The sequence below is a fragment of the Lytechinus variegatus genome, chromosome 18 (assembly GCF_018143015.1).
Source record: "Lytechinus variegatus isolate NC3 chromosome 18, Lvar_3.0, whole genome shotgun sequence".
NCBI lineage: Eukaryota > Metazoa > Echinodermata > Echinoidea > Temnopleuroida > Toxopneustidae > Lytechinus > Lytechinus variegatus.
In genome coordinates, this window is record NC_054757.1 from 21,170,734 (window position 1) to 21,240,890 (window position 70,157).

Below are 70,157 nucleotides of genomic sequence, written 5' to 3' on the forward strand. Positions count from 1 at the left end.
CACCAGTGGCTGAGCCATACGAGGAGGGGTAATAGAAAATATTATTCGGGGGAGGGGGTTATGGCCTGCAGGCATCAGTGTCCAGAAAGAGTCGAAGAAGGGTTTCCCGGCAATGTACGGAAAAAAATATTCGCTTTCCGGCACCCATGCTCCGGCCGTCGACGACATTTTGAAGAAAGGGTTACATTTTCAGCACCATTCGCAGTCAATCGCCATCTAGGGTGACAGAGCAGGCCTTGTGAAGTGACATAATTAACCCCCCCCCCCCTTCCCACAACGGCCATACCACTGGAAGAAGGGAGTTTGCATGCATGTAAGGGGTAAGGAAAATAGACATTTCGTCAATTTTTCTTTCTAATTCGCCGAACAAGATATACATACAAAACTTGCCGGCATGAGTAGGCTGCACATTCAGACCTTAAACTCGAGTGAAGGATTTGCACAACAGACTATATACATCAACCCTGCGTTGAAGTCGGATGGAGCCAAACAATTAGCGCCATCAATAATGGCAGAGATCGAATGGTAATCCGTTGGAAAGAAAGAGTTACTCGGTTATCAGGGAGACTTCCCTTATGCAATAAAAATTAGTTCCTGTTTGTTTGCATTTTCAGGTCAAATACACCTAAACGACTTCCTTACAACAGTGACATTCAGGTTTGAAACAATAAGTCCTAAGATCCGCATTGTTACTTGTTATGCTTACACAAGTGACGCTCACGTAAACTGAGCAGACTGGGTCTGGACTAATGTGATGCAAAACATGGGGGAGCACGAGAGGCTGATTCTCCAAAATTTACAACATTGAAAAGTTGATTGTTTCAAAGTTCTTTCACTAATTTTCAACCACTGGAATGAAAAAGTTTAGAAAGACTTGGGCGTTGCGACACTAACTGGAGTTACGTTAAATATTTTCCGGTGAAATAATTCAAGGGAATTTATTACTATTATGGTGGTGATTTTTTTTCTCACCAGATTGCTAAGAAAGCATGGATGCTTGTAAGTAAGCAACCAGATGTCCGACGGCTGCAGGTCCTCTCCAAAGGACCTGGTAATGAGGATTAATAACTTGCCAAAGCGCACCAAATGGGAATCAGTCACCGAAACTCCCGCTCTACCGACTGAGCTATCGACAACTTGTACAGGCATAAGCTCATAATGCATGCCCTTATCCTACATACAGAAATCAACAAAACAATCTCGGCTCGGAATATAATAGTGTAGGAATGATGTATTAATTTTGTTAAAACATGTGTCGACACATTGATCAATAAATTGACATGACAGACAATATAATAACTTGGATACAAAGTAATGAAAAGACCCAATGTCTTTACATTATTTTGTAGTACTCACTCGGGGGGGGGGGGGGCTACTCAGATTATAACATGATACCGATGTTCCACACAAAATTCGAAAATTGGGGATCTGGAACTAAATTTGGGTCTTCAAAATGCAATGCTTTGGACTGACCACATCAAAAATCGGGGTCTCCAGAACTCAATATATCGTACATAGTAAGCGGTTATTTGAGGGCCTCTGAAATGGGGGAAAATATGAATTTCTATGACTTTCTAAATTGGTGATGCTCTGGAACTGAAATTTAGGCTGAATATTAGGGATGTCGACCGCGGCACATAATTACTAAGTAGCCCCACCCCCTCCCGGGTTCTCACTATTTTGTAATTCTTGCTATTTAGTGCTAGGATTGCCCTAAATAGTGAGAATTACAAATTTAGATTTTATGTGGTGTTTCATTATAGAGCTGCATTTAAAACTGTTGGCCTTTTCTGACGCTAAGTCACATCTTGCACACTGTGCTGCACGCGACCCAGGTGAGGCGAATGTGTACCCGGCATGATTACTTTCTTGCAGGCACTGAGCGCTGGTGATGGTAGCTCGAGCTAAAGCCGGGGTAATATCAAGCATTTTGTATCCTCGGGCCAAAAGCATTATTACAAGTCCAGCTATCATTATTATTATTCTCAAGAGCTTTGGATTCCCCATCAGCTGCAGGTGTAATCTGATCTTTAAGTTAGATTCAATATGTTAAAGATGTTAAAGGTTCAATAGCAGCGCTTCTCAGCCTTTTCTTACTCGAGGATCACTTTGACTCTCAGATATTTCTTCGAGGCCCAGCTACCAAAATTTAAGAAACCGTCTATTTTGATGGAAACAAATCTTAAAATATGAAAAAGCTGTTAGCACATTCGAAACAGACAGCTTGAGAATTAACTAATTCGCAAATGTCCGGTAAATGGGCGAATATATGCATGCACATGACATGCATGAGGTTCACATCAAAGTTCGATACCATTTAATATAGTATGCATGTGCATGCTTTCCAACATGTACCTAGGCGTGCTTTAGTTTTTGACCCATGTAGACCGATCGGAGAGGTCTGTATATGTATCATAGTTTTCCCCTATTTTTTCTCTCCCTTTGGAACTTCTCGCGGCCCACCGTTTGAAAAGCGCTGGGGTATAGGGTAATATAAAAATAAAAAAAGTTGCGAGCTCTACAAACATTTGGCCCAAAATTACACTGGCTTCAGCATATTACACCCACTGCGTTTCAAGGAATGGTGCTCATTCACCTCACGGTCCTCACCCGGGTTGAGTGCAGCACAATGTGGGTAAATTTCTTGAAGGAAAACACGTCGTAATGGCTTGGAATCGAACCGACGTCCCTCTGATTGAAAGACGAGTCACAACCACTAGACCATGCTCAACGCCCGCACAATATTGAATCTGCTGCTAAAAATGGATTCATATAAATATATTCTTAGATTATCTTTGATTAAATATAACAGTGGCAAGTTCTCACTTCTAACTTAATAATTTATTCAATATAATTTGATCCTTAAATTAACAGGAATTTATTATTAGCACCTTAGATGAATTTTAACGATAATCACTTCAGCCACGAATACATAAAATACATAAAATATATTTCACGAATATACTATATTTCTAAGCAATGTAAATGTAGAGCGGTACAAACAGATTCATATGACAGTGTTTTCAAAACTCTTACTAAGGCCGGAATGAACGATATTTTCAACAATAGTTCAATAACATTGCATAAGAATTAAAGCGTCCATGTACTTCAAAGGCATATACATGTATAATATTTTCTTCCTATAAAGCACAGTCAACCAGGAACATCTTCGTATTTCGTGTGTTATGTTTGTACAGGACGCTCTGCCTAATAATGGAGCTGATGTGCTGTGATGCTCTAAAAATAACAAAAAAGGTCCAAGTACAAATCCCTGTGGCACTCCAACAGGAATTACGACTGGAATGTGTGGGTGGCTGGGTGCGAACAAAATAATCTTGGTCCCTTTCTCCATGACATTACTCTGAAATAAATATCCACTGGTAAATTTGACATAAAGTAAAGAAGTATGTTTTATACTCCTTACCCTTCATTTTGTCAGTACTTCGTGGACAGTCGTGTTTGTCAATGTTGATAAATTGAAAATGCATGCACTACTGAATCAAACTATCTGCTAATAAAAAACCTCCCTAAATTGCAGATTCCCAGTTCTCCAATTCAGATACATCGGTAGAAACTTGATGATAACCATTAGTGGTTAATGCAGTTGGTTTGACGCACAGGATATCTTCTTGACCATTGGGTGTTACGGCTACTTCCGGAACGACTACCGTTGAATCCTGATCACCGTCCTCGAATCGTATGCATCTGGTGACCATTAGCATTACAACAGCCGACAACCAAAAGAAAGCACCGGATATATAGAAAGGAACAGCGAACGAACCGGTGGCATCAGATAATTGTCCTGTGATAAAAGAAACGAGAGGAAGAACGTAATGATCGATCCCTGTTAAAGGATAGAGTTTTGTTTCATATCACAGGGCATCCCGAGACAAGTATTACTCTCGTGAAAAGGGGGCGTGCCACCTTAAGTAAGTAAAAATGTCCGAGTTAAACCCTTTCAATAGAAAAGCTGGGGAAAAGTAACGGACGCCCATTTCAAGTCACAGAGCACAACTGAAATTAACTCTTACATCGATTTATTGTATTGTTAAGGAGCAGTCACAAGTCACCCCCACCCTCCCTCACACCTGGCACCCGTAGCGCCGCACCCGAGGATTGATGGTGCATGAGCTATGTAAATAATTTCGTCACGTCAGATACATACCCATCAACTGTGTACTAAGGACGTTCCCAAGGCCTCCAATCGCAGTGACAAGTCCAATGGCACTGGGGACTGCGTCGAGCGCAACGTATTTCCTACATACTAACATCGTCGTGGGGACCATGATGCCGGCGCCGATTCCGTAGACCACTATCAAAGCAAACTGGCCAGCAGTCGAAGTTATGAGGGGGTTGAACATTGGTTGGACCCCCGATATGACCAGGGACAGTATGTATAGATTCGTCAACGAGATCAATTTGAAATCAAGAAGGAAGCCATGGAGTGCTCGAGAAAGAAGTCCTGTGATTCCGTACGCAGACATCACCAAACTGGCCGTACCTTTTGACAATCCGAGTTCGAGCACCAGCTTCGGGGCTGTAAAGACTAACACCGACATATGACCTTCGAAAGATAGGATTGACACAAGACACAAGGTAACAAAGTGGACGTTCTTCACGAGTCTAGAGATGGCGAATGTTTTGTCGATGTTTCGCAAGATCCTTTTACAAAACGAGTCTGATGATAGGTCACCGCCGTTAATCGAATCCTCGTCACTGGCTTTTGATGGCTTTGACTTGTACGCTGCCATGATTTTCTGTTCCATTTTAGTCCTCCGTAAGATCACTCCACAAAGGATGAAATTTGCATTGATAGCCGCGTGAATGAACATGGCCCCCTTCCATCCGTATACCGAGCAGAGTTTCTCTAGCAAGGGAGCCATCACGAAGAATCCCGCTCCGATACCAGCATACGTCACACCATTAGCCATTCCAAGCCGTTTCTTGAAATAATAACGGATGACTACTCCACCCGGAAGTATGCAGCGCCGTAAGCAAGACCTGTATATTGAAAAAAAAACACTCAACATGATTAGAACTTACAAAAAATGGCTTTAGATTTCACATTTGCAAAAGTTTACAGGTGGAAAGTGGGAGAGAGCTATAACTCCCTCAGTTTCTGTGTACGTGAATTACATAGCCTATTGGCAGCTAAGAGAATTGGCGCACTTCATGGAGAATAAAATAGGCGAAAATCTATGTACAAATATCTCAGACTGTACAAGGAATTTGCCATCAACTGGAAAATGAAAGATCTTTGACAGGATAATAAACCCCATTCTGGCGACAGGCCGGGGGTGATGAGGTACGGAAACAAAAATAATCTAGCTTTATACGGAACCCTAGCCTATCACCTATTATAGACGGAGGCTGCAGCACGTTATCTTTTCAGTTACGCTAAACGTAAGAAATACGTCTGGTGAGTAAGACTTCGCAGCCACTGTTCTACATCTTCCGCATCAGTCGTATTGAAAACGTTTCGCGTAACAGCATTAAACTCAAAGACAAAGGCTGCAGCCTTGATATAACAGACTATTGAATGGGACCCACGATCATGATGATCGTTTTACGAAAGGTTATAGATTTTTTTTCTTACCTGCGATAGTGCTACAAACATGGATCTGCCAAAGTTGAGTTGAGAAGGACGCTAATAGGGTAGAAAGGGCTCCGATGACCCCGCCTGTAATCGCCACAAGACGACATCCAAACCGCTGGCATGACGCTCCTAAGAGTACAGCTGGAAGATAAACAACAGTACAAAATGAAAATATGATCTCATATTGAACCATGATACCATATCAATAGATATATTTTATATATCTTGGATACAGTAGAAACAAAGTTGACAATTATCAAAGTAGATGATGACGTAGCACGTCTTTTTCAGGGTTATCCAAACCCTGAAGAACACAATCATGTTACGTCGAAAATTTTGCTCCCATCTGAATAAACTTTGATGAGCTAAATGCATAACTTCTTCATAGTTTGTACCCTTTTCCCTTCACTTTCTATCTCTTTCTCCTTCCTGTTTTTTTTTCTTGGTCGCGGAACTTCTGGGGTGTAGTGACTCAAAGGGCCCCCATTTACGCGCCAGTAATCATGTGGTGCCATATATGCTACTAGACTTTCAGTACATTCCTATAATAGTATTCCCAACCACATGCGGGCTTAATTTATTTTCAGGTTTTAGTTGTGAGAAATGTGAAGTAATTTCAAGCGCACGCAATTGTGCAAACAACGTACATGTATTGCATCATGCAGTCTGATGTGAAGAACAAAACGTCAATAATCTATATTTTTGTTTTACTAAGTGATAATTCAAGCGCAAATATTGATGTAGGAGAAAAAAATAAACATAGTAGAGTCCAATATGCTGGGGGTGTATTTTGTATTGTGATATATATATATACATATATAATCAGTGAGGCTAGAAGTTTACATACACCAAGAAAATTCAAAGAAAAAATTAACACTACTGTATCTTATAAAATATTTGTGTTATCATAACGAATTTGATGTCAAACAAATGAGTATGTCATGCGCCTTCATCGAATTGCTTTGTCATCAGGCGCCGAAAAATATTTAGGTATCATTTTCTACCCAAGAATCTTCATATTTTAGACAAAATAGAAATAAAAGCTCGACATTTTTTTTTATATATTTGTGCTAGGTACTTCTCAAGACTAACATTTCATATTCCACTTTGTTCAGTGGTGACATATCATGATAGAAAATGTAACTTAAATCATAGATTTGACATTTATATATTTCTATGAAACGATGCTTGAAAATAAATGCTACTATTTTTCTTTAAAGAAGATTCCACCTGAAATAGACTTTAATCCCAACGGGATCTCACTTATGACTGTGAAAGAGCTTGATACGCTCTTTCATTTGATACCAAATTTGTCATGGTAGTATTTATATCTCTAAAGATATATAGTAAACGATGTTTGGAAAGCGAATAAATTTCACTGAATTACATGGGTGTATGTTAAGTTTCGGCCTCAACTGCACATATATACATGTATTAAGCCTTGTTTTAAGTTGTGAGTTTTGAGCAGCAAGATTCAAATCTGAATGGTCTGCACTATATGCCTTATGCCACCATCTCCGAGAGTGTGAGTCCATGTGTTGAAATCTTCCTTGAGGAGTTAGTATGACTTTGGGCTTCATTGTACTGGACCTAACTAGTAGGTCCCTGATTGTAAGGAGGTGTTAAATTAAATTCCGAGTTAGTCTTTTGACTCTACTCCAAAACTGCGTTTTGCACCCTTTTGTCCACATAGTATACTAATCTTGATCTCCCTATATAGGCCTGTATACTTGCCCAAACTAAGCTCCTTTGTTTACTGTAAGACCAGGAACAAGAGCATTCGATAGATAGGCCTTCGGCAAAGAACTTCTTTAGGCCTACTTAAAGGATAAAAGCAAATAAAATGTCCTCTCCTACCCATTTGTTTTTCATAGGGCCCCCGCAATAGTGATATCAAACACCTTGGTGATATAACTCTTTAAGTATATAGGCCTTACTCGTGCATCAGCTGGTCCGTACCACAGTCCACAGCTATATAGATTCAGACAGAAATACGACAATACATTATCGATCGTATCTTTACTGTAAGTGTAATACGGATTTGTTTAACCGCATTGTTTCTGATACCAACTAACTGGCCAGCATAATATATTATCATAATATACACCTATACATGTACAATGAATACTCTGAACAATAGAAGCGCTCAAACCCTCGTATGTACTGTTCAGCTCGAACTTCGAAATTCACAATAAGAATTGATGGCGATTCTATTATCCACCCGTGGCATGCATGGAGTTGTATAGTGCATTTCCTGGTCATTATGATGTCCGCTTAAATCATGCAAAATATAGGCATATAGATGTATTCGTGTTTTTAGTAATACTTGTGCCTCTGACATCTGAGCAAGCCCCGAGGAGCAAGTCTTACATTAAAGCAAAATTTTAATTTAAAAAAAGTTAAATTTACACGATCGAGCCTCAAAATCCTAGACCAGTGGGGGCGTCGTGGTCTAGTGGTTAAGACTCTCGTCTTTCAATCTGAGGGAAATGGGTTCGTTTCCAGCCCGACGTGTTTTCCTTCGGAAAAAAAATTTACCCACATTGTGCTGCACTCAACACAATAAGTGAAATGGTTGTCGGCAGAAAGTAATTCCTCTAAAAGCTGTGAGCACCGAGTGACTATATACAAGTCATAAGTGGGTACCTTATGTGCAAATCGTCACAGGGATAAATGCTAATCCGGCAAAGACACACTTCACCAGACATGCATAGCCATCATGACTCAGCGTCTTGTGTGTCCTAATACACCAATTCTTCAAGTCTTGTACTCCATTATGCAAGCGCAAAAATAATATGCCACCACCACTAATCCACACACACACACACCCTCACCCACATCAACACACAAAATAATAATCATTAATCGATATGTAAAGAATCAGTAGATACCCTATCACATATTTGTAGATGTCTACCCGGGGATGTCTAGATGCATTCAATCGTACTTGTATTGAATAATTGTTATTGTTTTACCTTTGTTATTTCCCGGGGCCACTTACATGACGAGTGGATACCATGCGCGACCAAAAAACACGTAAAAAGGATGTCTTTTTCACGATAGAGCACGTTCAAATTCAATACAAATCATTCGCTGCTTAGGGTTACCCCCTCCCTACTCCCCGACCCCTCCCATAACCACATCTATACATTTGATTTGGGGATGTAATCATCATAATCATAATTATGACAGACATCGATATAAAGGATATTTACCAATGGCGGGCAAACCGAAAGTCAATTCAAGAGCGATCAGAGACGTTGACCCCGTTCCAACATTGAAATATTCCTGCCATTCTACGATGTATATCCCAACTAAAGGAACTGCCCCAGCATACAACATCTGACTGGTGAAGGTTGACAGGAGAACGCACCAGGCCCATCCCCGATCAGTCGACTCAGAATAACTGGACGCCATTTCACCGATCACAAGAAGACATTGAGGTAGACCAATAAATGCTCCATGAATAGAAAGACCACTTGTCTGATCTCCCAGAGTCCCAGTAATTATGAGCCCAGATGCTGTTGTCGACCCATAGACTGAGCGAGCGGCGCATAACATGGGATGCTGCCTAGTAGATGGAAAATACTGGGTTGTGATAAGATAACGTGACGCGTCGAAATTACCCTCTCCTGAGCGTTGATATCGTATTGTCTCTGTATTCGTCGCAATAAACCAAATAATCTGCTGCAATATTATTGTCGATGATACTCGTCCATCGATGTATGCGCTTTACGTTATGTTTCCCATCGTGCAAACTGGTTTCTCCCTCCCTATTCATTCCACTCAAGCATAAGTGACGTGAATTGTTCGATAGCAAACACAACGTACACAAAATTGCTCGCTGCGTTTGCAGACAATAGGTTCTCAGAAGCTGCACGTTCGGTGTACGTAGACAGGAGGATGCAAATTTGTAGGGGAAAGGCCAAATATTTTCTTGAACACGGGGGATTTCTGTCATTTTCTTGTGAACTTGACATTAGACTTTTCGCGGGTTTTGCGTGGTGTGTTCATGTAAATGTGTTGGAAGAGCTAGAGATTACTGTTGCCCACAAGTTGTAACACAATCGTAGGCAAGGTCAAGGCGTCACCTTATCCGTGGCAACAACATCAGCGGCATGAACATAATGATGGTCGCTTAATAAAGTCTTGTCGCTGAGGGCTCGCATCAACTTTAGTTCAATCCCAGAATTTATTCCTGACATTATCAGGAAACGACATATACATGACTCATATGCGTGCGATTCAAATGATAACATATGTCACATAATCGTCTGCTTCTTAATTTTGCTGCTTCAAATCTAAAGTATGTTGGTTGAAAAGCAGTTTATATCACAGTATCAGCCAACAAACCAAAGGAAAGCTGTGCCTTTATTTGTAAATAATCCGATGCGCCTATATGGTATTCGCTATTGTCAAAACACCTCGATGCACATTAATAACTAGGCGGTGGATCTCATTCGAGTCAAAGAAACGATAACGTTGAATGTCCATCTGTATAATGGGTCTATATGTTTTAATAAACTTAAAATTTGACAACAGATTCGCAAGGGCGTCAGCAAACAGTCCACATAGACAAACATAATATATCTGTATATTGTGTCTCAGTCTTCATTGGTATAATAACTAAATTCCCAACAACAAAAAAACTTCAGTCTATAAATCATTTGCATGTTCATATTTTTACCCGGTATTTTTAGAATAAAATTATTATTGGCATCATCGGATCAATAACTCTTAGTTCTATAAAGAAGACAGAAGCTCAATTTTTAAACAGTCAAAGAATTAATTCACTAATGATAATCAGAATAACAAAAGAAAGAGAGAGAAAGATGAAGAGAGATCAGTGATAAATCTGATTCAAATCACTGTTTTTTTTTTCACATGATTTAGGATGACAGTAAAGTCTGCATTTCTTCCCAATAATGTTGCTAGCTCGATCTGAGCTTGTTTAATTTCATTCGTCTGTGCATTGTTCTTCTCTCTCTTTCATATTTGTTACATTGTAGTAAAAAAATGTTCTATTGTGATGTGGCGTTTTAGATATCAATGATCTTCAGACCTGTACGACCCTGGCATGTGATTGTCTCGACGAGCAATCAGTACGATCGGGTTTCAGAAAGGAAATCTTGAGAGGATATTGATACTGTAGATCGTCATGATTTTTATTTCTTTGTCTGCATGTTAATCCCTCGGAGAGGGGGGGGGGGGGGGGGGGGGGCACTGCCATCACTGGTACATACAAGGAGAGGCTCGTGTACACCAAATCAAGTATATTCTGTGTGGTCAGTATTTGGTTAAACAGTGCCTCAGGGGGCAAGGGACAGCCGCCCCATGTTTTTCAAACAAACAAGAATAACACTGAAAATTTCATCAAAAGTAAAAAAGGAAAGTTATGACATTTTAAAGTTTCGCTTCATTTCACAAAACAATTGTATGCACATCCTGGTCGGTATGCAAATAAGGCGACCGATGACGTCATCCACTCACTAATTGTCATATGAAATATGAAACATTTTAATTTTCTCTTCACTTTCAAGTGAAACAGCGATTAATTCCTCCCTGATCATGTGGAATTAGCATTTTGTATGGTTCGGTCAAGTTGTGCATATAAATAAATGTTTTGTGCAAAATAAGCGAAACTTTAAAGTGTCATAACTTTTTTACTTTACATCCGATTTTTATAAAAATTTTCAGCATTATGCGAGTTTGATTTTTCTCTATATATTCAAATAATTTTTCTGGGCTATATAGACTTGCATTGTGACATTATGAACGGTATCTCAAGAATGCATAGGCAAAAGAAGACCGTTTTTTTTGCTTGTCAAATTTTTCCTGACATCGATTTTTCATTTGACATCTTTTTTTCCTGTACAAATTGCCCCCTCCCCGCTTCCTTTTGGAAAATCCTGGATCTGCCTAGAATCTGAAATACCTGCTCTGCCGACTGAGCTATCGCGCTTCATCCGAATCATCTACCCAATCTCAAAAAATCTTAAAATCCATATTGTTCGAAATAGACACCAGAAATGAAATACTTCGAAAATTTGTTTTGCCCAATTGATCGTGGGCCCGGCAGCCGCTGTGCAGCGCCAAATCGACGAGGCTCTATCCCTTCAATTGTTGAACGCCAAACAGGGTAGCAGCAACTCCCATCTTTTAACGTCTTTTTGTGTCGCGGCCGGGGTTTGAACCCCCGACCTCCCGGTTGTGAGACGGACGCTCTACCAACTGAGCCAGCACACCGGTCTACTCTGAGATAACAACCATTAATTGCCATGGAGAGTTTTTACAACTTAATGATTACGGACTCAAGAACACAGCAAACCTATAAAAATCACAGACCTATTGGGAGATCTGGTGAAAATTGGTGAGCCGTACAGCAGTTTAGTTCGTTCACAAGTTTCGGAGCTGTGACCCTGAAATGGTGTTAATTGGTGTTAATTTTACACCTATAGGTGTTATTACAACACATTTGGTAATTACATTTGCACTCTTTGGTGTTAATGATGTTCAATCTCCAGGGTGTGATTTTAACACTTTAGGGTGTGGTCCTCTATTAACACCAACTGGTGTTAGTTTTATAGCTTGTGTATAGTTTTGGTAAATCCACCAAAATGCACCTATCACTATTCCAATTCATTGCTAGCTAATATGAATGGATATGCCCTATAACAGTTATGATGTGGAGGATATCAAATGAAAATGTGTTTTACAGGATAAATTTTGCGATTTTACATGGAAATTTAACTTGATCGGGTCACCCGATCAAATAAAAACATCTGTGTGTTTTTGTCTTTCAATTAAATCCTATTCCAAATCATGGAATGGGCTGAAACTTTCAAGATATGTTCTTTGTCTGTAACTTTTGGATATCTAATCATTAAATTTATAAGATAAGTGCTTGAATGCCCATTTTTTAATTTAAAACAAGCATCGCCGAGAGAGGGCGCTATATATCCAAGATTTGAATATTTGAAATTTTCTCAGAGAAGTGCAGTTGGAAAAATATCTAACGGTCTCTACGCTTCAGTAAGACTGTCATATTAGATGATATATCAATCACATTATTGACCCTTTACCAAAGCTATACACAGGCTTTAACACCAGTGTTTACAATGTGCATATACGCGGTCCAGGATCCGGACCGGTAGTGCGGTTCATAAAAGAAAGTGGTAATGAAAGTCATTGTTTTAATGAATGCCAAAAGAGAGCATTGGGGGGCAAAACACTTTTTCAAAGTATGGGCATCCCCTCCACCCCTTGGTGCCGCCACTGATTATCAACTATGTCTGGTAAGCAAAATGATGACCTGATATCAGTTATTATACCTGTCACCGAGTGATTAACGGTTTGGGGCACATTATTCATTTTCCAAAGTGTATTATCCTAGAAAACTTAGGCTTTCCTTGATTTTCAACCCTAATTGATCATAGCTAAATCGATTTCAACACCATAATCATTTATCCTAATGAGCAAACCAGTGAATTCCCTTAAAGGTCAAGTCCACCTCAGAAAAATGTTGATTTGAATCAATAAAGAAAAATCAGACAAGCACAATGCTGAAAATTTTATCAAAATCGGATGTAAAATAAGAAAGTTATGACATTTCAAAGTTTCGCTTATTTTTAGCAAAATAGTTATATGAACGAGCCAGTTACATCCAAATGAGAGAGTCGATGATGTCACTCACTCACTAATTCTTTTGTTTTTTATTGTTTGATTATACAATATTTCAATTTTTACGAATTTGACGATTAGGACCTCCTTGCCTGAAGCACAAAATGTTAAAATAATGGAATTCCACGTGTTCAGGGAGGAATGAAACTTCGTTTCACATGACAATGACGAGAAAATCAAAATATTTCATATTTCAAACAATAAAAAACAAAAGAAATAGTGAGTGAGTGACATCATCGACTCTCTCATTTGGATGTAACTGGCTCGTTCATATAACTATTTTGCTAAAAATAAGCGAAACTTTGAAATGTCATAACTTTCTTATTTTACATCCGATTTTGATGAAATTTTCAGTGGTATGCTTGTTGATTTTTTCTCTTTTTATTCAAATCAAGTTTTTGTTGGGGTGGACTTGTCCTTTAACATAGGTAACTCTATCTGCATGCATGTACTTAAATTTGCACCCCAATGACAGGGCCTTAGGAACGATATTTTGATATTGGTGCTGATGGGCCGGGGTCCGTGGGCCAGTTTTTGTTCATAGGGTTGTCTTCTTTAACAATCACAAGAAATTTAATGCTTTCGAATGACGGATCCTTTGAGAGCAATGACTTTTTTTTTGTGGGGGGGGGTCGTTTTTTGTGTTTGTTTTTTACTTGTCAACCTAATTTCCAGGGGTGCTGCTATCTATGGTAAGGTAAATAACATACGCAACACCCCCTGAAAATATTGGGGTGCTTCGATCAGCATCTATTCCATTGCAAGTTGCAGGGGCATGCATGAATGTCGCCTTTTGATCTGCATAACCAAATGATCAGCAACCTAATTAAGTCACACTTGGTGAGGTATTTAACCTTAGATGTGAATGTCGATCACGGCTTTTTCAAGAAGCCTTTATTTGGGGAGATAAATTTTTTCCTAACTTACACAGATATGACCCCAATATGATTCAATATTATTGCTACGTGGACTATACGCGCCAAACTCGCAGCCTGGAGTGGCCGATGTATACAGCATTTCAAGAAAAAACAATTCCCTCTCTGGCCCCAAATATAAACTGACTTTAATAAGGGACGGGACTTTAAGTGACCACGCAAGCGCATCCATGTGTTCGTCAGAAATTTATTCATGACAATAGCCGTCTTTGTTGTGTACAAATCCATGAATTAGAGCTCTGCGGAATATATCAATTTCAATCACCCTTTGGAGTAAGTATTGTATATGGGCGCGTTTGCGTTCTGCTCTGCCGTATACCGTACTCAAAACTGTCTGCTTGTCTGATGGGTTATGTTTATATACAAGTCAATCACCTAATCCAAGTGCTGTACAAGTAGCAGAAAATGGCGGGCAACGAGGACCTACACATTGTTTTCAATTTCTTTGAGAAGATTCCTAATCCTCCTGAGCAAGCTTCCTATGAAGATGGCATGAAGCATATTTACGAATATGTGAGGAGACAGCCGAGTTTCGTCCTAGGTCAGGTCCACAAGAACCTAGACCAAGCGAACGGTGAGTGCTCTCGTCAGATAATACTGTCTTTTCTAAGCGCACTATTTTCCTTTATGACTATAACTGAATCCATAATTATGCTAAACGTTAACGATACTTCTGTCGCTTATTCATAGAGTTAAATACGTACTAAATACGTTTAGGTTTATATAACTCTATGCATGTATTATTTTCTTGTGCGTCTGTTCCGCGTGCGCATGACTGATGTGGGGTAAATATTATAATCCCCGGTGTATAATCAGTTTGTAGGACTCGGCCATTAAAGTATTATGGTATCAAGGTTCCTTTAACATATTACCTGATACCTGGGGGCCGTCTTACAAAGAGTTGCTAAAATAAGAAGAATTGTTCAAATAAGCCACAGCTATGTAAAGCCAGCAGCGTCAACGTCTATTATGCATTCAAAATATTTTCTAACTACGATGTATATTCATGCATTTATTGTTTACTTGAAAATTCAGCGTGCTTCTCTTTGTTTATAAAGGACATTGTTCAATTTAGTGTAGATAATTATGACAACGATAGATTTCCATATAGAATTGAGGTTGATCGGATAAATCGTAGCTCATTGTAAGACCCTGGGGCCTGTTTCATAAAACTTGTTACTGAAATCAATCTATTTGATTGGCTGATATAGTAAACTTTTTATAGAAATATTGTGCTTTTGCTGATGTTATTTAATGGGTCCTTGATACTCAATCTCTTCAAACATCCATGCATACTATATTTAACGGTTTATTCCTTAATTATCTCTGTGGATATTTCCAAGTTTGCCCTATGTTAACATCAAGAAGTGTATTCGTGGAGTTATTCGACTTGTTTATTTTGATAGATGGCCTAAAACCAGCCTATGTCATGTTTGTAATACATGAAGTGTCATTATCTGAACATAATTAATTAGCGGTACCTGCAATTAAAACGGAAACACTATATAGGTTTAGTCGAGGGTTAGAAGCTCATAAGCGGGCTTATAAGGGTAAGTAACTTATATATTATATAGGGTACTACTCGGTGTGTTTATCCGGGAGGTGGGGGACTACGAAATGGACGCCATGCTCTTATTTTAAAGCACGTGAAAGAGTCGTTTTCACGATCTAACAAAATAAGTATCGAAATTCTTCGATTTTCAACAGCTTGAATTGTCTAAAAATGGGGGGGGGGGGTGGAGACATATGGGGCATCCCCCACCATGCAGTTGGACCAGTTGCCCCCCCCCAAAAAAAAAATGGAAATGGAGAATTTGTATATCTCCGCCTTGCCCTCAAAATGTCTCTTTGTCCTCCACTTGCACCCTCCCCTATTATAAAGAACGGCGCCACCACTATATTTCACCCTATCATGAATATATTGAGACATTATTCAATTCCATTCGATTCATTTGGCAAAATAAAACAATGAAGAAGTTACAAAGTAAACAAATACATATGAATGAGCCAGGACCTCTGAAAAGCAACCTGTGCTTATATTTGAGGCCCTGAATTATAATTAAGAAATACAATAAAGTACAAAAAATATTAAATTATTAAGGGTGGGAATATATGATTTAGGGTCCATTTTAAAAGTCCATGTACGAATATGATGTCCAACTTAAAGACATGTCCCCCCCCCTCTAAATTCATATTTTTAATCATAATATTAACACTGCAATTTTTTTTCATAATACTGGAATGTACTCGAAGATGGTGACACAATATAGAGTGCTCGACTCATGAACGGCCGGGGAGGTCGTTGGTTCGTTCCCCTACTGGCCGATGTGTATAGCCACACCGAAGACTTTAAAAGAGACATAGGCCTACTGTCATTTTTCTTAGTGCTCAATAGGAGGAGGATAATAATATAAACATACTATCATTATAATTATAATAATCCGCTTTTATATAACGCATAATACATCGGAACGATGCCTCTAAGCGCCTTACAGATACATTATTACCCCGGTCATCGGATCCTGGCATGCCCGCATACATAATAACCCCCACCCCCTTGGTAATTAAACGTTTTGACTAATGACGTCTCATAACACAACTCCAAAAAGCAACTGGCCTTTGAATTAGCTTCAAGATCACCTTCAAATTGATTCTAGGTTTGTACAAGTACGTGAACTATGTCGGTTTCAGCAACGGAGACTTCCACGCCTTTCAAGGAGGACCACCCCCGGCAGACTGGATCAAGGTCGGCACTGAAGGTCTAGGAGGTAGAGAGCTGCGAGTTTGTTACCCAGGTATGGGGATTTCCCCCCCCCCCCCCTCTTTACCCCCTTCCCCTGCTCCAATTTTTTTTCTCTCTCGCTACGTTCCCCATCCCCCTCTCAGAGTTACCCCCTCTCCACCCCCCCCCAAAAAAAAAAATATATATTTATGATAATAATGAGAATGATAATGACAATGATAATGATAATAACATGATGATGTTAATAATAATAAAAATGAAAATAAAAATGATAATATTGATAATACTACTACTAATAATAATAATCATGATGATGATGACGACGATGATGGTGATGTGATGATGATGATGATGATGATGATGATGATAATAATAATTTAAAAAATGAAAATGAAATATTTTTTTTATAAAGTACATCTAGTGACCTGTTGTAATATTATTTTCAATTATATTATAATATCTATGCATGTAATATTCATTCTCTTGACTTGGGAGGGAATGCATATTCTTTGACATAGTCCGGTACACATCACCACATCTTTGCGGATAGGTAATGTTACTAACATTCTCATGATTTAATTTGTTGATAATCAAATGTATATTGATTAGGACTTGTAATAAGTACTCAATTTTTATTTTGTTCTATTATGGGTATCTGTTCGATGAGATGTAAAGAATCAGCATGTTCACTTTTAAACAATGCAGGTGGTTACGCGGAATTAGCGACTTCGGCTGAACAGCCAATGTGTACGACCCGGGCTAAAGATGAACAAAATTCTTACTATCTTCTCGTCAATTTCAAGGTGGGTCTATTTGTAACTGTCAGGCCGGACCAGGATTGGCCTATAGGGAGCCGGGAAACTATTCCAATTTCTCCGATCGTTTGCGCAAAGAGCTAAAAAGCCAGGTTGGGTGGGGGTAGACCGTAGACATTACGACTATGTATAAAGTTAAGTAGGCATACTTTTAATCTTTATTTTTTTACAAATAAGACAGGGTATTTCATTCGGCCTAAATAAGCGCGAAGCGCGAGTTTTTTAAATAATTCAAAGCGCTTTTATTTAAGTATGAATACGACACAAAATCCAGTAAACAATAATGCAAGTGCGAAGCGCGATCTAGAATATTAGTCAAATATACTGACCAACGGGCTTACAACAGGCTATTCGTAGACATTGATAAACATGATGCGTATATCGACTTGAAAATCATTTTAAGCGCCATGTAATTATCTTGAATATGATATCCATCTCATTAAATAAGCAAGTTAATAATTATTATTTCTTTTATTTTTGTTTCCGTATTACCAGAAATTTACCGTTGTATTATTCTGATAGGATTCTGACATCGATGAGGCAAGTTACAGCGCTTTTGAGGCGGACTGGAAGACAAAGACCGGAGCGGATATCATCCGTGACGCATTCCCTGCCGCCATCGTTGGCGGCGACGTCGGCTTTTACAAGAGACGTCGACCCGGAATCACTCCGTTCATCTATGTTCTCCGCTATGAAATACTTCCGGGGGCATCCCGGGAGTCTGTTCTCCAGTTCCTGCCCACCCTTCGGGAGAAACTAACTGCGGGAGGGGTCCCGTTCAGCAACGTTGGTGCCTACAGTATCTGTTACATCTGCGACCCAGTCAAAGCCTGATTAGAAATCAATAAATCCCGACACCCTCATAGATTTTTAACTAGCCTCTTAGTTTATTCAAATATTAACTTATTGGTAAATACCAAATGTTGGTTAAAAAGAAATTCCATGCAAAGTGAATGGGGATATTTTTTAAACAACAGTTGGTCGGTTCATGTTTTAACCAACTTTGGGCATTGGTTAACCAAATTTCTGAAAGAGCTTGGCCTTTATCTTCAACAATCATCATACGAATTTGAGATTGTTGGTACTTATCTGATCTTCTACCTTGTAGCAAATATTTGATATTTCAGTACTTTTTAAAATGTTGTTTGTTGTTGTAATAATTTTTGTAGCAATCAATTTTGTAATGTGTTCCAGATGAATCAAAGGCCATAACCCTGGGACCCTCATTTTGTGATTAAACCTTTTTTTTTTTTTTTTTTTGCTTTTCAAATTCACATCAGCACCCCCAGTGGAAAAAAACGTTCATAGGGCCTGTCAAGCGCCCTGGGAACCCTAATATTTTTTAAGGATTCAATTTAAGAAAAAAAGAATTTAAGGAAAGAAAATGGAAAATGAGAACAAGTACTAATGAGAAGAAACCGTATACAGCAATGGAACTAGCAGCCACTCGGAGAGCCCTTTAAAAGTTGCTTCATTTATCCCAGGGATATCCATGACCAAAACACCTCTTTTAATCTGGTCATTGCTGCTGTAAAAATATGAAAATTTCATTTTTTTGTATCATTGTAAAGGAAAAGAATCATTTTGTCGTGTTTGACTTTATTCAAAAAATTTGTGATTTAGGTGAAACTTTTGATCTAAAACATGCCACAAAACATATTTCACTTGAGGTTAAAGTGGTTAAACTCTTTGAGAAAGAAAGTCTCACAATTCAAGAGATTTTGTAGGAAGGTGAATTCACCACGACAAGGTTAGAATAAATCTTGCTTTTTGCTCATTAGCATAGGGCTCTGGAGTCTGGTTACAGATAAAACAATATCCAGACTTTTCGCATTTTCAACGGAGACACTCTCTACAACACACCAATCCCTTTTAAAATGCAAACCAAATCACGATGGAGAGCTGAGAGGCTTTTGCCGAAAGTTGGCGGACCTGAACAGCATCGGAATCTCTTGACTCTGGACAACGACATATTTGCAATTGTATGATCTGCTGTCCGAGTCCACCTGACTTTCGACAAAAGCCTCTCATCTCTCCACTGTGAGTTTAATTGCATTTTCAAAGGAATCTGTGCGTTGTAGAGAGTTTCCCCGTAGTAAATGCGAAAACTACTTATTTTTCATGACACGGACACCTTAATGTCGTTATCCCCCCCCCTTCTCCTCTTCCCCTCCCTATACCTTGGAGTCGCTATCCTGTTCTGCTTAAGTAATGTAACTAATGTACTTTGTTCTAAAAAAACGAGTAACCTGGACTTATTCTCAATGTATACTCCATTTAGATTGATACTGTGAATAAAGGTGATAGTCATGTATGTATCGTATAGTAAAAAAAATGGCATAGCTTGTGCTTTGCTCACTCTTAAATCAACGTTCCTATTGTATTGTTATAAACCTTAACGATGAATATACTTTTTTTCGCGGAAAAGATTGTCAGCAATACTTTTTTATGATCTCATGATTATTCATATAGCCTACTTGAAAAGGCTGAAAATTAGTAAATCATAGACATTATTCATGTTTTGACAGAATACATATCCGAATGTATAAATAGATTCATTTTGAAAATACTCTAACTCCCCCCCCCCCGCCCCCAAAAACCCAAACAAACAAGCAAACGAAAAACTAAAATAAATAGAATAGATTCTGTTAAAAACACACACACTAGTAGGATTCTGGTGGACATGGCAAGAATACATGAAGGTCTATAATAATCAAAGGGATACTCCAGGCTGAAAATAATGTGATTTGAACAGATACAGAAAAATGATACAAAACACTGTATACTCTGATCAGAATTGAACAAAGAATAACAAAGTTATGGCATTTTAAAGATATTGCATTATTCCGCCGAAACAGTTTTAGGCATGCCTTCATGAATATTCAATGACAAACTGATGATGTCATATCCCCACTTGTACTTTTGCATGTTATTATATGAAATTTGGTTTATTCAAAAATTTCCTCCAAGAACTAAAAGAAAAATAGATTGGCATCTGATTTAGTGCACTGGGTATTCATTGTTGTAACTCAAAAGGGAGATATATCATTCACACGTGTATGAAAAAAATGCAATGATTGTAAAGTGGGGGTGTAGGATTATCAGCCTACCTACATGAATATTCATGACGACGTGTATTATGACCGTTTTCTTAATATATTCATAAACTTTAAAATTCAATAACTTCGCTATTTGTGATCAGATTATGATGGAATTTTTAGCATTTTGCTCTGTGAATATTACTCTATTTATTTAGATTTCAATCCGGAGTACCCCTTTAAAGTGATTGGTTAACATTGGTTTGACTTTAAAAAAAATCTTAGCTAGAAGGTCACACTTGTCACCTGTGTCTGTGATATGTTACAAAAATGAAGCCCAGAAAAAATTGCGTTCGAAAATAATTATTCAGTGCTTCAAAAATTGAAATATAAAGTGACCGGAAACACCATCTTAATTTCATCCCATACACTTATGTGTACTATTTAGGTGTCTATAAGATGCCAATTTACAAAATCGGGGTTTGCCTTGTAGTTTTAGCTTTTCATTCTCAATAATGGTTGTTTTCAGGGTTTATTAGTTATGAACTTGTACACATGTTTCATTTTGGTTTGAGATTTTTTTAAATCAGCTGCTCACAAAGTTAAACAATAGGCCTACCTTTAAGTGCCCAATCTCGTAAGGTATATACAGATACGGTGTGGATCGTTATTATTATTATTATTTGAGATAAATTTGTAGATTTTTTGTCTTCTCATTCTCTGTCGCAAAATATATAGAAATTATAAGGATATGAGCAGGGGCGTAACAGGGGTCGATCGCCAGGGGGGGGGGGCAAGAGCTAACAATTTTCCGGACATATCATGGCATGAACAGGCAATGGCGTAATGAGGCAAACATTTTGAGGGAGTCATATATGAGTTGCGAGCGAGCAAAAATTTCGACATGTTTATTACAAAAATTCATTTTTTTTATATAGATTTTGACCTTACATTCAGAAAATAATATCCTATTTCACCCTTCTCTCTTTTTGTCTGGACGCCACTGTGAGCATGATTTTTTATGATTGAGCGCGAGCATTAGGACGAGGCTCTATGCTTCGCTCTAAAAAAAAAAGAAAAGAAAGAGGAGGCACATCTTTCTTCCTGTTCCTTATTTTCAATCCTTGGCAGCCCGGTCGCTATCTTAATATTGTCGCTTTTCTTCGTTTTCCAATTTTTTCATTTCCCGCTGTTGTTTGCCTTTCTGTCATCTTTTAATTTATTTCTTTTTCTTACTAACCATGCTAATGTATCAGTATTTTGGGATGATTTGTTCTTTCTCACTTGTTCTTCACCTTTCCTTCATTTACCCGTTTTCCTTCCGTTTTTCCTTTAATTGTCTTCGTTTTGTTTTCACTTTCCCCTTCCTCCGCTTTCATTTTCTTCCTTTCCCTTTCTTTTTTCTCCCTTTTCTCTTTTCCGTTTTTTTTTTTAATTTTCACGATGAGATCTGCGGGGGGGGGGGGGCAGCTTGCCCCTGCCCCCCCCCCGCCTGTTACGCCACTGGACATGAGTAAACATTGGAATGACATCATAAGCTCAAGACAAATAGAATGCGAAGATATTCCTTGTTGGAGCACGTAGACCTTCATACTCAAATCTCAATAGATTCTTTATCGAAGAGGCACTTCAAAGCTGTACGCACAAGTCGCAGAAAATGGCGGGCAACGAGGACCTACACACTCTTTTCAATTTCTTTGAGAAGGTTGCTAAACCTCTCAAGCAAGCTTCATATGAAGATGGCATGAAGTATATTTTCGAACATGTGAAGAAACTACCGAGTTTCGTCCTAGGTCAGCTCCACAAGAACCTCGACCAATCGAACGGTGAGTGCTCCCGTCAGACGGACATATAGTCCGTTGAAACCGATACAAATTATAACACTTCTAATATACTGCTGTTTCTAAGCGCACATTTTTATGATATATATGCTAAGCGGATGATAAGCAGAATCGGAATATTGAAGATACTCATGATACTAGTTGTTTTTGCACGTGTGTTTACGGTGTCTGCGCATGGAGGTCCCCACTCCGAAGTATCATCAGTTCGAAGGCATAATCATAAAAATATCCTATATAATAATGATAATGGAATGATGGATATAGGCCTTTTAGAAAACCCCAATGATCGTTGCCACGTGCTATTATTATAGGTTTCATGGAATTACCTTTAATGAAACAATCAGAAATACAACCATTTACATCGTTGTGTATTTTTACTTTTCAAATTCAATTCATTTCCGATAGAATAAACTAACATATACGTGTATGTATTAAAGTGTATGATATAATGTCTTTTCAATCTTTACGTACATGTATCAAAGTAGAATGCTTGGAATCGTAACTGAAATAAAATTATGTCTTTGTCTCTTAAGGTATTTTTTTTTATTTTGCCATGGAAATACGGGGAAATTATTATTTTTTATGCCTATTTGGTACATAAATATGATTACATTATAGCTCATGATCAGAAACTGAACCTGAGTAAAATCAAGGAACTATAATGATGAATATAGTTCGGGCCACAAGATGGCTGACTGCATATGGGTCCATATGGACCTGGGAAGCGGGGTGCACCCCCAGATATTGTGAAAGATGTGTAAAAATTTGAAAATATAACCAAAATGCCCTTCATTTTGTAGTGAAACTCTGTCTTGGGGGGAACTTTAAAATATCTCGGGCCCAATTTGTCCTCAGTTTTGTATTGAAAACGTTCCCATATGCAGGGGCCTTGTATGGGTTGTATGATGGTTAATGTAATAAAAACACAATTTTATTTAGCTACTAGTATATGGTATCTATTCCTTTGACATGTTACCTCATTTTTGCCTCGTACTTAGCGATGTGCACATGAAAGAAAAAAATATAATAAAGGCTAAAATATAGGCCTATGAGGGGAAAATGGTTTAAGCGGAGTGTCTGAGACTTGTGGCCCCTTGTGGCCTGTTTCATGAAACTTAAATTTACAAAATCAATTACAGAACAGTTCAAAGCTACTGAAATCCTTCTATTTGATTGGCTGATGCGAATTTGGTAGTGTTATGAAATGGTACACTGACACTCTCTTCAAACATTCGTGCAGGGGCGGATCCAGGATTTTCCAATGGGGGTGCACAATTTCTGATGAATCTGACAAGCAAAAAAGGGCCTCACTTTCAAAGCGGGGGGGGGGGGGCACACTGGGATTAAAAACGGTATAATTACATAACAGATTTTGATTATGGCTCTCTGGGGAGGGTACCGTCGGGCCGGCTGTACCCACCCCCCTGAATCCACAGTGCATTAATGTATACCTTATCGAACGTATTGATACATTATCTTGACTGTGTGTATTTGCAGGTTTGTATTATGTTTAACATCAAGAAGGGGGTTCGTAGATTTATCTGTTGGTTTAGTTGATAGATGGAGCTAAAAAAACAGCCTTTGACACACTTGATACTGCACTAAGCGTCATTACAATTAAAAATTGATTAGTGGTACTTGCAATTAATTGAAACGGAAAACACTTGGTTTTGTCGAGGGTTATAAGCCCATACGCCTCATATAGAAACTGTTCCTATATAGGTATTTAGGTACTACTAGATAGGTTCATTCTGAGGGGGTGGGTTGCACTTCAAGGTGGACGCCATTCTGGCATATGATGTAGGATTTGTATAGCGCAATTGAGGAATTACTTATTCTTGCCGGTAACCATTTACATCACCAGTGCAGCACAAATGAATTTCGTGCTGAAAGTAAAAACACCTTGGCTCGGAACCCACGTCCTTCAGATTGAAAGACGAGAGTCATTACCACTAGACCACGACGCCCCCGTATAAGAGCACATGCATGAAAACTTTCCTTTCACGACCTTAAACATGCGGGGCTAACGAAGTGGGCATCCAAATTCTCCAAAGGCCGACTTTCAATAACTTGAATCGTATAAAGATGCGGTTGGGGTAGGACCTGGGGCATTTCTCCCCTATGCAGTTATAACAGTTGCCCCCCCCCCCCAAGAAAATTTGGAAAAAATAAAGATATATCCGTCTTACCCTAAAACAAAACATTTCTTTCTCCTTACACTTCCCCCCCCCTACCCCCCCCCCCACACACACACACAACATCCTGGTGCAGCCACTATTTATTTCGCCTATGAATATGCAAGGAATTCAGGGTGGGACAACATCATACAATTCTTGTTTAGGATACTCTGAGATGTTTATGCTTATTTAGGGTCCATTTTAAAGTCTATGTACGAGTAGGCCTATACGTGCCCAACTTGGCACCCCCCCTCTCTCTCTCTCTCTCCCTCTCTCCCCGGTTCATGCCTTTCCTTTCAATTGGTGCTGTTGTATTCATCATTATCATTACACTGACATGTGATCGCATACGGTGGTACAGTGGTATAGAGCGCATGCCTCATGAACGGAAGGTCGTTGGTTCGATCCCCAACCTATACTTATAGTCACACCGGAGACTTTGAAAACGAGACCTTCTGTCTTCTAATATGTCCATTTATATACTATGTACATATACTGAGCTTAATACTGGGTTATCATTATATTCCCCCGCAATTTCGGCTTAAGCGTCAAGGAATAAATCCTATACTGGGTAGAGTGCAGCAAAATGTGGGTGAATTTCTTGCTGAAGGAAAACACGCCATGGCCGGGATAGGAACCTAAACGTCCCTCTAACCGAAAGATGAAAGTCGTAACCACTACACTTCTATGAAAAAATGAAGTGCTAATTTAGCACTCTGTCCTTGTATCGTGACTGCACTTTGAGTGCGGATTTTCTAGTTCAAATTTGAATGACTAAATCAGCACTCAAAGTGCAGTCACTATACAAGGACATTAGATGCTGCAGCTAAATCAGCACTTAATATTTTAGAGAGTAGACCACGACATCCCCACTATATAAACGTTCGATTATCATTATGAGATAGTGTACACAGTAAAACGCTGTTTAAGATTTTATACAACGCTGTTTAATATGAAGCTTACTATTTGTTTAACCGTATTAACAATCATGTTTAATTTATTGAAAATTAAACTTTGTTACTGAAGATTTAAACAGTTGTTTAAACTGTTTAAACAATTACTGTAAGGTTCATATAGTAAACAGCGTTGAACATTTTTTTTTTTTTTACTGTGTAGGGCACGCCGATATGCTATTTATACTTATAAGGGCTATAAAAATTCATTGTCAAGGAAAAAATCACCGGAAATATAAATCCTTGTCCATACATCCCGGTGTGAAGTTGATTGTTATGAAATTAGACAATGGGTCAAGGAAAGCAAGCAAGCAATTAATAATAAAGGCGGGGTCGTTGTACAGAAAATGGATCCGTTTTGTTTTGACTAGCAAATTTTTAGACAAGAAAAAGGTCACAGGAAGGGGACCTATCTTTATAAGGTGTAAAATTATTCTCAATTTTATGAGAAAATAAATTACACCTTGTAGAACCCATGATGGTCTGAATAAGGTGGAGCTTATCGCATTCTATTATGCCCCCCCTTCCCCATTCCCACCACACATAGTTCAGTGATCACCACCCCGGTAATTAAACCTTTTTGGCCAAAAATGACGTCTCATAAACATGACCATACTCTCTTTACTCTGATACACTGTCAAATTTTTGAGGAGGCAAATGTACTCGCTATACCTTCATGATCAACCGATTTTGTTGACGAGAATCAAGATTTTGGCAGAGTGATTACCCCCCCCCCCCCGCCCCCTCCCTCCAAAAACAATCCAATTTGGGCTTATACACAGTTGTGAAATGAGCAAAAATAAGCAAAAATGTATTTAAAAAATGAAGGGGCCAGATATGGCGAATCGAGTAAAAAAAATCTTTTAAAAATCCGAGCTTGCGGAGTGAGCGAGCTAAAAATTTGACCTTTATCGTACAAAAATATGATATTTGTATATGATTTAACAAAATATTCTGAAAGCATTTCATCCCATCCATTTTTTTTTTTTTTTTACTTTCCTCCCTTTTTTCTCAGTCGTGAAACTTTTGAGGGCCATGACCCCCCTCCATCATTCTGTACGTCAGTGCTTGTGCATTAGTCTTATCACCTTAATCATATTCATTCATTGATTCTAGGTTTGTACAAGTACGTGAACTATGTCGGTTTCAGCAACGGAGACTTCCATGTGTTTCAAGGAGGGCGACCCCCAGCAGACTTTATCAAGGTCAGCACAGAAGGTCTCGGAGGACCTGAGCTACGAGTTTGTTACCCAGGTATTGGAGATCTCCCCCCTCCTCACCCTCCTCATACCCCCCCCCTCATCCTAATCTCTGTCCCCTCTATACCTCTCAGAGTCACTACCGCCACCCCCCCCCCCAAAAAAAAAGAATAATGGAAAAGAAATAAATTAGATATATAGATAGATAGATAGATAGCTTGATTGATAGATAGATTGTATAGGTTGTATTTAGTTTATGACTACTAATAACTTATCAGCACGTTCACATTGAAAATGATTACAGGTGGTTACGCGGAATTAGCGACTTCAGCTGGACAGCCAATGTGTACGACCCGGGCTAAAGATGAACAAAATTCTTACTATCTTCTAGTCACTTATAAGGTGGGTTTTTGTCAGTTTTCATGGGGGATCCAGCATTGGCCTATAGGGAGCCGGAAAACTATTCAAATTTCTCCGATCGTTTGCGCAAAGAGCTAAAAAGCTAGGAGGGCAGGAAAACTAGCCCCTATCCCCGGTCGGCGGGCTGCTCGAAGAACTCAAAACCGGATTAAAGGGAGTTAGGGATTGACACCATATGGTTGAATAATAAACACTTTAAGCATTATTTTTGCAAAGTTGAGTAAGTATTTCATTTATAAATAAATTCAGCGCGAAGCGTTAGCTGTAAACTTTATCAGTTAAAGAACTTTCATGGCAATTAAGCATGATAATGATACGTAATGCGTGCGCGAAGCGCAAAACTTAAGTGAACTGTTCTGGCCATTCACCACTGGATTTCTTAAAGACTATATTTGTAAAAAGCTGTAACTTAACTTACAATGCAAGCTGATCTTTTTCTGTTAGTGTTGATAATTTGGATTTAAGATTTGTATATCTTCGGTAGGTTTTTGCAATCACGATCAGCATGTTTATATTACCCAGCTTTTACTAAAGGAGTGCGAAGTAATCTTGAGCAATATATACTTTTTGTATGATTGACTTGAACTTGAAACGAGACAGCGCTGTGAAGGCCCTTATCATCCCTAATCATCTAGAATATAATGTGTCTCATTAAACAGGCAATTAATTGATACTTATTGTTTATTCATGTTTCTGTTTCGTTAAGTCATAATCTATAAGTTACCTTCATTTTTTTCTGATAGGATTCTGACATCGATGAGGCAAGTTACAGCGCTTTTGAGGCGGACTGGAAGACAAAGACAGGAGCTAATATCATTCGTGACACATTCCCTGCCGGCATCGTTGGCGGCGACGTCGGCTTCTACAAGCGACGTCGACCCGGACACACTCCGCTCAACTATGTTCTCCGCTATGAAATACTTCCGGGGGCATCCCGGGAGTCTGTTCTGCAGCTCCTGCCCACCCTTCGGGAGAAACTAACTGCGGGAGGGGTCCCGTTCAGCAACGTTGGTGCCTACAGTATCTGTTACATCTGCGACCCAGTCAAAACCTGAAATAAAATGAACCTCTCACTTTAACACTGTTTTAACCAGCCTCTAAGTTGATTTTAAAAAAATAATATTAACCTATTGGTAAATACCAAACGTTGGTTAAAAAGAAATCCAATGCAAAGTGATTGAGGATATATTTTACCAACAGTTGGTCGGTTCATGTTTTAACCAACTTTTGGCATTGGTTAACCAAATTTCTGAAAGTGTTTGGCCTTTATCTTCAACAATCATCATGTGAATTTGAGATTGTTGGTTCTTATTTGATTTTTCATAATCATCTTGTAAAACAAAATATATTTGATATTTCAATACTTTATGAATGTTTTTATTGGTATAATAAATATTGTAGCAATTTTTTTCCCAGATGAGTCAAGCGCCAAGAGGGGTGGGGCATGGTCACGGTCAACCCAGATGATTTTTGAAGTATTCAATTTCAGAAAAACATTTTTAGAGGAAAGAAAAGGGAAAATTATTTTCAAAACACTATTGATAAGAAACCATAGGTTAGTGGATCTAAGTACAACTTATAGTATATCATGACACAGACACCTTAATGTCATCACCCCCCCCCCCCACAGATATATTCTGGAGTCGCTATCATGTTCTGGGACAATCCCCAGTATGTTTGTGCGCATTCCTATCTGCGCATATTTTTCGCCATGCGCGTGACGTCACAATAAAGAAAAGGTGAGTAATCAGCTACAGCTATCAGCTGATTTATGTTTCCATTCATGGGCATTCTAAAAAGCAAATACTGTGTTTTTTTTATGAAGCTTTCAGCTGAAAATAATATTTTGTAAACGCCTCTACCTCTTCAAATACTTTACTCAGCTGTATAACGAACATGACCTCGAGTTTGATAAAATGGAATAGTGTTGTAAAATTTTCCTTTATGTAGATAAAGCTTTTAGCGAGTTTTATGTGTTTTTAAAAACACATTTGCTCCAATAAAAGTTCTGATAATTTGAAAATAAGCGCATGAACCCAAAATTTTTAATTTAGTTGGATTTTGACTGAGTTATAGTTTAACGTTGTGATCTCGTGGGGTGTAGAAATGCAAAAAAAAAAATTTTCGAGACCTTTCAAATGGGTGAAATTCAATGCTCGATATCAAAAGATCAAGCACATGAACCCATGTCAAGTTTTGCATATTTTGAATATTTAAGTACAAAATTTTGTGAAAATGACAAAATAAAAAACGAGTAACCTGGACTTCTTGACTTATTTTTAATGTACTTCCATTTGAATGGATACTAAATAAATGTGATAATTATATTACAAAACTTGAATAACTTATTCACATGTTTAGGTAGATTCCTTTTGAAAATGCTATTACCCACCCCCCCAAAAAAAAAAAGTACCGGTAAGTATACGATCAGAGAGGTATTTAACTGACATGATTGATCTATATTTAAAATGAATATTATATATGAAAAATGAATTATAAAGCACACACTTTATTCTGGTCGACATGGCTGGAATAATACAGGTCTTATATTATTAATAGAATGCATTGTTATTTAGAATAGCTATAGGCCTATAATTATTAAGTGCCCTATTTGGTAAAACCTGTGGAGATTTGTATTCAATCGTTTTTAGAAAAAAGAAATTGTAGATGCTTTTTTCCCCTCCCATTCTGTCGCAAAATATATAGAAATTCTAAGGAAAATAAGTAAACATTGGAATGACTCACAACATCAAGACAAATAGAATGCGTAGATATTTTTGTGGGAGCACGTAGACCTTCATACTGACTCAAATTTCAATAGATTCCTAATCGAAGGGGCACTTTAAATAACTTTTTGGGTGGTTCAGGATATGGAGGCTTCGTTACTGAATGAACAAACATCTCTATAAAACTTGGATTGCTCGTTTTTAAATAAAAGTATATTTAATAGATCTTCGGTGAATGAAACATACAATTCACAGAAAATGAGTGCTTTGTTTGCTATTTGCTTTAATTAAAAAGTGGTAAAACTGCTAAAATCGAATTATTGTAGTATGCATTGACGTCGGGGTGTGCACTGCACTAACAGTGATTCAAGGTAATATCTATTTCTAAGGTCATTTCCTCTATTTCACAATTTCCTCTCTTTTGTATTTTAGTAGATGAAGTATGAAATATTTTTATTTTCTACTACTTATAACGTGAAGCAATTCCTCCCGAAATTAACATTTAGAATTGACATTGCTGTAGCCCATTGTGATTCAATGAAGAGCTTTTTCATAGTAAAATCTGCAAAAAAATATATTGTTTGATTTATACAATGAATACTCAAGATATGGTGTGCGACATCATCGACTCTCTCATTTGCATATTTCTGGGTTGTGTTATGAAAAATAAGCAAAATTTCAAAATGTCATAACTTTTTTATTTTACATCTGATTCCAATAATATTTTAGTGTTATTCTTGTTCTATTTTTACCCTTTTATTCCCATAACCTATTGTTAAGGACTTCCCCTCTATCATATATACACCACTCTTTGCAGTGCATGGCCCTATCTGTCTACCATTACGTATATAAATACAGAATAATGACAAATTCCATTTTTTTTCTTTTTACAAAGAGTCATATCTTTATTTCAATCTACAATGTTCTATGTCCCTTCATACATGTATAAGTGTGTTATACAATAGTCCTGTAGTTCTTACTATATTATTTACAACCTTTCAAATAAAGGTTAAAAAGATTTAAACATAATATCATGATTACATTAATTACACAATGCATATTACATTAATCAAATTCTTTCGTCCTGTGTAAACATTATCATTCGCTTACTATCTCCTTGCATTTAACATACATCGAGTGGAAATTGGTAATACATGTACCCAAAACTATCAAATACATGAAATAAACAAGAAAATGAATAAACAAATAAAACAAAATCATAGAATAATTGCATTGATTAACAAATAAGATATTACTAAAATATCATATTACAAACATATTTCAGACTGCCTAATACTAAAGAGCCATTTGAAAGGGTTTTGTAATGGGACTGTTTTTTATTTTTTTAATTTTATTTATTTATTTACCACCTGTGGGATGGAACACCCTATCAGCACATGCTGTTTTTCATAGGGGTCCATATGTAACAACTAGACAACTAGACTCAATTTGTCAGATATAGTAATCCCCACTTCATATATATGAAATTATATCCCACTTGGGCCAAGAGACGGACTTTGGTCATTCTTAAATTCATATACACAAGTGAATGTTTGAATATATGCCATGAACATACATCCAGTATGAATTCCATGGAAATACTTCTAACAGCTTGCAGGCATGGCGAGTTGGACAGAAAGAGGGGAAAAGCTAACAGAGAATTACAGCTAAACATTTTATATTAGTATTACATGTTGACAGGAGGTCCACAAAACCTTAAGTGTACATTCCAACTGTAGAAACGATCTCAATATGAGGTCGAACATAATCCAGTAAAATGACCACACAAGCGTTTGTGTGTATAAATATAAATCATGTGGCAAAAGATTCTGGGAGGATAAATGTGTAGTGTAATTGCTGAGAAAAGAGCAAAATCAGAAAAACACGATTCCCGCCACGACTGGGACTTTTCCAAGCAAAACTATTATTACATGTTCCCACAAGTGCTTATCTGTGTTGGTGATCTATAGGGTGGTCACTTTTCAGCTGTCGGATTTTATTATTTCATTGAGTTTAGCTTGTATAAACTTACAAGATTGAGAACTACAATGATATGGTAAAAATTGACCTTGAAATTTAAGAAGAAATTGTTGCTTGCTGCAACTAACAGGGCTCAGCTATCATGTTTTGCCATTTACATTTCAAAGACTTAATCATGCTTCTTCAAAATTGCTATATATCTTTTAACAACATTAACAACAACAAATGGGGGAAAAAGAAGGGCAAAAATCTATGCACATCCAAATGTCCCTGAGTAATTATAGACTTCTTAGACGCAATAGATATACATACACACACCCCAAATAAAATTCCAAAAATCAAACTGAACTGTGTCGGGAATTTCAGGTCAAACAGAGAACAATATACAAAGGTTAAAATGGATAAATAAATAGGCGATACAAACATGTAACATACAATAGAAAATCATTTAAGAGTGGTCGCACACTCCTTCATTAAACTTAGATAAAGTGATATCAATACAATTGAAGGATCTATTATCATTAAATAAAAGACAATACAACACGAGACAATTCAGCAAAAGGAGACAGTACATTTGAAATCATACACTGTACTCATAAGAAATGTGAAAGTTGTATCAAGCGAGTTTGTATCAATTCACTAAATAATTTTCTGAAGGGGGAAAAAGATATAGAAAAATACATACATGTATTAATTAAATCTGCTGTGGAGACAAGGCCAGGGATAGGCAAATTCCTTTAAAATATCTTTACTAAAACATACATCATTGTTATACTTCAGAATGGTATCAGCAGCAAGTTCAATAGTCTCATCTAAAGGAATATTTGTGAATAAACTAGTGACATCAAATGACACTAAAAACTTTCCTTGTAGGTTCTTGGTTTTAAGCTCCTCTATAAAAGAAAATGAATATCTATTGAATTCTCTTACAAAAAAATAGGATGAAATTAACATTAAAAAAAAAACCAACAAAATTACTTTTATTTTGTTTTGAATTTATTTTCTCTCAAAAAAAGACAAAAGTACCAATTAACCAAGTTTTATTTGACATCAGATTATTTTGTCTTCTAATTTCCTAATCTCAGTCTCTTCAGGTAAATCAAAATTCAGTTTCTTTTCAGAATTTTTGACATTAAGAACAAGAATTATGGTTAAGAATGTGTACCTTCCTCTAAATATTTTTGTTACTCCTATCTCTTGCACTTTTTATGGGGGCGTCTTCAACCTGAGGGACGTGGGTTCATCTACCAGCCATGGCTTGTTTTCCTTCAGCAAGAAATTTACCAACATTGTGCTGCACTTGAGGTGAATGGGTACCCAGTAGGAAGAAATTCCTTGAATTCTTCAGCACCTATATGGTAGCAAAGCTAAAACCAGGGGTAATAATAGCAGTGATTTGTATCCTCAGGCAAAAAGCGCCAATAAATCCAGCCATCATTATTACTATTATAATTATTTTTCAAGTAATCTAAATCAAAAGTTATGAGGCAAGTCATAACTGGTCCCATATTACAAAACTTAATGGTTGATGTCATGAATTATTTTTACAACTAATTGCCCATAATTGTCCTAAATCATTTGTATGTTTCGACCTTTGCATTATGGGATTCTGATCCCATTTAGATCAACAGATCTTTTTTTATTAGCAAAAGACATAACAGCACAATAAAAAATAAGATACCAATTACACACTTCCCCCACAAAACAAAACAAAGATATATCCCAACAAACACACATAGCTGTAGACAAGTAAATGGAGGAGGGGGGGGGTACAAAGTAACAAAACTAAATTAATTCCACATAAAGCTAAGGCAAGATTTATAAGTCCGCTATCTCCAATTAAAAAAAAATCTGAATATGTACAAATTAATACATGGCTAACCCACATATATCACACAATACTAAATCATATAAAGGTAATGTAGAGTGTTTGAGCTGATGTATATTTTTACTTTTTGAATGTCAGCTCCAAAAATGGATGTTGACAAATGTTAGTGCCTAAGTGTTATTAATTGTCTTCTTAATTAGTTTATATTTATCTCTTCTAAAACCCTTGGAACAAGTAAGCTTTTGTCAAACCAGAGAAATCAAAGAATAAGATCAGTGAAATTTAGAGAATAATTTGAAAATGAGAAGAATGCTATTAACGTTTGAATATGAAAAAAATGTTAATGCTATGGAGATCCTCTCATTGGGAATGTGACCAAGATATGTGATGTCACACATGAACAAGTCTCCCTGTCGGACTATGAAATTATGACCCAAAACATCTGTGTTTGCTCATTTTAGTGATAGCAAAAGCTATCAACATTTGTTGTTCCACCTTTCATAATGTTCAGATTAATCAAAGAGAAAGTAGAAGTTCCCATGAGATAATCAAAATGATGTCTTTGTAAGCCAAAAGCAATTAAACATAGCATTTCCTAATTGCAAAATAATTTTGTTGTCATGACAAAAATGTTATCTGATGTTTTTCATATTTCTACATATTTTTTAATTTCAGAGATGATTCTGTTCTTCTATCACTAAGAAAGCTTCCTGTATATGAAAATAATGGAACACTCCAGATGTGCTTCATCAATCTTAAAATTGAGTTTGGAGATCAATTTTAAGGCCTCAAAATTAATTACACTGCAGATAAAATCACAAGAACCAACATGAATTCTATACTGATTTGTTGTTCAAATTGATTTTTTTTAAATCCATTTTAAGATTGATGACAAACTCCAGCTACTGCTACCATGCTATGACTACTAATTTGATTCTTGGCACATTCCACTTTCAAGATGGGGAGGGACAGCATATCCAAGCAAGACCAACCACCAACAAATTTCATAAAATAAAAGCAAAATATACAGAACGATAATTCATATCAGAAATATACAAAATCATATCATATACACAACGTGACATAGAAGATGAAGACAAAAGGTAAGTAGGTTAAGAAATATAAGATATTGGAGAAATATAAGGAAGGAGGTTAACCTACAAAACGCAGCCCTCTTTTGTTAGAGGCATGATGACCCAGCGAAGGAAATGTAACATAGTATTATCTATAATTTCAGCCATTCAAGTCTCCTCCCTGAAAGTTTGTTGACCTATCTCTGCTATGTATGTAACATCAAAACATGTGTCAGCTGCTTTTCAGATTTTTTTTTCTAAACAGACTACATGTACATACGTAATTAACAAATTAACTTAAAATCATGCGGGGTGGGGGGGTCAGGCAACATGTCTGAATATTAACATATCACGTTATCACGGTTGATAGTTTGTTACAATATATTCATTGATGCAAGGGCAAATTTTCAGAAAAACATGCAATTTTTTTAACATTGCAATGATAATGCATGGGCAACTATTCCTTTCAAAATCTAAATGCACCTCTGACATTTGTATAAATGGTAATCATGGCCATGAAGACATTATGTGGCAAACTGCATATTTTTGTTCTCATGTAATCAAGTTTGAATTTTAATCTATTCCAAATGGATGACAGAACTACGGACCCTGTACCATCAGGACTCCATCTTACAAAGAGTTGCGATTGATACGATCGATCGCAACTATGGACGGCCAGCAATGTCGACATCTATTATGCATGTTTGTTCAAAATATTTTCTAGCTATGATGTTTATTCATGCATTTATTGTTGTCTTGAAAATTCACTGTGGTTCTCTGTTTACAAAGGACATTGTGAACATTTCCTGTAGAAAAAAATTATGACACTGATGGATTTCCATAGAGTTTCGGTCATTTGGATCAATCGTAACTCTTTCTATATTGGGGCCCAGGAGAGATACATTATTTACAATCGATTAGAATTGTTTGTAAATGGTTTGCCCATAGACTTACCATTACAATCAATTGTATTATTTTCTGTAACAGAGCCCTGTACTGTATGTGAATGTAATCTCTTCTTTCATGGACAAGAGGAATCAGTGTATTACACAGATGATTGCTAAAAGTTATGTTCCATTTTTTTTCAGGGTTAAAATGGGTAGACATGCATGAAAGACACAACTCGATTATAATTTTCAAAATATTAGGAAATTGAGGACACTGTCATAACTTTCCAGGAAAGTGTACAGGACGTTAAACAGTAATTTGGCATCTCTCTTTTAACTCAAAATTGTACAAACATCATGGTTGAAAGGTTTAGCACAACTATGTTAGTTAGCTCCAAGAATCCACTTCCACCCAGTCCAGGTCCTTGTCCGTATTGACCTGGTCCCCATGACCAGATCTACAAAGATCTGTTCCAAACGTGGCAGTTCCAAGTCTCCAACTCCTTGAGGACCCATATTACCCACAGGACTAAGTGTGAAGGACCTGGTCTAAATGCAGCCTCTCTGACATCTAACACATTTCAAGGCACCCTCATGGTCTGCAAGAACAGGTCCAAATGACCTGGTCCTTATTGTAGCCCCTCAAGTGTTTTAAGTTCTTTAAGGCACCCAAAGAGCCCTCAAGACTCGGTCGACAGGACTTGGTCTAAACCCAGTCCCTCTGGTGTTTTGGACTCCTTGATGAACTCATATGGCCCTAGTTCAGTTCTTCTGGTCTCCTCAAATCCTTTTGGTGAAGATGGAGATGATGATGTCTCCTTTATAGCAAAGGCACTTGTAGCACTTGCTCAGTGGCACATTTAACAATGCAATCTTTCACAGTCGTAAATCAACTTGAACAGTGTTCAGCTCTTACACACCGACACAATTACAGGAAACCGTGGTTGTGCAGCACAGCTCTTTGGCGAAATGTTTTGTCATATAAAAATGTTCAATCATTTGTGAGTTTGGCGCCCAAAGCCAGCTGCACGTTCAACCATCGCTATAACGTCTTGAGGTAGCCTTGTTGCTGTGACCCGTACTGACTGTTTCCGATGTTTCCCTCTAGCTGAGAGAGTCCACCAGGGTTGATGCCGCGTCCGGTGATGATTCCCAGGTCGTTCAGCTGTCCTGGTACACCTACAAAATACAAAAGATGATAGAGATTGATTGCAAATCAAGAATGATGTATAATCCACGACCTGTTTGATGGAGCTTGTCTTCAATAAGAAATGCTAGAGATCTATGACACACAGCAGCAAAGCTCCCTCACTATGATCAAATTGCTCTTGGCCAATCAAATGGCAGGAGGATTGTGGTAGTTTATAACAGTAGCTTGTAACTTGGTATTGATGAAGAGCTTTAAGATGCATTGCCCTGGATCCTTACGATAAACCACTACTCTGTACCACTGTATATAGATTAGTGGTGTAATCATTTCATGAAGGTATTGAAGCAATTTCGAGTATGTATGAGCCAGGGGGTCATGATTTTGTGACAAAATTAAGAACACAGTTTTCATTTGTTCAAACTTTAACTAATTGGTCTTAACAATTAACAATTCTTCACAATTAACTAGTCCCAGTCCTTAAGCATAAATCTACATGAGCCATGGGCCATCGAAGCTGACTTTGGGATCAATGTCATACGCTGTGACAACATTCAGTAAGCAATTAAAAATCAATGTTTTCTATCTTTTTATCACTTTTCGATGAGAATATTTGGTGACATTACTTTAATATTCTCATTCAAAAAAAAATAGTGGGATGTCTTATGAGCAGGTTATGAGCAGGGGAGGCCATTACAATCTATCATTCTATTCTACTCTGAGAAGGGGAGGAGTGAAAGAGACTGAGAGAGAGAAAAGGAGAGATGGGGTGAAAGACAGAGATATAGAGGGACTGTTGGATAGATATATAAGGGAGAGGGAGAGAGAGGCAAGAGAAAGAGAGACATATACAATACCTTGCATTGTTCCTGATGCAGCTTTTAATATGTTGGTTATACTCTGAGGGGTCGATGACCGTCTTGCGAGCATCATGTCGGACTGCAAACAAAGATAATAATAATATAAAAAAATTCCCAAGTGTATCCACTTAAGCTGATCTACCAGTGAGCCCTACAAACCAAATGTTAATACCGTTCCTGTGCCTTACGACAATTCACCTTGTTTTCACAGATTTCATTTTCAATTTAACGCTAACTGCTAAGAGTTGGGCTTGGCTAAAACTGCAATTACCACATGTTGTCTATCTATCCATCCATCAATAAAAAAATATAACAAGGGAGTGTTTCTTGATGCATCTGGTCTGTGATTTTTCCCTGATAAATTTTCTTGGGGCTAGTCAGATGCAAATATGTGAGCTCATTCCTGGAGTCAGTGAAAATCGCTCAATATTTGTTTCATGTTTATGTTGTTGCAAGATGCGTAGAACGTCGCCTTCCCACACAAAGGCCGTAAGCGCGCACTGTATGCTGCCTTCCCGTGAAAGGGCCGTTATCATGCAGTGAACAGTATGCACTAACGTCCTTTGTGCAGGACGGTAAGGCGCTGCTAACGGCCTTTGAGCAGGAAGGCATCATTAATTGTACTACCTACCCTGAAAGAATGTGTTGTATTCGGCCTAGAGTCGTTGTAAGGAAACGGCTGTAGGTTCTTGTTTGGTCTCTGCCCCCTATCGTCGATGACGGCACTTGATATCCGATGCCTTGAGAAGTCTCGTTTTCCTGACGATGTCTATGGAAGTTAAACAAAACAAAAATTATTCAATTTAATTTGATCCAATCCAAAATCAATTTATTGCAAATAAAACAATAATATTGCTGTAATCTAAACACTTATAGCATACAATACAATTTACATTTGGAAATTGTACATACATTTAAAATTATGAAAAGCCTGACACAATCAAAATATCACTTATAATGTTGCCAATTTAATAACCAAGGCCTCAAGAAATTTCACTGCTCAGAGATGTCTGCTACATGTATGATTCATCTAACAATGTTGCCAATCTGAAGCTCACACTATTAAACAAAGTCAATGACTTTTGAGTTTGCAAAATGCTATTATCTTAGTCCACTGTTACAATCAAGATTACCAATAACAATGTTGCCAATTTAAAAACTGTGGATTTGAGAGATTTCATTGCTTTGGGTGACATTTACAATAATGATTATATCCCAGTGTTGCCAATTTGAAGCTCATACTTACAGGGGGTCTTTGGTTTTCTCTATAGAGACCATTCTCTTGAACCGACTCGATGGGAGGTAGCATGGTATTTCGACTCCATTGATGAGGGGGTGATGCAGCCAGGTGGGGTGGGGAATTCAGCCTGTCATTAGCAGTCATCCTAGGAAGATAAGAATGTCGGTATTCCACAATGAATTCTAATTTTCAGTACGCTAATTAGTTTCCCAAAGATAAAATACACTGTATCTGTCATTATTGACTACTAAGTATCTGTAGACATTTGGTGAACCTGTTGAACATGCAATTCTCTAACTTTCAGAGACCACTAGGTTTCAGTAGGTAACAGGTAATTAAAAGTCATGCCACTGCCCTGGGTGTTCAAGGAGAGGAGTTGATGATATTTATATCAGACTCTAAGAAAAGCAACAGAAACACTTCTTCAGAAACAGGGTCGTGGGTTCAAATCTCAGCCATAGCATAGTTTCCTTCAGCAAGAAATTTATCCACATTATGCAGCACTCAACCCAGGTGAGATGAATGGATACCTGGCAAGAATTTATTGATTGAAATGCACTGAGCGCTGGTAGGCTGCTTGAGCTACAGCTGGGGCTATAATATCCAAGTCCTTTGGAAGCGCATAGAGACGTTAGTCATAATGTGATATGCGCTATACAAGAACTGTCTATTATTATTGTTATATCATTTAGTCCAAGAAAGGGTCACCAGTCGTGTGTGCAGTCATTCGAAACTTGCAAACAATTTTGTGAAATAACCACCAAGGATAGTGAGATAAACTTTGAAATGGTCCCAGTTACTCCCTAAAAAAAAGCAGTCCTCAAATTGACCCTACTTTGCTTGAAATGACAGGTTTTGACGAGAACATGTCTGGTATACAATGTTTTACATTTCGCACACCTTTGAGAAAATAATCTTTGAAAAATATTGGTCATGCGCATGCAGGAAACAAACCCAAACAGCATGAACAACACACTCACATTCTCTTTCCCGTGATCAGGGCGTCCATGCCCTGCACATTCGGTGTCTTGACCCTCTCGATGGGTCGCAGACGACTCCTTCCGCCTCTCGCCGATGATAGCCGATGACCGTGGACGTCGGACATCCTGGTACTGGTAGGTCTATTGTTGATACCCTTGATGGCAAGGCTACTGCTGTTGGGTCGTGTCAGGGTCGCCGGAAGTGCAGGGGATTCCTCACTGGAAAAAGAAAAAATAGGACTGTATTAGCACTTGGAAACAATAATAATGATTATATGTTCATTTATATAGCGCTCTTACATTATATCATTGTTTCACAGCGCTTTACACAATGATGGAATAGAAAATTATAATAACTAATACATGTGAATATTATTGATTAAAAAGCAGAGTCTTGAGATGTTTCTTAAATACTTCCAAAGAAGGAGAAAGTCTCATATATCTTGGAAGGTCATTCCGGAATCTTGGGGCACATGTCTGAAAAGCATTGTCACCAGCTTTAGTATTTGTCCGTGGAATATGGAGTAGAGTAATGTCCGTACTCAAGCGAAGCCCGGGACGTTCTGACTGATGTAGGCGGATGAGAGAGTCCATGTAGTGTGGAGCTTCATTATGGACAATGGAAAGGGTACAACTGTGAATGTTGTAAAAACTTATGAAATGGTTGTACAATTGGCTGCGATTTTCCATGTATGAAACTTACTAAACTCTGCAATTCTAAATACCTTTTCCACTCACACCTCAGTGGTTTTCATGGTTTTCATCACTAGAGTCATAAGACCTCACATCTAATATTATGGGATAAACAACTTATCTGCCTAAAAACAGAGAATCAATTTATTTCCTGTCTAAGCCTCAGCCTGAAAAACAAAGCCTCCACAACATTATGGAAGAGCATTTACATTGGATACAGAGCAATTACTGCACTGCTCATTCTCCTTTTTTTAAGGCTATATTGAACATTATCTTTTCTCCCTATTGTGTAAATTGATTGATTGGTTTTGGCATAATTCTTCACTTTTCCTTCAATTGATGTCTTAATGTATGGTAGAAAACAGCAGGGTTCCAACAGAAATTCGAAAACATAATTCCATGACTTTTCCATCGACGTCCCTGGAGTTATGTAGAACTTGGGATGTCACAAAACTGGGAAAATGGAAATCATGAACACCAATTATAATGGCAGAGCATGATCACAGAGTATGAGAGTTGCGAGACCAACAAATTCGAAAGCTGCCATAGCCAAGAGGTAAATGCAATTCCATGACTTTTCACATATTTTCCAAATTCCCTGACTTTTCATGACCACAAATTTTTCCGGGATTTAACCATGGAATACATTTGAATACAAGTTTTAGGACTTACATCATAGCAGAGGGTATCCTCTCCTTCTCCCCTTGTCGAGTATGGAGTGCCTTTGACGAGATGGTCATCACGCCGGTCAATGAGTTGGACTTGGGTGCCTGCCAGTTGAAGGGAGCAGACGGTCCCACACGGAACTAGAGGTCAAATACAATACAAAATACGAGTGTGGTCAATGAACTTGAAATCTGCGGGTCCATAATTGAATATGATTGTCGAGATTATCTGAATATTTTTTAAATTGAAAACTGCATTTTGAGTTCCATAGCCCGTTACTGGGATATACCAGGGGGAGCATTTCATGAAACCAATAATCCTGACCTTTGTTATAAGCTACTGCAAATCCTTAAATCTGATTGGCCGAGAATAAATTAGTCAGTCCATATCACTGACAAAACTCTTCATGATATGCTCCCTTAATAAAGAGAATGCCCAAATATTGTATGCAAGGCAAGATATGTCATTGGACCTTGAAAATAATATCTATATTCAGATGCATGAAGTATACAAGTGTAAATTTAGAGAACCCACAGGAGCCAGCTTGCCAGGTGGGTTCATGAGCCTCCAAGCTGTTAACCCCAAAGGACTGGGACAAATAGATAGGACATACATAGAACACTTACAGAGCCAGTTTGCCAGGTGGTACATGAACCTCCCAGACATTACCCCTAAAGGACTGGGACTAAGAGATAGAACTTAAGTAGGATACTTACAGAACCCATAGGGGCTAGCTTGCCAGGTGGGTCCTTGAGCCAGTCGTTACCCCTAAAGGACTGGGACTAAGAGATGGGACCTAGGTAGGATACCTACAAAACCGATAAGGGCTAGCTTGCCAGGTGGGTCCAAGAGTATTTCAGTCATTACCCTAAAAGACAGAGACTAAGAGATAGGACACACATAAGTTACTTACAGAACCCATAGGGGCTAGCTTGCCAGGTGGGTCCATGAGCCTTCCAGCCGTTACCCCCAAAGGACTGGGACTAAGAGGTAGGACGTAGGTAGGAGCCATGATAGGCGTCATGTTGGTGTCCGGATGATCCGGCTCCACAGCTGGTCGACTAACAAGGTTCTTCTCTTTATCTGGAGAGAAAAAAAATACTGACTTGACTAACTCCTAAAAGTTGACAGCTTTAGCTTTTCCAATGATAATAAAGGTCATATTGCACAAACATGAAATACTTTCACTCCTTGAAAAGAAACTTTGGAACAGATACATTGTATACATGATTTATTAATTTTCTTTTAAATCATTATCTCTCTGAATAATAGCACATATTCCTAGTTTATTCATTTTCATGTGTATAATTATTTGAGATGGAAATTAGATTCTCTAGCGACCTTCATGACCTTCACACATATACTGCAGAACAAAGAAATATGAAATTTCATTATTTCACTGGCTTTTAGTTTGACGAAATGACAAAAAATGACTGATATTTACATGTATTAATTGACATTTGACAACTTATGATTGAGATGTAAATAATCATTATTTACTAGACAGTTATCCAAAATTTAATAAGCAATACCTAATCTTTAATACTTGAAGACTGAGGGTAGAAAATAATTTGTATATTTTAGAGGATATCACCCTCCCCCCCCATGTGGGTGATTGTTGAATTTTTGGAGATAGTCCTTTCATTTTGAGGGCTTTTTTAAACAAGCAATCATGCTGTAAAATCTCATTCTGCAATATGTAGGAGATATTGCTTTTCTTGAATATTCTTGGATATTGTTTGTGGCCGATATAGAATACCAAAGCGTCAGTTGCCATGAACCCGCTGAATGAAAGCGTGTGTTTCTCATAGGAGAAAATGGCTGCTATCAGAATTTGATCGCTTGCAACCTAGTCATTTGCGCGTGTACAAACAATCGTCAGCTACGACTCTGTGTAGATTTAGAACCAGCCCGACATGACACCATGGCAGGCAACTGATGTCACATTTTGGTACTCTATTGGGGCCACTTCAGAATAGATATTCACTCCAAAGCATTCCATTACTAAGTTGTAGGGGCTATTAAGGGGAAATAGCCTGCTGCATTCAAGATTTTCCTGGGCTGATGTTGCCCTAAAGATCTTCGGATGTAAAGCAGGCAAAAGATTTCTTCCTATTTTCAGGGGGGAGGGGTGGAGGGGCTACATTCCATGATCTACTCCCCAAATCTACAAAATTGGATAAGCTTTAATAACATTTCAGTAAATGGAGATATTCTGGGGCTCTTTTTTTCCCCATTTTCAAGGCGTCTTGATTATTTTCGGAGTGAAATTAAAAATGATGATGAAAATCCATAATTCATTGTTCGAAATAGACATAAAATGAAATACTCTGAAAATTTGCTTTGCCCAAATGATCGTGGGCCCGGCAGCTGCCGTGCAGCGCCAGATCGACGAGGTTCTATCCATTTAATCATTGAATGCCAAACAGGGTAGCAACAACTCCCATCTTTTAATCTGACACGGCCAGGGTTTGAACCCGTGACCTTTGGATTGAGACGGACACTCTACCAACTGAGCCACCACACTGGGCCCCGAACCCCATGTGTGTTTATTTTTTTTCATTCCTGATGTGAAGATCTCAAGACTCCTCACCTTCTTGGTGTCTCTTGATGAGTGATCTCATCCAGGTGACAACTTCAGCCCATAGGACATCAAAGGTTTGACTGAGCACCGTATTCTGGACACACGCGTTGGGCGTGAGTGGGGGGAAGCCTTCTCGTCTCGTGACCGTGTGGTACACTTTCCTCTCGTGGTTATCGTCATCTCTGCATGCGAAAACAATCACGACAAAATTCACAATTCGATTGAAATTCTGAAAATTTCATTATTTCTTCGTGATACTGACAACCTAGCCAAACTATAAACCTGACTCATATTTCTTAGTCTCATATCTTCCCCCACATATATTCAAAATGTTTAATCTTGTGGGAGGATTCCACAGCTCTCAGTGTATTCAATGGGACAAATGGTGCCTTACAAATGATGTGAATCATTATCACCATCAACAACAGATTATATATTAGACTGTTTCAAAATGTGTGTACAACTAATCATTAGGATCTACTTTGTCATGTTACAATCTACAATATCAATGAGTGTTTAACTTACGCTTGCCTTGCATTATCATACGCAAAGAATTCTTCCACCGTGCCATCCGATTCAATGATCTCTTCTTCTAACGTGTTCACACTATCCGTCATTGTCATCTCAGGGTAGGAGGGCGTGTCCACACTCGGGATAGGGTGTATGTGATGACCTGATAATGTCAGGCTGTGCATGTAGAGGTTGAAGAGAGAAATGAAAGATTATTTTTGTTTCAATTAATTATCAAAATGAATCAATGCCTTTAATAATGATGTAACCTTACATAATTTGAATGAATTCTGTCAACGGATCTAACTTGGATCAGAATATACAGTACTTTTTGTCTATCATGATTTTAATTCTCTATGGAACATGCCTTGAAGATAAGACTGCAAAATAATGAGCTGCTCTAATTAATCTGTTTAATGACTCTATTTGGCTAATGGTACGTCACACTTTTGCAGAGTGTCACTGCACTAAAACCTTTTCTTGCTGTCTTGATACAGTACTGAGGTATTAAAACTCTTGTAATACTATATTTGTCTGTATGAAGTTAATTCAATTTAAAAAAAACATTTTAAACAGCATCAATCTACTTTTCAAATATTTTTTTCCTCATTCAAGCAAGGCTTTATTTTTATCAATCATTCTTTTGATTTTATCTCATTACTCTATTCAATTATTATTTTTCTTTTTTGTTTGGGGGGGGGGGACATTTTCCATCATGATTATAAGAGTTTCATTAACACAAACAAATTTACTTGTCAAGTTTGAATATTAAAAATGTGGAAACATAGAGAACTAACTAGTATTCATTGATACACCATAAAATTTCAATAAATTTATCACTTACAATTGATAACCAGTCTAATCAAATACATATTATTTTTTTAGCTGCTCATATTTTTCAACTGTTAATATGTGAAAATTGAAGTTCATGGTAAATACGGGATGCCGGTCACATTTCAAACAATTAAGAAGGATAATTCAGTTGGCCTTGTTTTATTTTTATCACATTAATATATCACCTTCAACTACCCACATATAAATGAATTTACTACAATGAATTACCAGGCCAGTCAAAACTGATGCATCAATGATAAGATATTGATTGTATATTTGAAAATCAATTTCATTTTAATTTCATCTGTTCTCAGGTGTTGGCCTTACAAAGGTGCTCGATCATGAAGTCAAACAAGAAGTTTCTCTGCTCATGGTATGGACAATGGGTGATTTCAAGTACAGTGTTGACCTTTTGGTGTTGGTGTTAGGTCAATTTTTACACGATTATAACACCAAACATAAAATGAAGATGGTCCTGAAAAGTAACTCACTAGTTGTTGAGGTGTTATTAATGAGATCTTGATCAGTTTTTCAAACTATGAGTAAGTTTTGGAGCCAGGGGAAGCAATCAAAATTTCAACACCAACACCAAAGCCAACACCGGACTTGAAATCACCCAATGTTCTACAGTGCCAATCGGCAGTTTTTATCAACTTCTTTCGTAAAAAAAGATTAAAAAATGGGGCTTACCCGGTAGTCAGAACATATTATTGTAGGGGGGGGAAGAATTTAAAGTCGAATATAAAAATTAGCATGGTAATATTTTGATGAGCCTTCATCATGATATATACAAGATTCTCTTACCCATGTCTATTTTGAGTTGATCTACCAGGTACTTCGTGGTCAGCGATGTCGAGTAAGACACCGGTGGTCGTCGATGAGGGCTCATCTTGAGGAAAGAGCTGAAAGCCTTCATCACTTGGTGCTATGAGTTGACTTCCGAGAATTCTGCGGGAACAGAGAAAATGAATTCATTTCTTTGCTCGAATTTGAATCAGATCTGTTATGGCAATCTTTAACTATTAGTTTATTATTTTTTGCACGACATGAACCCATGTCTGATAGGCAAAAAAGCCTCTGAATCACAACTCGCAAGTCTCTCCCATTATATCTGATTGGGGAGTGTCCTGGCCGATCATCACAAATAAATAGTGATCAAAGAAGAATCCTAGCACTTGATAAAAGCAGTGTTGACTAAATAATACTGGTCATGTATTGGTACTCTTGACTCAATGTATACCACTCAAGCAGAATCCCGAGTATTTTCTGATCTGGGTTGAATTCCTGATCAGAAAGTAGATTTGTAGAATGTAGATTTTGCGATTGAGTAGGTATAAATTTCAGCAAGGGATTGTTCCATACCTTAGATGTGGAAAGCGCGCCTTCCAGACTTTACACTCATTATGGAGCTGGGAGCTCGACGAAGAGTTTTTCTGCCCCTCGTACAGCATGCTGTCAATTTCATCGAACATGCGCTGCACCCGCTTGGCCGAGAGCTTGTCAAACTCCTGTGAAAATAAAAAATGAAAAAACTGATAAAACATTGGTTTTTATGAAGAAATTAAGGAACAAAATGATGTATTTATTAAAATCAACTACATAGAGCTTACATTAATCCAAGGTCATACATGGGCACGGATTCCGGACAAGGGGGGGGGGGCACTTCCATTGACAAGTGAATACCATGTGTGACCCCCAAAACATGTGAAAAGGATTTCTTTTTCAAGATAGGGCACGTTACGTACATAACAAAACAAGGGTGTCAAACACATCAAAATCATGAAAAAAGGGTAAAGTTTTTCGCTAGGAAAACTATGTCTTTACGGTCCAATTTGTGAGGGTAAAAAATACTTTATAAAGGATGTACTTTTTTCCTCAACACTAAGTGTTTGGGGTATGATTTGAGCGAGATACTAAACCCAATAAAAGTAAAGGTAAAGCCGACCTCCGTGACATAACAATTAAGATATCATTGTACTTGTTTCAATTCAGGGAACTTGTCAAGATTACCGTTTTGTCCAATACTTGTTGAGTATAGGGTTTCACATGCCAATACTTGTTAAGGGGGTGAATTTTCAGAGCAGGGAAAATACTTGATTAGGGTGCTTTTCGAGACCCCATGGTCAAGCATGGTATCCACTCGTCAATGGAAATGGCCACTACAATTGAGAAAATAAATTACCAGTACATGTGTATCCATTCAAATCAACTAAAAACTAGATGAGTATGCATCAGATATATATCTCCTACACTGCACTCTTTTAATACATAAAATTATCGTATCATTTTTTCTATTATAAAGGCAAGAAGTGCATGTTCAAAATAGCAACGATACTGCTGAGATATGAGATGAATGCACGATGACAAAGAAAGGCTCCACAAATATATGCATAGATGTGCTGTAGCATCGGAATTGGCAGACAAAATATGACAAAGCGTTAACTTTTGATGCAATATGCATGTATGTGTATGCATTTTTATCTGCTTGAGCCTGTTGAATACAGACAGTGCAAAGATGATTTAAATGAGAAGAGCTGCTTTTACTAAAAGTGACACTATGTATTACTTGGTTTATTTCCAATTCATCTAATGCCAATTCGTCCAATTGCCAACTCGTCTACTTTCATTTGCTCTACCATCAGTTCATCCAATCACCACATGGTCTATTTTCATTTAGTCTAATGCCATTCTGTCTAATAACCAGTTGGTCCAATAGCCATTTAGTCCACATACCAATTGGTCTAATCAAACTAAAGTGTTTATTGTGCAAAATAATGAAAAGAAAATGAGTATTAGACCAACTGTTCATTAGACGAAATGGTAAAAGACAAACTGGTGATTAGACAAAGTGATGACTGGACCAAACGGTTATTGGACCAAATGGTTGTTAGACGAAATGTTGATGGACGGAATGGCATTAAACTAAATGAAGGCAGACCATGTGGTGAGTGGACGAGTTGGCAATGGACAAATTGGCAATTTACCCCTTATTTGTGGTTGAAAGTAGAAAATTGATATCTTTCTCATTTTCATTTTAAAGGTGGTATATGAATGCCAAATCAAATTATTCCTTTCTTTACTTGTATCAGGTTTTGGTATCACATTTAAATCTATCTCAATTCAAGATGAGGCCAAGAGCATTCCAATATTTATGGTACATGTAGGTGGTGCTCATAAGATACCTACATCGTCACCCCACGAAAAGAGACTGCTCCTCTCCGTCGAGTTGCCCGTGGTCCAGCCATTGTTAATGGACATGACGAGCACGTTCTGTTGCTCCTCCTCCGTCGTCGACGCGGACTCGTCACCGATGGAGGAGGTCAGGTAGGAGTCCAGGGCGCGGCTAACACTCTGGATGAACGGGAAGGGAAGGACCTCCTCCGGTCTCTCGGGAAGCGGGATGGACGTGTGGCTGTCATTGCGCGACGAGATCCCCCTCCTGTTGAATGGAAGCAAGACAAAAAGGATGTTTTCTATTACTTCATAGTCAATTGCTTAATTGTGTTAACATAATACTATGGTCATTACAATTCAATTAAAAGGGAATCAAAACCAATTTCATGCTTTGGAGGAGATTCTCCGTAGGCATTTTAAGCAATACTGAAAAAATATACACCTGTAAATTTGTAAAAATATGTTAAAACAACATTGATTAAATAGCAATGATGATATGGTATTCAGCATCAGAAGTAATCAACATCATATCATCACTCAACACTAAATAGCCATTATAGAAAATAAAGGAAGATTTGAAAAAAAAGAGAAATTAATCCACTTAATTCATAAACAAATCCACTGTCGTTTTTCTTTTTAACTAAAGAGACACAATTACAATGAAATAAACATACATGTATTTACTTTTCTGATATCATATTTATCATTAGTACTTTTCAAACAAAAGAAATGAAAGAAAAGGAAATACAGGAGCCATGACCATATAAGCCCCCCCCAAAAAAAAAATACCCACTATATACATGAACTAGATTACTGGTATTCATGTCTTTGTAAAAGATAAATATTGGAAATATGAATAGCCCATATTTTTCTTGTTAAACTCGTATCAATTCACATCCTATTCAATGTACAACAAAAGATGAGCATAGCCTGTTTACAATACAAAAAAAACAGTGTTTTTTACGAAAGGGGTCACAACAAGATGGCAATGATTGGAGGAGGTGGGGCAAACCCCTCAAGTCCACACCAAGCATTTCTTAAAGGTCAAGTCCACCTCAGAAAAATGTTGATTTGAATCAATAGAGAAAAATCATACAAAATGCTGAAAAATTCATCAAAATTGGATGTAAAATAAGAAAGTTATGACATTTCACAGTTTTGCTTATTAACAAAATAGTTATACAAGCCAGTTACATCCAAATAAGAGTCAATGATGTCACTCACTCACTACTTCTTTTGTTTTTATTGTTTTAATTATACAATATTTCAATTTTTACGAATTTGACGATTAGGACCTCCATGCCTGAAGCACAAAATGTTAGAATAATGGAATTCCACGTGCTCAGGGAGGAATGAAACTTCATTTCACATGACAATGACAAGAAAATAAAAATATTTCATATTTCATGTAATAAAATACAAAAGAAATAGTGAGTGAGTGATGTCATCAGTTCCTCATTTGCATACTGACCGAGATGTGCATATAAATGAAATGAAGCGAAAATTTAAAATGCCATAACTTTCTTATTTTACATCCGATTTTGATGAAATTTTCAGTGTTATGCTTGTTGAATTTTTCTCTTTTATTCAAATCAAGTTTTTGTTGGGGTTGACTTGGCCTTTAAAGGAGTTCAATCATTTAATATGTGATACTTTAATGTGGCCTTTTCCTCTAATTATTTATATTGAGGTTTTTTACCCGACTGCTAAGAAAGCATGAATGCCTGTGAGCAAGCAACCAGGGGACCAACAGCTTTAGGTCCTCTCCGAGGGACCTGGTAATGAGGATAAAATCCCTTACCAAAGGCACTAGCGCACCACTTGGGAATCGAACCCGGGTCACCGGAATCCGAAACCCCCACTCTACCGACTGAGCTATCATGCCATTTTTGCAGGATAAGGAATACTTAATACATATATATGATTAAAATGCAGAAATAAATGTAGTGTGAATTGCCCATATGAATTGATCAGCAAGAAAGGGATCTACGGTATGAGTGAGAGCATGTGTACGATACTCCATGAAATGTTTGGATAACACCAGTATAACTCTTCGGTTGCTGCGCAGTTACATGTAGTTCTTTACTTTGTGTCGCTATTAAAGGACAAAATGAAAAAGCAACCTGAACTCATTTCCTTTGTTTGCCAGCCTTACACCAGCCATTCCTCCTGTAAATTACATCTGACAAAAGAACAGAAAAAAGTCTTGTAATTCTAGACTTGAAATACTGTACAAACGATGCCGTTTTGGTTTCCATGGAAATTCAAAACATTGCATAGTGGCAGTAGACTCCAATTAATTAGTATCCCCTGAATCAGAATTATATTGCATCCACATTCTCTCTCTCTCTCGGGTAATGACTTCATCTGAAAATTATAAAGGAAGGATGAATAGCTTTTCGCTTTCAGCAACCATGAATGGGTGTTCATGGGTAGTAAGCCTGAACGGGAGAGGGCGCGCGCGCTTTTTAAATCCTTGGGAGTTCTATTCGGGTATGGCAGTCCAGAAGGCTGAACTAGCAAATCAAGTAGATGTATGGAGTTATTGAAGTAAATCATATCTTGTAAAGCACTACATTAGAAGGACAGTGTGGGCAATTTGGCATTTCATTCACAATAACTCTTTCAAACTTCATTAATATTTACTGTAACACAAATTCAAATTAGCAGACATTGCTGTATGATCCACTAATTTGTTTGTTCACATTTTATTTCATTAATGAATCAAAGTAATACAAAAGGGTACTTCCCCATTTTCAGCTATAAAGCACACAAACGGACCAATAGAATGTGTACAATTATCAACATTCATTGTTATATTTTGCTACATATCATTGAACCACAGGTTTCAACCATTATTTTGATGTATCATTTTTTTTAGATATCAGTCAATATAGATGAAATAAGCAAGCACACTTGTATATATTCAGAATTATAACAAACACTAGAAAATCATCATTACCCAACGATCATCAATCCACAGGTCTTTCCTCTCTGGCCCATCTTTTTCTTGGAGTAGGCACTGAGCTTAAACCGGGTGCCTCCTTCGGCGTAAAGATCGAGCCACAGCATGGTGGCTTGATCCCTTGTAATTCTGGGCCCCTTAGGGACCCCAACCAACTGTCTCGATTGGCTCATCTATGACATGCCTGACATAGCACAATGCTCCATATTGCTTCATTGCTTTTAGTCTGTGAAGAGCGACTATTCATTTTGAGGTAATATTAAGGCAAATGTTATTAAGGGAAATTGCACTTGAGTTTGATGCACGGCAATCATCATCACATTGCACAGATTTGAGATGACATCCGATTATTAAAGCTCCATCGATGCAACCCGTGGCACGGCTACCAAGGAATAATCCTTCATGTCGATATGCAAGGCCTAACATCTAATGGTAAGCAAATACAGAAATATTACATCACAGGAGAAGTGAAAGGGTATCAATAATCATCTACCACAGCAAAGAATACACTAAACTCCTGCTCGTAGTCAGTTATCCAGGTTTTGAATCTGGTTTAGTTCCAGACTACGGAGGTTGCCGGATTCACCTCGCACTCACAGAGACCACCCTTACCCGCTTGAAAAAAACTTTAAAAAGACAGCCTGATTATCTTCTTGCTTCCAATGCTATCAAACGCTGAAAAAGCCAGCTTGCTTTTTTGAATTACTGATACTTGCGCAAGGTGTGATCGAAATGGGGCGATTCCAATTACTGGCCCACCAACGCACATACGCCTTTTCGCCCATCGCTGAATGAAAAAAAAAACCAGATCGAACCGTCGACAAATGCTGCCTCCCACACCCGACAAATTTGACAGAGTAATTAAAGCGATCTGAGAGAACAACATCTGCAAAAATAACAGACAAAAATATCATGTATTGATTAGCTGGGATGGAGGTAGGGACCAATCCATACAAGTTGGCGTATTGACGCAAGGAAAATTGTGTTTCCCCGACGTTGCCCATGACAATGGAATTGAAAATTCATCCTGGGTTTACTGACTGCGTGGCTTCGGTGGAAAGCTAATGACCTTGCTCGTTATCCAAGACACAGGAGGCGTGAAATAAGCCAGAGAAAATTAATTCTTTGTTCATATTGGAAATAGCTGCTCCATGTAGTGTTTGAGAATCTCTTGAGGATAAAAATGTTCTGTGATTGTGTACGAGGATCATCGTCGTTGCTTACTGACGTTGAAGCAAGATAGTGAGAATTGAAAAAAATAATTAAACAGAAAGCAATCCTTATAAAACAAAAATCATCCTCTTTCTCCCCCCCCCCCCCTCTCTCTCTCTCTCTCTGTTCCAGAAAAAGATAATTTTTTTCTGAAAATGACCCAAGAAAATGTAAAAACTAAAATATGGAAAGAAAAGGCACAACCTGTATACTAAAAGCACTGAAAAGTTTGATTATTAACAGAGAATTGGTAATGAACAGTAAATTGGTGTAAATGTTTGCTTTTTTTTCAGATCAGATTTCTCATCTGTTAATGATTTCCAAATGGAGGTTATAAATAGAGCAGAAATATCAATAGGCTGTCTGCAATTTGAGCATTATGGTAGACTCATATTTCTCTTTTATACATTATCATAAGAATTGGTTTGAATATCTTGGTCAATAGAACAGTAGAAAGCTGAGATACCAGTGGATAAATGCATTTTCAGTACTGGTTTTATCTTTACCATGAATTTCTTTTCTCTTTGACATCTCATGAATGCAACTCGTTCATCTTGAAGAAATTTGATTCCTCGGATCTTTGTGTTCTCTCTCTCTCTCTCTTCTTTTTTTTCTTCTCACCTTGCCCTCACAAATGATTCCTTGCTACTATTCCCTCTTCAACACAGTTGCAATTTACATTCTTAAATCTAAGTTGAATTTCTGCGACCAAACAATTCCTTTTTATGGCATTTTTTGTGCTTCGTCAATACCAATTACAGTGTCCATGTATTCATTGCATCAAAATATGATGATAGGAGTTGAAAAAAATCATAATCATAATTCTAAATTATGGGGCCTTGGAACATTTTCTTCGACAGCATCAAAGGGCTACATTATCCTTCCGCATGAGCAGAATTTAGAAAACTTGCAAATGAAAAAAAAAATGCAACTATAAACCTCTTGTAAATCAACAGAGAACTATAAAGTCAACGCAAGCCTGGCTTGATAAATGGCTGTAATGACTTTACCCAATTAAAGTGAATTAGGGAATCCATAAAATTAGGTTTAATAGAGTAAGCAGACCAAGGGGATTATTGTGTAAACACTGGACAAAGCAAAAGGTCAATTTGGTATAAATTTGCTAATTGATCCAAGTGAAAAGTACTCAAGTCCCACAGCCAATTAAATTGAAAAAAAAATCCATTAGAGTTTACAGAATATGCAGGGTTAACACTTGAAATTAAAATATGTTAAATGTGATATGATGGGATGAATGAGCAAAATGTAAAAGCTTATTTTAACATTCATTTTCTATTTCTTTGTGAATTACCTGTATCCTCATACAATTCATCATATTGTTGGCGCATACATGTAGTTTAATATATGGAAAAATCAATTGACATTACATTTTATATTTTCATCTAGTTTTCATTACGAATTTTGCTAATAATGTACTTATGGCTGCAAAATGGCTTTTCGAGGATTTTAATTAAAAGTACAGTGTATATTTTGGTTGCCCACTTCCCCCCTCCCCCTTCTATAATAGCCTGGCAATAACATTTCAGAACATAATTTTCAAAATGACAATTACCGGTAGGTCCTTTGGGCTTCCAAAATTGTGTTTTTCTGTATTAATGCTGATGTATTTTCATCAATAGTGCATGTTTGAGCATAGGTGGTGGAAGTGGGGGGACAGGTCCCCTCCCCCCTAAATTTGAGGTGGGGGGGGGACAGTCCCCCCTATTTATTTTTGTTGAGAACCTTAGAAGCTACTTCTAACATTCAAACTAATAGAGAAGATACATGTATAGAGAGTGCTCACTGCTCAGCACATACATGACATTCATCAAAACATGCTGTGAATAGCATCATGTATCAAAAGACATTTCCCCAGAGGCCATTGGTAAGAATGGTAACGAGTGATACATATTAACCTGGGCCCTGTTGTACAAAGAGTTACGATTGATCCGATCAATCGTAACTCTATGGAAATCCATCAGGGTCACAATTTTTTCTACAAAAAATTTGCACAATGTCCTTTTTATGCAAAGAGAAGCGCAGTGAATTTTCAAGAAAACAATGAATGCATGAATATACATCACAGCTAGAAAATATTTTGAACAAACATGCATAATAGATGTTGACGTTGCTTGCCATCCATAGTTGCGATTGATCGGATCAATCGTAACTCTTTGTACAACAGGGCCCAGGTATAGGTTGGTAGAGTATTTGAAACCAGTGTGAATATGAAGGCTTGGGAGGATTTTGACTACATACCATAATTTTATTGTTCTAAAAAGTTTGATCTATTGAAGTATACCATCATAGTTACATTGTAAATTTCAAATGAACAGAGAAATTGGAAAAGGAGGGCACCTTTTAGACCAAAATGCGCATTTTGTAGAAAAAATAAATCCTGATAAAGCTCAGTTTTAAGCTACAAATTTATTTTCACCAATGATGAAAATAAAATAGCCATCTCCAATTCTCCATCCATGAAGTGAAATTAAGTTCATGATAAGACCTAAGGCATACCTTTATGTGAAGGTAGAACAGTTACATGTATATAAATATAACTGCTTTCTGTTTTTATCTTGTATCCTATATTTGTTCATTAATCGATTACATCAAGTCATTCACTCAGTCATTCCTACATTCTCCCATTAATACATCTACATGTATCAGTCACTCAATATCATAATTTTCTATTTCTCTGCTAAAAAAACCCCATAAGAACAAAACTTGATTTCTACAGATATCAATCTGAGGTTCCACATTCCTATAAAAAACAAAAAAGAATTATGTGAAATATAAAATTAAAACATGGCCCTGGTTCAAGAGATCTATGGAAGATCAGTCTGCTTCTGAAACGTGTCTACTAGTCACTTCTAAAATAAATAACGATACATAAGCAAATGAGAAAATTTATCCTCTTCTTGGCGTTCTTTAATGTCAAACTCGAGAAGGATATATTATTGCCAGCAGATCCAAGAAGATGCTGCCATTCCACATGGATAAGCATGAACCATGCAATTCCTTACATTTGCATCAATTTCATCAATGACGAATCATGTGCACAGCTATCAAAACATCAGCTTTATTCGAGCCCTTCAGCTGCTTATAGCTATAAAGCTAAAACTTTCCCAACAAGAAAACAGTAATAACAGCATTACTATATATAGCAAGGATCCACTGAGGCATGTCAAAAATGCATCAGATGAACATTCTACCAATGAAAACATGGTTGCGTAAGCGATGCAGCCAATGCATCAGCAATGTGAACACATGCTATACCAGGAGACTCTCCGGAAAGGCACCACAACACGAATACACCCTGCATGAGTAGCAACATCACTCCTCTGATCTAATCCTTGAATGCATGCATGGATAATATAAGGATGCTCTCCCAACACCTGAAACTGGCATCAAGGTTCTAAGACAAGCCACAGCCCTGTAGGCCTAGCTACAAACAGATCAGCTCTCAGATGCTACATCAGGTTAACCTCAAGCCAGCAGTTCCATCCATCAATACATCTTTCACAATTACAATGTAGCTGGTATAGTACTGTGATTTCCGATCAGGTGTACTGAAAGCAAACTGGTTCAATGAGCAGTGTCATAGAGCACCTCTCTCTTCACAATCTGGCAAGCATCCTCCTACTGACTGGTATTACACAGCCCATCCTCTTTGCCCATCTACAACTCGGGAGAAATGCTCGCTCACACTGGGGGATGTAAGGAAAGAAAACCTCCTCCACTTTGCTCCATGTATATGTACACACAGAAAGGCACTGGTAGGATATACACTTACCCTCTGGATAGAGTATACACTGGGATCAGGTGGACAGTTTATTTGCCAATTCCATCGATAGTCTTGTGATTCATACTGCATTCTGTTACAACTCACATATCGGGTCAATGCATGCAGCATCATCAAACATACACTGTACATACCGTCATTTAGGTATAAGCCGCTGGGACTGCACACAGCGTGCACATTTTTTTTTTCATACATGTAGCTTGGAGGATGTGAGTAAAACTTGCTTGAAAATTGTGACAATGTTTGCAGCAGCAACATTTGCAGGAAGATTTAAATCATCCTACGGCCACAAACATGAAAATACACAAATAAATTGACCAAGTGAATAACTCTGCTTTGTCGTACCACACATGTAAATCACTCCATCAACAGTCAACACTATGTGTTAAGAGTACGATTTGCGCGAGGTGGGGCACAATCATATAGGTAAAACCGATGACCAACGTCTGTGACATAACAATTACAATATCGCTGTACTTGTTTTATTCAGGGGTTCAACAGGGAATACATGCCAAGAGTATCGCTTTGTTTCCAATACTTGTTAAGGGTAGGGTTTCACACGCCAATACTTTTGTTCAGGGGTGCATTTTCAGAATATGGAAAATACATGTTTAGGGTGCTTTTCGAGACCCCAAGGTCGGGCATGGTATCCACTCGTCAGCAGCAAAAGCAGTAGTTGCAGCAGTAGTAGAAATATAACTAACAGCTTTGTTTACTTTCTGTGGATGCAGCAGCAGCAGTAAATATGTTGATATATTGCAATGCACCCAGACTCTAAAACAAGACTAGATGTACAGTATAAAGACCCTCACCTCAACCCCTAGAGAGCCTTGACTTTATGAGGGCAAAGGGTGTCCTGCCCTAGGACAGTTGATCATTAGCTCCTAATAAAATCCTTGAGGGTCACTGTCAGGCACTTTTAGGCCAAAACATAACAAAACTACCTACACCCAGAAATGTTGATAACTTATAAACAGCTAGAGCTCTAGGTGGTTTCAGACCGCCTCAAAGTTTGTCAATCTAGGTATTTTCTGATTGGGAAATTTACCCCGATCAGAAAATACCAGGTAATATTGGCAATGGGAAAGATAATTATGCGTAATCTTCCCGAAAAAAATTACCCACTATATATTAGGTACTTCTCAAAATTACGAGAACTTTCGCAGGGATTATTCCAAGGTCGCACGTATTTTGGCAATGTGAAATCATACTCCTGATCAGGGGTCAATAGGGGCTAATAAAATCTTATATTATTTCATCTTTATCTTATAAGGCATAGTCTGCGCAATATTACTAGGCTAATTTTTCTGTGCGTACGGTACTGGTCTTTTCTTATTGGGAATCATACCCCGATCGAAAAATACATGAATATGCCTCCCAGCTATTTTGCAAGTGTGAAAAAAAAATACTTGTAAGTAGCTAACGCAACAAGTGGAATGCCTCTGGCCGTCTCACCTGCATCACGCGGTTCAATATACCAGCAGTGCTGACTTTGAATACTACTCTAACTCGCACAAGATGTTCAGTGATACATGGTTACTCTTATGTCCACTTTTTATGAACGAGACCAATAAACTTACATGAATTAGATCCATAAACTTTTAAAGTTATGATGGGAATTCAACAGATATCCCCAATTCGGCCAAAGTTCATTGACCCTAAATGACCTTTGACCTTGGTCATGTGACGTGAAACTCATGCAGGATGTTCAGTGATACTTGATTAACCTTATGTGTAAGTTTCATGAACTAGGTCCATATATTTTCTAAGTTATGATGACATTTCAAAAACTTAACCTCAGGTTAAGATTTCGATGTTGATTCCTCCAACATGGTCTAAGTTCATTGACCCTAAATGACCTTTGACCTTGGTCATGTGACATGAAACTTTAATAGGATGTTCAGTAATACTTGATTAACCTTATGGCCAAGTTTCATGAACTAGGTCCATATACTTTCTAAGTTATGATGTCATTTCAAAAACTTAACCTCAGGTTAAGATTTGATGTTGACGCCGCCGCCGCCGTCGGAAAAGCGGCGCCTATAGTCTCACTCTGCTTCGCAGGTGAGACAAAAATGAAAAAAAAATGGAAGCTAGCGAATCATGACAGATCACAGCAATGTCATTACTGAGCAATGGTGCATCTGGAACCATATAATTTGACAATAGAGGTCACCGGTGTGTTGGCTCAGTTGGTAGAGCGTCCTTCTCACAACCGGGAGGTCGGGGGTTCAAACCCAGGCCGCGTCAGACCAAAAGACGTTAAAAGATGGGAGTTGCTGCTACCCTGTTTGGCGTTCAACAATTAAAGGGATAGAGCCTCGTTGATCTGGCGCTGCACAGCGGCTGCCGGGCCCACGATCAATTGAGCAAAGCAAATTTTCAGAGTATTTCATTTCATGCCTATTTCGAACAATAAATTATGGATTTTCATTTTTCATCATTATCAAAGAAAGATCAACAAAATTTGACTACAGGGATGTAGGCCTATTCTATATTCTTTGCTACACTGCATCATTCAAAATTATAATGGTTCATGTAGACCTCCATCATCGGTGTGACTGATGACCTTCCGAATGCACTTTCTTTTCTTCTTCGAATTAGAATTGGCAACATGTCCATGTATGTTGACAAATTTCTGAATTCAAAGAATTGTTGTGCCTTTGGATAATTATCAACTCTCAATTCATCACCTTCAACTGCACTGATGACTGAGCCGAGTCAGTAGATGTTATCAATCGGTCTAATAACATACTGTACCTACTTTGCCTATGTCTATCTGGGGCACGTCACACTATAAGTTTGCCTTCCAATGGTACATGTAACTTGTAACTCCACGGAATCCTTGATTTTGATTGGCTGTTGAGTATCATTACCATGGTAATTATCATTGAATAGCATAGTAACTTTTATGCAACAGAGAACTGGGGAGCGTTTCATCAACATTTTTTCGCGACAAGTTGTCAGATCTGACAACTTTCCCTGATTCTGATTGGCTGACAGGTACTGTTACTATGGTAATTGTTGGATAAAACAGGACTTGTGGGATAAACTCCTTTTCATGAAACGCTCCCCTGGGGAGTGTTTCATCAACATTTTTGTCCGACAAGTTGTCAGATCTGACATCTTTCTCTGACTCTGATTGGCTGTGAGGCACTGTTACTATGGTAACTGTCGGATAAAATGGGACTTGTCAAATAAAACGTCCGACAAGTCCTTTCATGAAACGCTCCCCTGGTCACTCCTCATCAAGTCGGTCAAGTGGAAACTCCTTGGTTTCATCCCACATGGTCCACCCAAATAAAAACTTGTTTTCAAAAGAAAAAGAAAAATCAGACAAGTTGATAGGTGAAAGTTTGTTCAATATTGGACAAGCAACAAGAAAGTTATGCATTTTTAAAAGTTGCAAATATTGGTAATCACTATACCCATGGAGACTTCAAATTGGCCACATATGAGTTGTCATAGTGATGTAGGGCAAGGACTAACCTTGCTCCCATAAAATGTAATTTTTCCAAAAGTTTTATTTCAAAATGATATTTTTCTTTCATGAGGACATAAAACAACATATAGCTATAAATATTTAGATAAATGCCCCAGGGGAATGGGTAATTAGGAGAAAACAACAAATCCCTGATAATCGAGTACATGGCCTGTGGGAAAGTTGTCCTTGCCCCTTGTCATAATTTACCTACCCAGTTGCCAATTTGAAATCTACATAAGTATTAGTGATCTTAATTTTAAAATAGCTGTAACTGTCTTATTGCTTGTCGGATTTCTTTCAAACTTTCACCATTCTGTTTAATTTATTTTTCTTCCAACACAACATTGAATATGGCCAAGGCTGGATTCCCCTTTAACCAGTTGAGCCAATAACCATTTGGTTTAATTGCTCTGAGCTCATTTTCCTTTCCCCCCCAAAAAACACTACATGTAGGTCTCATTCTACTTGTATTTCATCCTTTTTACACTGGAACAGGTCCTTAATGACTAATTGAACAAATGAGTCAAACTTTAATAGTACACCAAAGAACATGACAATTAGACACCATTCTCCTTTACTTTCTAAGACTAGTTTACTGGAAATCGGTTCAGGAAACCATTTTGGAAGATCGCTTTGCTAGCGTTCCCATTTGATCACACGAAAGTGGTTTTCAAATCACATCACGTAAAGCGACCTTGTTGCTATGGAAACGCTCTCAGTGGGGTGACACATTTCGTGCAAAAGTCAAAACCGCAGCATAGGCATTCTGCACCTGTCGTGTAGAGTAGCGCGCTCAAAATGTGCGAAGATTGCTTCCCGAAGTACGGTTGTGTCTTCTCTTACACTAAAACCAGTTTAACAAGGCAAAGCGATCTTCAAAACTACATCGCCAGTCCAAACCGGTTTGAAGATCGCTTCCAAGACCGCTTCGACCATTCTCACTACACGTTACTAGTTTCCAGTAATCTGGTGTTAGGATGGTAGTGAAAACGGTAATTAGCTAAAATGAGTATTAATATAAATAGACCAAGTCATGATTGAACCAATAGAGACCTGATAGTGATAGTGAGTACAGGTAAGAGCATGGAGAGATAGTACTTGCTTAACATCCAGATAATACATTGCCTAGTATACAGGCAAAAACTGAATACAAAATTACTTTCTGGAGCTACTTTTTTTAGTTCACCCACCCAAACTTGTTATATTGTATTACAGTTTACATTGGCCCCTACAGGAACTACAGGGGCTGGTTTTGTGTATTCCTAGCACTCTTGGGGTAATTTTGGAGCAAATTAGCCCCGAGCCCCCATGCAAATTCTTTTTCCTGTTCCAGTATTGTGCAAAGTCGAATGACGGATGTAAGCTCACATCGTACGTGACCGCCGAACCCACATTAATTCATCTCCCGGACTGGATGTGGTAGGGCGACTTCAATACCTCTCGCAATTCACAAACCATTTGAAAGTCTGTCTGACAAATTTATCATTTTGGAAATATCAATTCTATCAAGGTCATTGAATATTTGTGTGAGGTGGAACTGACAGGAGGCCTATTCACAACAGGATAATGATACCTCTAGTGACACTTCTTTGTTGTTTTTCTTCAGCTATTATCGTTGTTATTGTTCACTATAATTGCTATCTTCATTGTGGCTTTCAAGATTGATTCATTGAAAATTATGTACTATATGTCCCCCCAAAAAACAGAAGTGATGATAATATTCATTAATGGAAAAATGAGTTCCATCAAGAGTTCGAGACCTAATAATTATGTGCCATAACCTTCCAAATATATTTCTACATATGTCCTAAGCTGTGAATCTAGGCCTGCATCATATATTAAAATTTCTATACTACTTCTTTCCTTCTTATTTAATTTAATATAAAGATTTTCAGTTCTTTTGGTACAACGTTGTTTTTACTGGTGAGAATGGGGCAATGGCTCGGGTGATGGACATCCTCATGAATATTCTAATTAGGCATTCAGAGCAATACAACTTCGGGCAGACAAAAGGATGGATTTTAATCATAACACAAGTACAAGGCCATTGATTGTGATCCATGAATGGACGGTCATCTATCAATATTACATCCATCAGTCAACAACCCTGGAACTGGCAAAAACAAACAAAAACATAAACGTCAAAGTATTTATAATTGTATTATTTTTGTTTTTCTTGTTTATTTTTTTGTTTGCTTGTTAGTTGGTTGGCTGGTTGGCTTCGTGGCAGAATATTGGTGTTGCCAGAAGATAACTCTGGAAGTAGTTATAAAACAAATGATACTAACAGCATTGGAGTACATGGATATTATAGGAGCACATTGAGCTGGATACATGTATATGCCCTATACAAATCCTATATTACATGCATTACAATCTACATTCCATTAAATATTTATAATTCTATCATTTTTTTTGTTTGTTGCCTTATTGGTTAAAAGTTGGGTGTTCACAGCAGATAGCACGGCAAAAAAAATTCATATAACTCAGTGTTGGTCTAAAAGTAAAAAATAAAAGAAAATCTGCCTGTTTTCATTAACAAATGGACATTCTTCTAAAAGCACTTAGCTCATAAATCGAGATGACAAGTGTACATGTAATTGACTGGATCGATAATCAACAAAACTGTAATATTATTTTGAACTTGTCTACGCAATAAAATCTGAAATGTTAAAAGAGTACACACAAATTTGACAAGTGATAAACTTTTCCAAATCAACCTTGCATAAAGCTGAATCCAACAACTTAAGTGCCGGACGAACATTCAAACCATAAAAGTGGTAAATGCAACATTTGGAAAAGGTTGTCACTCCTCCAGCCTTTCAATTGCTCAGTCATTACAGTTTTCTGTGAGATCGCATTAAATATCGAAACAAATTTTGTGGCTCAGCAGTATCATCATGAATAAATGAATTAAAATTAATGTGAAAATATAAATTAGCATGATATACAAACTTAAAGGGATACTCCAGGCTGAAGATAAACTTCACAGAGCTAAATGCTGAAATTTGATCAAAATCGGATAGCAAATAACAAAGTTATTGAATTTCAAAGATTTACATTATTCCAGTGAAACAGTTCTAGGTATGTCATTATGGATATTCATTAAGTTGGGCAGATGATCGTTACTTATTCTTTCTTTATATGAAATTAGGTTGATTAGGTTGATTAAAAAATGTTCTACCCAGAACTAAAACAATTGGATTGACAACTGGTTACAGTACATTAGTTATTTATTGCTGCAACTTATTTCATCATAATGGAGACACATCATTTACACATTTATGAAATAATATAACAATTAAGATTTCATACAACATAAGAAAATGGAAAGTACGGATGTGACATCATCAGCACATCTAATGAATATTCATAAAGACATGCCTAGAACTGTTTCACAGGAATAATGCAAATCTTTAAAATGCAATAACTTTGTTATTTGTTTTCTGACTTTAGTGAAATTTTCAGCATTTTGCTCTGTGAATTTTATTCTCTTTATTCAAATGTAAATATCTTCAGCCTGGAGTATTCCTTTAATTATCATTCAGAAAAAATAATTACATCACCATAGCAACCAAAGTGTTTATGTATTCTAATCACAATTATCTGTTCTAATTGACCGGGCTGTAGTTTGCTCACATTTCATCTATTATCATCAATTCATCTCAGTCGCCATGGAACAAAGAGAATGAAAGACCATGTTTATTTTCCCTAGCAACCCTGAAAAGAACATGAGTGCGTTAATGTAGTTTCATGCAATACCGGTAATGGAAAGGAGATGAAACAACTACAAAATGTTATTACTAAATTGGCAACCCCAATGTTGAGTTTGGGGTTGTTATGGCAACATTCATCACATAAACAGAAAGAGAGCCCAATACCTCATTCAAATTAATGTAGTAGAGTAATCGTTTTAATTTATGATACTAAAGAATATATCACATTCATTATGTTCAACCAACAGCAACACTGTCTGTGATGGAGAAAAATGAGAAACAAATGAAGCATGTTTGCAGTTTACCCCTCAAGGACAAAACTGAATTGCTATTGATTTTAAAGGTATTTTTGTTTTTTCAATACTTTTTGGAGATGGTGAAATCCTGTCTAAATTTCAGCTTTTACAAATTATAAAATGCATTATTTCTTTTTAACCAGATATACATAAAGACAATATGCCTCATAATGTCAACACAATCTTACTTGCATCTTGGCACTATTATGAAGTTTCATTAAAAAAAATATCCTGAATACTTGATTTCAGTTTTCATTAAGATAAAGTATTGAAAATACCATGTTTATAATACTTTTGAAAAGTAATACATGCTGTCCCATTCAGAGAAACTTAATTTTTACAAAGTAAATCATTTATTAAAGCAGATAAAATAAATAATTGTATGAATGATATATGGTACCGGTAATGAAAAGTCTTAGAATTCTCAATTTAACACATCCAGAAATTGGTAAAAATATGAACTGACAAACTGTTGGTTTAATAAAAAAAATCCCTATTCACTTGCATTCAATTTATTGTGACAAACAGTTGGTCTTTTCATATTTAAACCAATAGAGAGGCTGCATGGTTCAAGAATTTCAGTGTGTACTTGTTTTAAAAACGGCAACATACATTTGTATGTTTGTTTATCTTTACATTATAGTATGACTGAAGGAATGTAGGAAATGATAAATTGAGAAACCTAATGAAAAGGGAGAGCAAAAGAGAGAGAAAGAGTATGCCTATTAATTAATGTTTTAATGCACAACATGTTTCCTCAAAATTACTAAAAATTATTACCTCAATTTACATTAATACACAGTAAAAACATTGTTCAAATTTTTTTACAATGCATTTTACAGACGTTTTTTCAGTTTTAACAACCATGCTTCATTCAGTGAGAATTAACTGTAAATAATTACACTTTGTTTACGATACACTGTTTGAACTGTATAGTAAATTAATGTGTTAAGTTTATGTGAATTTCATTGTGAGTGCCCTGAGTACCCTTAATACGATAATAAATGTCTTTCATTGTTCTCATTATATAATTATCATTCTCATAGTAAATAGCATTGTATAAAAGTTTCAAACAGCATTTTTACTGAGTATTGTTGGCTTTCTATAACTCCTACATGTATCAATGTCACCTGATTTTCCACAACTCAACTACCTCTCTTAAAAAAAATGATTACAAGTAATAACATTGGGATATTTCAAGAGCGGCATCATTACCCTAACAACTCTTTAGTGTGATCAAGGCAGAAAAAAAGGGATCTAGCACAAGGAAAGTAACTAAGCGATTAGATCAATTACTTCTGCGTGACCAACGTGCGAATTCCCACCAACGGTTGCCACGGATTTTAATTGAACGTTCACGCTGAAAGGCTCTCCCTCTCCCCATCTCGAAGAGTTGTTTTGATTTGTTGTTGCCAGGCAACCAGTGAGCAAGCTTAGAGTGGCGGTTATACCATTAGTGATGATGAAACAAGTTCACCGAAGCTCAGCCTCGTTTCATATACATAATGTCATCCAGGAAATAAGAGTGACAGAAAAAAACATGGACCTATGAAAAACCCACGATCTAGTCTCCATGCTTGTGACAACATAAATATTGATGACAATGTACATTGTATAACGTACATGTCTATAAAAGCAATGGTGGTGATGGTGACAAAGATGACGATGATGATGATGATAAAATACAGTACGTTGATGATTATGATCACGCTAATGATGTGAATGATGAATATGATATGGTAACATAGATTGTTAGTCAATGATGATGTTGATGATTATGATGGTGATGATGATGATGAAGTTGATGATGATGAGGAGTAGGAGGATGATAAGGACGATGAGGATGATGAGGATGATGATGATGATAATAAGGATGATGAGGATGATGATGATGATGATTATGATGATGATGATGGTTATGATGATGATATGGTGACAATAATACAGTGATGATGATTAATATATGGTGGTTACGATGATCGTGACAATAATTAGGATGATAATGAAAAAATATTGATTACATGTATCACCAAATAATAACGTGCAATTCATCTGAAAAAAATGTTGGAGTATTATGCCAGGCTCAGATGAATTTACATGCTAGAGAGAGAAATATGACCTTGCCAATTTCGTCACATAATAAAAGAATAAAAACTCATAATTTGCAATACAGTGTACATCATTTGTCAAGTGTATACGATATCACGCGATGATAATATCAATATTGTGCCCTGGTGATACAAAGTGCTTCTTCCCAATGGATTAATTTTCCAAGGTTATACAAACATATCAATTACGTATCATTATTTTTCTTAAACTATCTCTCAATCTCAATTATAATAATCAAGGTTCTGCTAGTGAAATGTTAACTGCCAGGCTCTTAAAGAGTGGAGTGATTGCTGTTGATTTTAACTCTGGAAACCTCTGATCATATAGCAATGATCTATATTACAATTACATACAATATTTTTGTATCTTGAAAGATGTTGCATGCATCATGTAGAGTGAGCAAAATGTTATAAACCAAAAGAAAAAAATCACAACTGATGAAAATTAAGTAAACTAGGCCATACATGTACATATTCTATGTTGTACATGCCAGCAGAGATGGCAAATATGATCAGATATTTGATGAAATTTACAAATTTTCATGAATAAAGATGACATGTGAATTATTTTTCGACATTTCATGGAGTCAAATGAAAAAATCATGAACCTCCAGAGAACAGTCGGTCTTCCCAAACAAGGGCGTATTGATTATTGGCCAACAGATGGCAGCATACAAAAATTACAACACAGAAACTTGTAGTGATGAGAGATCAGTCTCAATGGGGAGTATTGCACTATAAATTGAAATTGTAAGTGAAAAAAAAAATTGCTCAACTAAACCGATCAGATGCAAGGATTTAGGTAAGCTATTACAGTTGTCAGTGAAAAAATCATTTCATGAAATACTTCTTTTGTTGACATAGTATGTTTTTAAACTATTTGATTGGGGTTATGTGAATTGAATTATTTAATTAATTAATTAGCTATTGGCAATATATTTTTTCTTCCATTTTAATTTTGATTATAATGAACTACAATGTATGCTGCACTCAACCCAGGTGAGGTAAATGGGTACCTGGTAGGAATTTATTCCTTGAAACGCAGCACGCGTAACAGCTGCACTGCTAAAGCCAGGGTAATTATGCTGCATACTGTAGAGCGCTTAGAGACTTCTGACAAAGTAAGTATTAAGCACTATATAAGCAAGTTTAATTATAAATTATATAACATTGATTTGTTTTGTTATGTTACTTTCACTGAGAGGCTCCTTTTTCACATGCTCTGTTTCTTTGAGATCCCTAGGCTATTAAACCTACATGCATCATTGCCATATTTCTTCTTTTTTCTCGTTCAAATTATTGTAAAATGTTGTTTGATTACAATGAATGAAATTTAATTTGAATTTGAAATATCAGTATCTTTTAGTCATCACGATATTCAAGTTTAAAGTTAATGTATCTAAAACAAAAAAGAATTGACTGATTTCTTTGAAAAGAGCCAATCTCCACAAAAAACAGTGATATTAATATATTTCCATTGTCAGTGTACACCCAATGATTTTAAAGGAGAATGAAACCATTGGAACAAGATAGCTTGTGTGAAAACAGAATAATCAAAGAAACAGATCAACGAAAGTTTGAGAAAAATCGGACAAAAATGAGAGAGTTATGAGCATTTGAATATTGCGATCACTAATGCTATGGAGATAGCAAATTGGCAATGCACCAAGGATGTGTGATGTCACTTGTGAACAACTCTCCCCATTACTTTAGTATATATTTCACTTGAATTGCCTCTTTTATCACATCTATCCATAGATCATGTGCTCTTTCTACATGAGGGCAAGTAATACATCATGGATAAAGAGTTTGTATCATCATAAGAAAAAGCAAAAAGAGACATTTTGAGGGTATTTTATAGTCCACCAAAGGGAAAGTTGTTCATCAGTGACATCACACATCCATGTCGCATTGCCAATAGGAGGATCTCCATAGCATTAGCGATTGCAATATTCAAATGCTCATAACTTTCTCATTATTTGTCCGATTTTTCTCAAACTTTCTTTATTCTTATTCTATGAATTTTCTGTTTCTACACAAGCCTATTTGTTCCAAAGGTTTCATTCCCCTTTAAGTGAATGGTTTCCTTTCAATATACTAGTTACCCCCCCCCAAAAAAAAATATATATATACTGACGTAATCACAAGGGTCTTGGAATGTAGAAAATATCGTCGGCCTTATGCCAAAAGGGCCTTAACCCGATTTTAGGGGTTCTGAATATTTTATAATAAATTTAACACATTTCATGTAAAACTTAATAACTTAACACGTTTATCGAAATTGGCTTCAAAACAAAAAAACGACCACAAACTTTTGATTATTAGAGAGGCCAAAACCTTTATAAACGCCATTATCTCGGAATGGCCAAAAGCAGTTAAGGCCCTTTTGGCATAAGGCCGACGATATTGTGATCTTTCTTGTATTTGAACAAATCAAATTGGACCAAAACACAAATGTACAATTACATGCAGACACATTGTCATTAAACTACAAAGGAAATAATGAATAAAAAAACACACAACTAAATCAGAACCATGATATCAATCGGCCACACAAACATACTACAAAAGAAGTTCTCGCAAATTCAGCACTTAGAAATCTGATATGTATCAATAAATGTCACCACTGATCTTTCCTCAAATGAAGTGCAAATTAGGAAGACTTATATCTTAGTGGGTAGAGTAGCAAATAGAGCTGGCAAATGAAACCTTAGAATTAAAGTTTGAAGCCATACTAAGTCATGTAGAAGGATGATATAGAAAGAAAACACATACACAAGGCAGTGTCGGTATGTACATAATGTACTGTACCAATACTATGAATTCATTTCTTTTTATGTCTGGGGGGGGCTTCAGCCCCTCCCTCACTTTTTTTCCAAAACCATGAACAATAATTTAAAAATGACCATATGATTGTGATTTTTTGCATGGTCAGCCCACCTCCACTTGAAAACCGTTCCGCGGCCCTGTATGTTATGATTTGATATTGCCACTTGTCAGTGAAACTTATCTTTATAATGGTGAAAAACTATGTATAACAGACAGTGGATAAAAACCCTGTAGAATATTCTTATGTTATATTTCTAATTTTAAATATCATTAATTTGAAAAAAACATCATTTCGAAGTGCAATAAAACATACATGTATGTACATTTTTATATTCATCATATTAACTTTGTAGAGTTTGTCCCTATTTTAAATGTTCAATTAGCACCCCCCCCCCACTCCCCATCCATTTTCAGTGATAATATGTGTGTTCATAGTCTGATGATAGATGAAGGGGATATTGCATCCTTTTTGGGGGGTGAGAACTTGTTTTGCAAATTGAATTTGATTATAATATAAATACCAATACCATTTATCCATCTATCTAAAATGAAGCCCTGGATCCCCATTCATTGTAAATTATACATTTTGACTGACCATGCACATTACAATCACGGTCAGGGTTGTTGTTTTCCCTATGGCATTTTTGTACGGGGAAATCTAAGCCACTCAAACCGAAATTACAAGCATGTAGCTCTTTTTGCGATATTTTCTCTGATTCTTAATTTTGTGTAAAAATAAGGATATCATTGTCAAGCAATTGTCTTGGGCTTTCCAACCATGTATTTTTCTAGCAATGAAGATGTTGTAAGACTGGAGAGCTAAGTGTAAAAAATTTAGTAAACTTTGAAGTCGATTTTCTCTTAAATGGGTTTGCACCGTCATGTATGATACGAGGGCGGTTTAGATGACTGCCGACGATATATATACATGTTTGTGTACATGTAAATTATCTTTTGGACAGAAGATGGCGACTATTTACCCCTATGAAATGGGTCCAAATCCCCCTCAGGTGGTCACATTAAGCATTTAAAATGCAAGCTCAAACGATTCCCTGCTCAAACATTCAATCCATTCAGTCACATTTTGACAGAAGGATGTTAGAGCGGAGTGCGAGGGGATCACGTAATACATCACCGCAGATTAGAAGCCCCCCAATACATCTGCG

General features: G+C 37.2%; 3 protein-coding genes and 1 pseudogene across 3 annotated transcripts; 2 read left to right on the forward strand and 2 right to left on the reverse strand.

The window, feature by feature from the left end:
- Positions 1 to 1,216: 1,216 nt before the first annotated feature.
- LOC121431657 lies at positions 1,217 to 9,752 on the reverse strand (annotated as a pseudogene).
- Positions 9,753 to 14,332: 4,580 nt separating this feature from the next.
- Positions 14,333 to 20,091, forward strand: LOC121431880. The gene is made up of 4 exons (XM_041629656.1): positions 14,333 to 14,785; positions 16,869 to 17,006; positions 17,660 to 17,757; positions 18,292 to 20,091. Exons 1-4 carry the CDS (start codon positions 14,617 to 14,619, stop codon positions 18,601 to 18,603), a joined length of 717 nt encoding a protein of 238 aa, XP_041485590.1. The 5' UTR covers positions 14,333 to 14,616; the 3' UTR covers positions 18,604 to 20,091.
- A 2,196-nt stretch (positions 20,092 to 22,287) lies between these two features.
- Positions 22,288 to 28,897, forward strand: LOC121431881. The gene is made up of 4 exons (XM_041629657.1): positions 22,288 to 22,633; positions 26,895 to 27,032; positions 27,282 to 27,379; positions 28,141 to 28,897. The coding sequence occupies exons 1-4, from the start codon at positions 22,465 to 22,467 to the stop codon at positions 28,450 to 28,452; spliced, it is 717 nt and encodes a 238-aa protein (XP_041485591.1). The 5' UTR covers positions 22,288 to 22,464; the 3' UTR covers positions 28,453 to 28,897.
- A 6,909-nt stretch (positions 28,898 to 35,806) lies between these two features.
- Positions 35,807 to 52,722, reverse strand: LOC121431939 (protein FAM149B1-like). Its single transcript, XM_041629717.1, has 13 exons — positions 51,542 to 52,722; positions 48,592 to 48,844; positions 46,768 to 46,913; positions 46,210 to 46,353; positions 44,587 to 44,748; positions 44,071 to 44,243; positions 42,391 to 42,560; positions 41,484 to 41,617; positions 40,119 to 40,337; positions 39,145 to 39,283; positions 38,530 to 38,667; positions 37,896 to 37,977; positions 35,807 to 37,070 (listed from the first exon to the last, which is right to left on the reverse strand). The coding sequence occupies exons 1-13, from the start codon at positions 51,715 to 51,717 to the stop codon at positions 36,934 to 36,936; spliced, it is 2,073 nt and encodes a 690-aa protein (XP_041485651.1). The 5' UTR covers positions 51,718 to 52,722; the 3' UTR covers positions 35,807 to 36,933.
- Between the last annotated feature and the right edge of the window lie 17,435 nt (positions 52,723 to 70,157).

Excerpts from the sequence above, each read along its gene's own strand:
- LOC121431880 (XM_041629656.1), top strand. The coding sequence starts at position 14,617 with ATGGCGGGCAACGAGGACCTACACATTGTTTTCAATTTCTTTGAGAAG. Across the intron at positions 14,786-16,868 it reads GAACCTAGACCAAGCGAACG|GTTTGTACAAGTACGTGAAC; the intron begins GTGAGTGCTCTC and ends AATTGATTCTAG. Across the intron at positions 17,758-18,291 it reads ATCTTCTCGTCAATTTCAAG|GATTCTGACATCGATGAGGC; the intron begins GTGGGTCTATTT and ends TTATTCTGATAG.
- LOC121431881 (XM_041629657.1), top strand. The coding sequence starts at position 22,465 with ATGGCGGGCAACGAGGACCTACACACTCTTTTCAATTTCTTTGAGAAG. Across the intron at positions 22,634-26,894 it reads GAACCTCGACCAATCGAACG|GTTTGTACAAGTACGTGAAC; the intron begins GTGAGTGCTCCC and ends CATTGATTCTAG. Across the intron at positions 27,380-28,140 it reads ATCTTCTAGTCACTTATAAG|GATTCTGACATCGATGAGGC; the intron begins GTGGGTTTTTGT and ends TTTTTCTGATAG.
- LOC121431939 (XM_041629717.1), bottom strand. The coding sequence starts at position 51,717 with ATGAGCCAATCGAGACAGTTGGTTGGGGTCCCTAAGGGGCCCAGAATT. Across the intron at positions 44,749-46,209 it reads TCAACTCAAAATAGACATGG|CCTGACATTATCAGGTCATC; the intron begins GTAAGAGAATCT and ends CTACATGCACAG. Across the intron at positions 38,668-39,144 it reads GAGAAAACCAAAGACCCCCT|ACATCGTCAGGAAAACGAGA; the intron begins GTAAGTATGAGC and ends TAACTTCCATAG.